Source organism: Microtus pennsylvanicus, chromosome 2 (assembly GCF_037038515.1).
Source record: "Microtus pennsylvanicus isolate mMicPen1 chromosome 2, mMicPen1.hap1, whole genome shotgun sequence".
Classification (NCBI taxonomy): Eukaryota; Metazoa; Chordata; class Mammalia; order Rodentia; family Cricetidae; genus Microtus; species Microtus pennsylvanicus.
In genome coordinates this window covers 128,241,736-128,301,699 of record NC_134580.1, presented here as the reverse complement: position 1 = coordinate 128,301,699, position 59,964 = coordinate 128,241,736, and the positions used below count along the sequence as shown (strand labels likewise).

Sequence of the window (59,964 nt, the reverse complement as noted above, 5' to 3'; positions counted from 1 at the left end):
CCACCTGATCTGTGTAGGTTTTGTTTGTCCGTTTGTCCATCTTTGTCAACTTGATACAAGCTAGCATCCTCTTAGAAGAGGGAACCTCCTCGGTAAGATTAGCCTCTGCGCAAGCCTGTAAGGCATTTTCTTGATTAGTGGTGGATGTGGAAGAACGCAGCCCATTGAGTGGTGTCATCCCCTGGGCAAGGAGTCCTGGCTTGTATAAGAAACATCCGTGGCCTCAGCTCCAGCTCCTGCCTCCAGGTTCCTGCTGTGAGTGTCTTCCCTGCGTTCCCTTCATGGTGGACCATAAGCTGTAAGTTGAAATAAACCCTTTTCTCCCCAAGTTGCTTTTGGTCATGGTGTTTTGTCACAGCAAGGGAAAGCAAGCTAGACGGGGTCTGTCACTGAACACAGTTTAGCTGGGCTGACTAGCAAGGGGCCCTTGGCCTCTCTGGTGCGGCCACCCCCAGCTTTCACATGAGTGTCCAGGATGGAACTGGGGTCCTCATGCCTGTGACACAGCACTATACAGACTGTTCCTCCCAGAAAACTGGCTGCCTCACGGCTGACTCTCTGGGGCCTCTGGCAATGTGTTTTGAAGAGTGAGTCTCCCCAGCCCCAGGAACATCCCGCCTTTAATCTCGAAGCAGCCCTATGGGGTCAGGGTCAGGCGCACTACAAGGGAGTTCTCAGCCACGAGTTATGAAGATGGCATTTGCCCCAGAGGTCTCCTCCTCTGCTGGAGGACCCCCTCCAACAAGGAAGCTCACTGAGTTTTTAGAGACCTGTGAGCACCCCAGGGTGGCTGAGAATGTGTGCCCAGCCTGTGTATGTAAAGCACTTGGTACAGGAGAAAGAGGCCCAGGACTTGGTGATGTGGTGACCACTGCAGATACAGAGCCCAGCTACTTTGCCTGCTCTATCTACCGAAAGTGCCTGGGATGGGAAGTCGGCCTAGTTCTGATCTGTGTGGGATGACCTGGTCTTGTCAGCTGCTTGCAGGGAGTCCCCAGGGTTCTCAGAACTCTCTTGGAGGCTCAGGGGAGGGGCACAGGGGGAAGGGCACAGGGGAACCTCCTCAACCTGGCAAGAATCTATCAGAACCACTGCCCACCTAACTCATGAAGGGGTTTCCCCGCCCTGTGCCAGCTGCGCAGACGCCCTCTGTCTCCGTGGGGCCAAGGCAGGAAGTGGGACAGTGCCAGGCCCAATTAAACCCGCCAGGGGAATTAAGGTCAGCAGGATGCAATTATGCCTGTTGGATTTAACAAGGCCAGAGGGAAGGCTTCTCTAGCCAGAGTTCACGGCTCCTTAGGCCACTTGCCCTGGGCAGCTCTGCCTTCCAGGAGCACGGGTCCTGCCCATCTCCAGGCAATCTCATTGGGAATGCAGGGGTTAACACCACCCAGCACTGCTTCTTGGCTCCCCAAAGGAAATCAGTCTGTCCAAGAGGCTTTACAAGGGCCTGCTTGAGGAGACGCTCCCCCCGCCTGACCCTTCCCTCTGTGATGGAAAATTCAGGCAGTTGAGCAACGACAAGGGAAAGGCCGCGTCCACTCCAAGCCTTCTATGAGAGCCACTGGGCTGTCATCAGCACATTGCTTTCCTTGTCCTCTCCCCGGACAGTCGGAGCCCCGTCAGTCCGTCCCAGCCAGTCCTGTGAGAAAGCTCTGTCCCTGCATACACTCTGTCCTTCCTGCTGAGATTGGTGGAGGAGAGACAGCAGCAGGCATTCTGAGTGTCTCTTACTCGTTTGAATTGTGTGGTTCTTTTCAATGACCCCTTCTAGCTATGACTGGATGAATCATAAGTGAAACCCTGTCAGCATGGGCACAGACAGAGCACGGTAAGGGTGACGCTGAGATCTGAAACACACGGTGGGCAGGGGTGAGTTCTCAGCAGAAGGCACCAGGCCGGCTGCTCTAAGCTCTCTTCCGGCCTGAGCTCCTGGAATTCATTTCGGAGGAGGGCTGCCTGGGATTGGGTACCAGGAGTTTGTCATTTTGAGCAGCTGAGCAGGACTTCAGATGTTTTGAATGCAAACCCAAGATGGAAGATTGCCATGCCAGAGACCCGCTCACTAGAAAGCATTACCAGAGGCCCAGAGAGGGCCAGCTGCGAGGCAGGCTGTCTCTGGGTGAGTCACCTGGGTACAGCCAGAGGAATGTTCTGGGGACACATCCTTGTCCTGTGAAGCCATCCTTCTTAACCCAGATGCACACAGAAGCCCCTCAGGGCTTCCATAATCTATGATGTCCCCGCTCCTCGAACTTAGCCAATTACATCAGAGCCTGAAGAAGGGGGCATCTCCCCAGAAGAATCTGAGGTGCAGTCAAGGACTTTCCTGGGAGGCAGGACCTGCTTCTCCCTTGCCTTGAAATCCCTCCAGGGGTGGGAGAAAGTGATGTGTGTGGCAGCTGTTACTTTTGACTTTGTAGGGGGCGTTTGCACACCCTCCTATCTGAGACCTCTGTAAACCCAGGTGTTAGGGACCACGTCTCCATCAACCCCGTGTCCCAAACAACACATGTAATGGTGCTGTGTGGTTGACAGTGACAGATGCTGCTATTCGCCATGTGTTGATGCTGTGCCGGTCAGGCGTCCTTAGCTCCCCTCACCACAGACAGTAGAAGTTAGAATCATTCCCTTATCTAAGAGGAAACTGAGGCAGAGAAGAAACTGAGCCAAGGCCTCAAAGGCAGATTTTGAATTCTAACTTCCCCTGGACCCCACGGGTTTCATTTCTTCTGTGTGCCAGAAGCAGTGGCCACTGAAAAGCAAACTCTTGTGTGAAGAAAGCAAGAGCCAGGAATGGCAGAGCAAGCCTTCTTAACCCCAGCACTCAGGAGGCAGAGGTAGGCTACCCAATGAGGCCCTATCTAAAAACATAAGAATACTGGGATATTGTCATCAGCTTGGTGGCCCCAGTAGTTCTATTAATATGGAAGAATAAATACTCTTTCTTTGGCATGGCTCTGGGACAAGGGAAGCCGGTCCAGCCCCTCCTCTCCTCCTTCCCCCACCCCAGTCCAACCTCTGCAGCATAAACAGCAAAGCTAAAAATAGCTCCCTAATGACGTCAGAGGAACAAGGTCATCTGAAAATTGCCCACAGCCACTAGACACCTCCCTATAGGATCAAGTGGCAGGAGGGTACCCCAGTCCGGTGCAGCTGTTCCAAGAACAGGAAATGTCCCGGGAGCAGGCTTGAGCACAGTGCACGGGAAGGTAGGGGCGGCGGGGTGAGGCGTGAATGTGTCACGGAGGAGGAGTGGGCCATGCAGAGCGCAGACCCAGGAGTTAGTAATCTGACTTTGTTCTGGGAGTTATTCTCAACACACGATCCCAGGAAACGGCTCAAGAAGTGGAGAATGTGTGCTCTGTCCTGTGGGTGGCCAGGCAGCTCCTAGCCTGGCCTGCCTCTGCTATTTTTAAAGCTCCAGGTCTCTTGGCTAACCAAGCTGTGTTACTATAAGATTGAGGGGATGCCTGGCAAGCTCCGAGGGGCTTCTGGGTGGAGGAAGATGAAGGGTGTCCAAGCTGAGTAGAAGTAGAAGCTGAGGAGGTTCCTCCTGGGTGTAGCCCACCTGACACCTGGGCCACTCTGCCAATCATTCAGGCCTGCTGAAGCTTGCGGCTCTAATGACCAGAAGCTGCCACATCCCTGACAGGAGCCTGAACATCCAGCAGGGCATGGCCCCCATCAAGGGGATTCCTGTTCTGGCAACTGTTGAAAAAGGAAAGGATCTGCCCCGTGGCCTGAGAGGCTTAGCTGGAGTGCCCTCCCCCCACAACACACATAGACAGTGCCCAGCTCAGAGGGTACCCAGCTCACAAGCCTCACCCTCCAGGAGCCCCTGAGGACACTCACACCCATGCACAGACCTTGCTACTTCCAGCAGCATAACAAAAAATAATAATCTCTGGTCTGTTACGTGACTTGTTGGAAGAATCTATGGAAAGGCACCCACTCTCAATCCTCCTCCTAGGCATGGCGTTTCACTGAAGAGATAAACACCCATTCAAGGAACTTAGCAACAGAAACGGCTGGACAGAGAAACTCTCCAGGGCCCCGAGTAGGGAGGAGAGTGTGCTCATCCTGGGTGTTTCTGATTAGCCTGGGCACTTAGGATCAGAGGAGAGAGTGGCTGCCAACTCCATGGGAACCTGAGTCAGGATCAGCAGGTCCCCTGCCTGGCACAGTGGTCCCCACCTTTGGGCATGCAACACCTCCCTTGGAGGGTTCATGAAAACACATAAGCCTGGGTCCATACCAAGGGCATCTGATTCAGCGGGGCCAGCATGAGGATGGTGAGTTTGCATTTCTAGTCGTGGGTGATGCTGAAGCTGTGGCTTCATGGAGAAAGCTCTCAGGCTAGGATGCTGAGCCTCCCTTTGCCAGGAAGCCTGCGGCAGTAGCCAACAGTGCTGGTGCACGCGAGGAAACACAGACACACTCAGCGAGACACAGTCAGCGTCCCGCCACGGCGGCTGGCTAACTGCTTCCTGGACTGGCCTTTCATTGCCTCACTACAAACTTGAAGGAAGGGAAAAACGTGCACACGTAAGGAAGCCAAGAAGAGCCCAGCACCAAGTCAGCGGCCAGTGGGACCGTTGCCACCAGCTCCGCTCAAGCCCATCCCTTGCTCCTCTCACTTGTGTGAATTCCCATAAACCTCCTGCCTCACAAAGAAGGCACCTGGTTTCCTATAATTGGCTGCTAATGAGGCCACTGAGCCTGTCCTGTCAGGCTGTTAGCCAAGGGTGAACAGCAGGGGCTTCTGGCCACTGCTGGTGACACATACCCACTGACAACTAATACTGAAAATGTGACTCAAGTGTGGTCACAGTCACAGAAGCTAGCAGTGACCATTGGTACCCACAGTGGCCGGGGTCACATTAGAGCCAGGGAAAACTCCCCTTCACCAAGCTGGAGAGGCCCATTCTGGGCACATTGTTCCAATAACCTTCATCATCATCTTTCCTTTCTGAGACAGTCTCCAGCCAGGTAGACCTCAAGCTTGGTACAGCCCAGAGATGACCTTGAACTTCTGGTTCTCCTGCCCCCACTTACCCAGTGCTGGGATTACAGGCATTTGCCACCATGCCTGGTTTAACAAAGAAGCTTGGGATTGAACCTGGGGCTTTGTGCATGCCAGGCAAGCACTCTGCCAACCGAGCTACACCCCAACCCCTACCACTCCAACTAAGATGAGACTGAAGTCCGGAGAATTCGTCATACTCGAGGCCATGAAGCCGGAGGAGCAACTCCCAATTCCCTAATATCAGGTTTGTTTAGCTCTCCAGTGCTCCCCCCAGACTTTGTGCAAGCTTACAAAGCAACCAGTTTCCTCGGCCACCAATGCCATGAAAAGCAAAGCGCAGCGGGGAGAAATAAAAAGAACAAGATGAGGTATCAGTTTTACTGCACCATCTTAAACCGTCTCCAACGACACGACTGCTTCCAAGGGGGGAGAAATGAAAAAAATGTATCATATCTTGGATGGGGCAAGAGGTAGCTTTATGGAGTCTGTTAGTAATTGAACATTCTGTGCAGTCTTTAACCAGTTCCAAGGTCAAGAGAAACATCAGAAAATATGTGTGTGTCAGAGGACAGCAATATTCGGGGATTAGTTCCCTGGAGTGATCTGGGCTAGATTTCCGCTTCCAGAACAGCCCTTGGAAAGTCCTCAACAAGATAGCACACTGGCCTCCAGCATGCTTTATTGACGTGCACGTGGGAAAGCAGGGCTGGGAGCTAGAGGCGTTCTGGCAGTGCACAGCAGCAGGCTTTAAAAGAGCCTGAGCATGGAAGTGAACCGTGGCATCTGAAGAAATTACCTAGGGAAAACTCGGGAGGTGACAAGATGAAAGGAGCCTTATGCATTGTCCTGGCTCAACCTTACTTGACAGAACAGAGACTCAGAAAAGAGGAATAATGTGCTAGAGGTTTGTCACTTGTCCGTAGCAGAAGAGAGATTATGAGCTCCACCCCCACTTTCCAAAAGACACATCACAGCCTCCAGAGCAAAAAAGTCCAAGGACTTTCTCCTTTCCAATCTGACCAAAAGGCTTGGGGACAAACAGGTCCACTGTGGACATCAACTTGAAAATGTAGCTGCAAGGCTTTAAAACAACATAACTGGAATTATTTCCAGGAAGGCTCGGCTAGGTGCCAATACAGTTTTGGTTTTGCTTTTGCTGGGCATGGGTGTCAGTAATGCTGACACCATGCTAGCTAAAAGCAGCTTTCCATTGCAACTATGAATATCTTGCAAATAAACATGCATGCCAGAATAACGCTACTGGCTGTGCTTTCCCTGTGCTGCGAGTGTGGCATGTACTTGTCTGTGCGTTATGTGCACACATGTGCCTCTGTGTATGAAGGCCAGAAGTCAGGTGTCCTCATTTATTCTGCACCTTTGAGAGAGGATCTCTCACTGAGCTCCAGAGATCTGCCTGTCTCCCTCCATGTCTGGCTTTTTCCATAGGTGCTGGGGGTGCAGATTCGGGTTCCTATGCTTAGAGAACAAGGGCTTTATAAACTCTGTCTAACCTTATCCATGACTGCAGCTTTTAGGGGAACTTGTGCTTTTGCGTGTGCACATGTGTGTACGTATGTGTGTGTTTGGGAGCACGTATGTGCATACGAACGCCAGAAGACAACATTGGGTGTCACTCCTCAGGACACCCTCTACCTCATTATTTTTTAAAGAATCTCTTTTTCTTACATTCTAAAAATACGGTTGCATTTATTTACTTATTGTGTATGTATGCATGCCATTGCATATGTGGAGGTCAGAGAATAACTTGGGGAAGTCCATTCTTTCTGCCATGTGGATCCCTGGGATTGAACTCAGGTCCTAGAGCTTGGCAGCCAGCACTTTCACCCACTGGACCATCTCCCTAGCCCCACCAGTTTTTGAGGCACGGTCTCTCACTTACCTAAAACTCATCAGTTTGGTTAGGATAGCTGGCTGCAAGCCCCAGAAAACTGGGATTTCTTCATCTCTTCAACACTGGGATTACAAGACTATATTTTTATTTGAAAACAGACTTTAGCCCGAGCACAGCAGCTCCGGCTCTTCAATGCCAAGTGGCCGCGACAGGAAGTCAGCAGGAGCCTGGAAAGCTTACCGTCACCACCCCACCACCTCCCTTACCACCAAGCACTGTTGAGCAGCGTGGCCCCAAACTGCTTCTCACGTTTACTGTTTAGGTAGCTGACTTCTTCTCTGACCTTTGCTCCTGAAAGAAGACCTGAGAATACCATCAGAGCCCAAACAGGCTGGGTAACGGCCCCTGGCCACGGTCCTTGGCAGAGTCACACACCCACACACAACTGCCCGCAGAGCTGGGGATAGCAAGTCCTAGCTACTCCAGGCTCTGCATATCAGAAATGGTCAGCATCCCCTGCCCAGTCTTTTTTGTCCCCCTAAAGAGAGAAGGCCAGTTGATGACTCCAAGGCTAGGCTTCTTTCCTGATAAACCTAAATCTCCTCCAGTCTACAGCCTGAGTCTGCAACCACACTTTCTATTTACACACTGGGAGACCAGGACCACAACACACAGGCATGGGTTGGCCTGAGCTCAGCTTCTGTCATACAAGACAGGAAAGGGCAAAACCCATCAGCCCGTTTGCAATGTCAGCTGCTGCCTCCCCCACCCCATGTACGGGCGCGCACACAGAGCACTGAGACGTCAGGTATGTAAGAAGGCAGAGGAAACAAGGGGCCCATGCCTCTGCCCTGGACTTTTCTGTAGCAACATTGGCTTTAGTTGAGTAACAAATTGTCCTGGAATTCTTGGCTTTGGAGCAAACATGTCAGCTCCCTGGTTACACCTTCGTCACTGCTCAAAGTGCCTTCCTGCTCTTTCCATAGGCCTGGGTTTGTCCTGTCTCCAGGAAACTTTATATGTTGTCTAAAGTGAGCGTCCCAGCAGGCTTCAGAATGTTGACCAGCTCCTACCAGGTTCCACACCAGACTGACAGCCTCTGCAGAAACAGGAGCCTAGCCACGTGGATCACAGCTTTTGTAACTGCTGCTGTCAGCACTGGGGAACTTCCCCCAGAGACTTCTACAAACTGAAAAGACCCAGAGGTGTGCACCTATAATCCTAGCACTTGGGAGGCTGAGGAAGAACCATCCATAGTTCAAGGCCAGCCTGAACTCCAGTGAGGCCAAAACTAGCTGTGCTATATTAGGAAGCTCTGTCTAAGTAAAATAACAGGAGAAGGAGGTTCAAGCAGGCCCTCCATTTATAATACACAAGTCCCCAAGGCTCAAGAAGGCCAAGCCAAGGCCAGGTGTTGCTGATCTGTCCCTGGACTTCAGACTAGCACTTGTTGCTAGATTCCCATGAGACTTCACACTCAGAAAGTCAGGACCTGCTCAAGATTGTACATGAGCGGCATCATTCAAAGCCAAAACACACTGAAATGAGCATGAAGCAGAGTGATGGAATTTGTATATAAAGGCAAAGGAGGGAACGTGTGTGTGCAGAGGCTACAGGGAGAATACAAGAAACTGGTGACACCATCTCTGGGGAGGACAACCGAGCAGCTGTGACAAAAGCTATGCCTTTCTACCTTCGCAGCTTTGAATCATATGCATGTTATGTATAAGCTTTCCAAAACCAAATCAAGAGCATATATATATATATATATATATATATATATATATATATATATATGGACTAGAGCTAGAGCTCAGTGGTAGAACACTTGCCTAGTTAGTACAAGGGACTAAGGTCACTTTCTAGACCTCCCTGCCAAGTGTTTGTGGGCATTGCTTGATAAATATACACCTACAGAGACATTTCAATGAAACCCAGTATGGACGGGTTACTCCTAAAGAATACGAGGTGACGAATGTCAAGCACGTGTTCTACATAGCATGCACCATTTTGTGGGCAAGCAGTACTACTACAATGGCAGCTTCTCTTCACCAATGCTGCTCTGCCAGGCAGGGTACCGAGCTGTGAGCCCGAGTCACGGCCATCTGGTACTAAAATGCTAGAGCAAGCAATACCAACCACAGTCTGCATACCACTCAGGTCTACTTCCCGGGGACAGAAACTCGATGGAAAAGAACCTGGAGGGAATGAAACAGCAATCAGAACAGCAGCCAAGCTACTGCACAGGGGCAAGTGATGGGCTGAAGGAGAGTGACAATGGTCTTGCCTGAATTGGCACAGAAACATGCAAGGGGAAGTCAAAACAACCTTGAGATTCACTCCCCAAACTGTGGGGATTTCAGCAGTCTGCATGTCAAATATTGGCAAATTCGCCAAATTGTCAAGCAAAATGGTAGCCAGATTTTTTTTTTAAGCAAAATCCACTAAATTCTTTTAAATTTGCATTTGATAAGTTTAAACTGGGAACTATCGAAAGATAAAAGGCATCAGGATCAAAATAAAAATGAAAGTCAGGGGCTGGGGCTCAGCTCCTTAGAGAAGACCTGAGTTCTGTCACCAGTACCCACCTGCAACCCCAGTTCCCACAGGGACCTGACAGCGCTGGCCTACACAGGCACCTCCCTCATATATACACAAGTAAAGTTACAATCATGACTTAATAAAAACTGAAATTCAGTAGGAAGTAGTTACACGTATAAAAGGTGAGCAAATGCACATATTCTTTTATTTGGCTTCTTGAAGCAGGGTCTCACACCTTGGTTGTCCTGGAACTCAGTCTTAGACCTGGCTGGCCTTGAACTCAGAGATTCACCTGCCTGTGCTTTATCTCAGGCTGTGTACCAAGCCCAATTCTTTGTTTAGAAAAGTTTCCAAGCTACCTCTGAGTGTGGAAAGATGAAACTCCTCAGGAAACAGCCTTAAGGGATAAGGAAACACGACCAGGAGCCTCTCTGCCCTCCTCAGAATGCCTAGTCAAGTCCCAGTGCTCATTCTAATTCTGTTCCACTCACCCTTGCATCAAGTTATGTCCCCATGGTCACCCCCAGCAACAACCCGGTGCCCTTTCAGGATCATGAAGACAAGCCTGATGTGCCCACATACCACCAGCACCACTGACGGTGAGCATGGCACAGCAGAGAACTAGAGGACAGGCCTGGAGAAGAGATCTAGACGTGCAGTGAAAACACCAGGAAACTGGACAAAAATAAAAGCTCCAAGAATGGACAACAAAATGCAAGGATTGCTGTAAGGGCGGATTACCTGCACCCCAAGAATAGGCCTTGGGGCTGGAGAGATGGCTCAGCGGTTAAGAGCATTGCCTGCTCTTCCAAAGGTCCTGAGTTCAATTCCCAGCAACCACATGGTGGCTCACAACCATCTGTAATGAGGTCTGGTGCCCTCTTCTGGCCTTCAGGCACACACACAGAAAGAATATTGCATACATAATAAATAAATAAATAAATAAATATTAAAAAAAAAAGAATAGGCCTTGCTTTGCTTAGTCTCCACAGCCAATCTGTTAGCAACAAAGTACATTCAGAGGGGCTAGAGTCACGGCTCTTCAACTGCGTGCAACTCCAACGTCAGGGGTCTTTTGGTCTCTGACAGCACATACCCTTAAACATTAAAATAAAAGCACTCAGAATCCAACCACACTTACCATCCCTACCACAAACTCAAGCCCATGTTACAGTCGGTCCCCTACTGGATGGAACCTCCTTGCCAACAGCCTCATCAAAATGCCACAGGCTCCCCTGCCACCAGGCTGCTTTATTACAGACACGTGCCCACTGTTCGTCTCCCTGACTGAAGTATAAACAGGTCTTTTCTGTTGCTTTAGCTCTTCTCTGGATTTGCGGAGGCTGGCAGTGCCAAGCTGTGCATGTGCAGAACCATGTCCTTGCAAAATGACTAGATGACGAATAAAGGAGGCACTCTCCGTACTGCTTTGTGGGCCGTCGGGAGGACCAAGATCGCACATCACACTACAGAAAACCTGGTTCTGTGACAGAACCTCTGACTAAAGTTACAAAGGCTTGTATAAAATAAATTTAAAAGGTAGTCACTGCATGAACAACAACCACAACAAAAAGAATATAAAAATAGACTCAATGTCATATACGATGCTGAGAACTGTCCTGGCCACAAAATGAACATCTTTTGCAGTGGACTTGGAATTAGCTTCCGAACCCCACATGGTGATTATCTGTAACTCCAGTCCCAGGGCATCTGGACTCCTCAAACACCCACTGGTACAAGTATACAAGAATTCCACGTACACACACATAGGTAAAACAGCCACACCAAATATAATCAACAGATCTCAGGAAGGAAGGAAAAAGAGACAATGGGAACTTCTGAAGCTGAAATATGCGCGTTTGCACTGGGCAAGAGCCAAGAGCCTACAGGGCCACAGGTGAAGTGCTATGGTTTGGATGTAAAACACCCCCATAGGCTGGTTTGTTTCTTGGTTCCTAGCCTGGTACTGCTTTGGGAGGCTGTAGAACCTCTGTCCTGTGAGGTCCATCTGGGGAATGTAAGCCAACAGGGGACAGGCCCGTGGAGCTTACAGACATGTTTTAACTTCCAGCCCGAGTGGTGCCTTCTGGTCACCCTGCCACAGACTGAACTACATCACCTTGTCATCCCCGTCAGGAGGATGGACAGCATTCCTGGAAAACAGTGAGCAGAATATATCCCTGTGACCTTTAAAAAAAAATGTTATTCCAAGTCAGGTTTGAAAATGCAGGCTGCACCAACATTAAAGAATATGCTTCAACAGCAGCTCTGGATGAAGGTGTCCGTGAATCCACGCCGTTGTCTTCCTTGGTGCCATTAAGGACGGCCCCTGCCTCAGAGCACAGGGCTCCTTAACCACAGACTCAATCTGAACAGTGAATGAATCTGACAGATTGGCTGCTTCTCATTCATACTGTAACGGAAACCACAGCCCACGATTTAACGTCCTTTATTTTGTGCTTAAAATATACATAGAAAAGAAGGGTGGAGGGAGATTAGGAGAAAATGATTAGCCTGTGCTAAAGTAAGCACTTGAAATTCTAGTCAGAGCTAAGCCCAATGGTAAAGGAGCAATTGATGTTGGAAGGAAGACAGCTACAAGAAGTCTGGTTAAAGCCTAAATGAGCTGTGTCTCATTAGCTCAAATCTGTTTATAATGATCCTCAAGAAAACTGTCATCCATAGTTGTCAGGTCCACTGCCACGCAGGGGTGGCCTGAGAAAAGGCTGTCTCTACGCCCGGTGTGATGCCCAGAGCGTCTACTGGAATCGGGTGGAGAACTTAGGAGACACGGGCACAGTCAGCGGCAGCTCGCTGGACTTCACCTCCACGGCTGTGTACTTGCGGATCGGATTCGCCTTGTGCACCTGAGGAGGAGGAGAGCAAAACTCCAGTGAGAAGGATGCTGCAGAACTACGCAGTCGCTTGCTTTGTCTTTTAGAGGAAACCGGTTGGAAAGATTGACAGAGCCCAATTACAAATATCAAATGGAGAAGTAGGGTGTCCTAACAGGCTTCTACTGTCGTTTACTGGGTCCCTCACTAAGAATGTCAAACTCATCCTCAGTGTAGCTTACTAGGGAGAGTAATAGAGCCTTTCTCAACCATGGCAGACAAGGTCACAAGGTAAAAAATTGTGCCAGAGCCTGGAGCAATGGCTCAGGGATTAAGTGAGTGCATTGATTGCTCTTCCAGAGGACCCAGGTTCAATTCCCAGCACCTACAACCATCTGTAACTCTAATCCCAGGGCATCTGTCACCCTCCTCTGACCTCAGAGGACACCAACAAAGCACACACAGGGTGGATATGCATATTTGCAAGCAAAACACTTATATGCATAAATTAATAAATCTTAAAATTAAAAAAAATGTAATATTTTTAAAAAGGAGACCTAATGCCCCTTTTCTAGCTTCCATGGGTACTCCAATGCAGGTGGTACACAGAAGTACGTAGTCAAAACACTCATATCTAAAAATAAAAAAATATTTTAAAAAAATTACCAGAGTAAAGTTTTAAGCTTATTTGATTGACTTTTAGTATTCAACAAAATCAGTTCAAACCTAAAGGCAGAAGAGCAATAATCAAGAAGGCTGCTGGAGCGAGAGGTGTCAGCCACTCATGAAGAGTGTAAGATCAATCTTAGAGTTAGCCAGTTTAATGCAGCAACAAACAGCAGTGACTACTTGTGCTTAGGATGCTGCAAGGACCTACACCGAGAATTGCTATAGAGACAGATTTATACTGGGAACAAACTCAGGTACCAGGCAGGTAGCTGGAAAAAAAAAAAAAGGAAAGAAAAGGGAAGAAAAAAATTAACATGACAAAGTAGAGGCTGATTTTCAGAGTGTACGTGGGAGAGATGGTACTGTTCCCCTCACTAGGCTGTCAGGTAGATGTGGAATAGCTTGCCCCAGCTCCACCAGAAAACACAACAGAGACGAGCCAGGGTTTGGCAGTGCACACGCTGCCCAGTCGATTACCAGTTCTCTCCGTAGCCTGGCCAGCTCCTCCTTTTGCTGCTGCTCTTCCTGTTGCCTGGCCTCCTCCAACTGCTGCATCTTCCAGGCTTCCATTTCAGCCGTCCTCTTCTCCAGCTCCTGCCGCTCCTTGGCCCTCCTCTCGGTGGCCAGTTGAAAGGGTTCCTGAACTAGAGAACCGGAAGGGTTCTCTGAGTACAGAAACAGAGACAACATTGATGCAATGCAGTACTTCATAAACCTAGTCCCCCAGGACTAGGCCAAGTGGAGAGACTTGGCTAGCACCCAAAGGCCACTGAGGAAGAAGCGTGAAGTAAAGTCACATTACAGACTTGCAATGCTGAGTAGCTGGGAAGGCTTACCGAAATAATTTAGTGTAAATGAGACAAAAGCAAGACCCAGAGAGGTGAAGTAGCTTGCTCAACCCTGTGTGCTAAGTAGAAGAATCCCAACTTCCTGCCATGTTGTCCACAGCTAAGAAATCTCCACACCCTTCCCTCATCCACTGGCTCTCTTCCTGGGTATGACTAGCCAGCTGTGTCTCCCACGACTCCTGTTCTACCCCAGGTGCCCCAACACACAACACCTTAAGGGTGCTACTAGGTCCAACAAGAGCAAAAGGCCGGGTCTGAGGGAAGAAAGCTGCCATCCTCTCAGGGAAGAGTTCTTGTTGGCATAGCAAGTCCTAGAAACCCATTCTGGCCCAGCCCCCGGTAGCACATAAAATACTACCAGCAACTGATTTCTTCTCCTTCTTGGGAACAAAGGGCTCTTGGAAGATGACGGTGTTTGGACGAGCCTTGAAGCAAGCTGCTTCCTTCTGCTGCTTCTGCTCTTCCTCCAGCTGTTAAAAGGAAAGCCTGTGAGACAGCAGCATACAGTGGCTCCTGACGACTGCACCAGCAGCACACATTCGGGAGGTTCCGGGCTGCCTGTTAAAAAGCTAGCACTTCCTACCCCTTATTTCCTGTGAGTGAGTGGTCAGACCCAGAGGCTCAATTAAATCAGGGTTAGTTTTTGTTTTGAGGAGAGAAAGAGAATAGTAATAGTAGCAAGATTAGATGACAATTATACCAGCCTATAAGCAATCAATCAATCATGCCTTTAATCGCCTATTATGATATATAAAGATCAATTATATCACATACCATGCTGAGAAAACAGCCTGTCTTATTGAGAACCAATTCTCTCAGCATGATTTTTTACCAAAGCACCAACTTAAGGAAACAGATGAGAAAGGAGTTACAGAAACTCTTGACTAAGGAGTCCTGCACCACCAGGTGACTGCTAACTCAGAAGCAAAATTCAGCCTTCTGGCCAAATGCAACTTGAACTAAGAATAGTACTTACATGTTCAAATATACATATGGGGCAAATGGGGCAAATGGGGAACGAAATTATTTGACAAAAGTCATACGTAACCTATTAAACTTAAAATAAACGTTACCTGACCTTTTACAGAAAAACCAATGTGACTCCTGGTTTAAACAGAATATATTAAAGTAATCAAATCTCTCATCCCAGACGATTTCAAGAGATAGTGGATCTACCTGTCCAACCTCTAGTCCTGCCCACTCACTACACACCCATCAACCAACAACATTCCAGCTGCTCCCTATTCCTACCTGGTGCTTCCACAGCTCCGTCTTATAGGCGCCTCTCTTGTCTGTCTCCAGCAAGAAAGGCTCAGCTTGAGTCACATTCTTTACCTTTTTCTCTGGCAAATTAATGGTGTCAAAATCGGGCAGAGGAAGTGCCTTGAACTTGGGCACCTAATGGAAAAGCAAACAGAAGAGTAACATAAGGATCTTCGATCAATGGGGAAGTCAGGAAAACGTATCCCACAGAGGACATCTGATTCTGTTGACGACTTCGGTACCTTCCCACCTTCAAATCACTGAATAAAATAGATAAACACAAAAACTTACAAGGAACTCTTGCCAGACTTGGCAATGCACACCTATATGCCCAGACCTCCAGGAGCTGATGAAGCAGGGTTAGGAGATCAACGCATCTGCCTAGACTACATAGTGAGACAATTATCTCAAAAGTCAAACAGAACCAAAAAAAAGCCTATTAGCAAGTATGCTGGTGAGCATTTTGCTAGCTTGACACAGTCAGGGTTATCTGAAAAGGGGAAAATTCAACTGAGAAAACATGGCCAAACAAGAACCTTCTTCCCAAGCCAGGAGGTGGTGGCGCACGCCTTTAATCCCAGCACTCGGGAGGCAGAGGCAGGCGGATCTCTGTCAGTTTGAGACCAGCCTGGTCTACAAGAGCTAGTTCCAGGACAGGCTCCAAAACCACAGAGAAACCCTGTCTTGAAAAAAACAAAAAACAAAACAAAACAAAAAAAAGAACCTTCTTCCCAAGTGTGGTATTTTATCATAGCAATAGAAAGCAAACTGAGACAGATAGAAAGCAATATTTGTTCCTAAGTATGTGCACGAACCTGAAAGACAGGAAGCTAAGTCAGTTCTCAAAGCCACATGGTCTAGCAGAAAAGCAATTGACCTTTCTCTGTCCCAAAGAAAACCTAGGTTTTCCTCCTAATCCTTCCAAAACTAGCCTCCTTGTGCCAGGCAGATTACTTAAGTTACTTGCCCAAAACAGATTTCCAAAGGGGTCTTGCAAGCATCAGTGGAAAGCAATGGTTTTAATAGTAATTTCATATAAAAGGCATACATATACTTTTTATTAGAAACTATATTTTCATATATTTAGTAAAAGTTCCCTGAATGCCAAGCAGTGTTGGCGCATACCTTTAACCTCTGCACTCGGGAGGCAGAGGCAGACCTAGCTCTGTAAGTACGAGGCCAGCCTGTTCTACAGAACAAGTGCCAGGACAAGGCTCCAAAGCTACACAGAGAAACCCTGTATCAAAAACCAAAAACAAAGTTCCCTGAGTGAGGTGTGGTGATACATCCCTATAATCCCAGTACTTAGGAGGCAGAGGCAGGACAAACACAGATTCAAAGCCAGTCTGGTCTACACAGCATGACACTGCCTTAAAAAAAAAAAAAAAGCGGAGGGGGGAAAAGCTTCCCTTTAAGAGATCAAAGAATAGTATTTTGTAAAATAAAATACCTACCTCTCCTTTCTGCATTTCTTTTATTTTCTTCTCCTTCTGCAACTGGCGCTCTTTGTCCCGGGTATCAAAGGAGAAAGGGCACACCTCCACACTTCTGGCCTCTGGGATGTGGGGTTTGTATGGCACCCCATAATGTGGCACAGGTTGAGCTCGTATCACGACTGGTTTATCCTCTTCCTGAGAGAGAAACTACAGTTTAGAAACAAGACTCCTCAAGACTCCCTGCCCACCCACCTCAGAACGGGAACTCAGAAGGCACTGTATGAGATTTAAGTCACTCAGCCTGAGATGTGACTACAGAAACCTAGCTTCCTTTTCTATCAAAGATGGACAATGCCAACTCAGCTGCCACACCACAGGTCATTGCAACGTAAAAACATTTGGTAAACGACAACACAGTTACTCTAAAAATCTCAAGTTCCTCACAGGGATGCTGGAATAACTAATGAGACCCAACAGACAAAATGAGGAGCAGAAGAAAGTACTAGGCAAGCATACTTCCACCTTAGACTCTGACTCAGACTCTAGACTCCACTAAAACATGTGACTGGAATTAATGGTTGCCAAACCCAGAATAGGACCAAGTTAGTTGTTTGGGTTCAAGCTAGTAACATAAGATTACCGTGTATTTTAGTTTCCACTGAACCTATAAAAAGGTTTATGCTGAGGTTTGCTATAAAATTACCCTAACTCTGGATATATATAGATAAAATAGGAGATGTAATAAGAAGCCAGCATGATCAATGACAATTAACATTTTATAGTTCCATGAATCACCACTTTCAGACACCTTCCTTTTGTATCAAGGACAATACAATGTAACTGCTTTTTTAAAAGTCCCTCTCTGAGCAGTGACAATAATTCAGGGAACTCTTGACCATGTTACAAAGCCAGCATGACCAATGCTAGAGGAATGGACAAGCCTCTAGTGCTTGACTTCCCTGCTGTTTTCACAGACTGCAACCCGTTATCGCTCAAAGTCGAGAGTCACACCTTACCAGTCGCTCTCAGAGGAGCAAAACAGATGGTCAAACATTCATATCATTCTTACAGACTAGAGCTGATTGCCTTTGGGCCCATTAATTGTAAAAACTCAAATTGATGATGCAGAAAAAAAGGAAACATCCTCCTCCCAAGCAATCACCTCATCTTCTCTGGGGGGCAATCGAATTCTGTTCTTCAATGCAAAAACTGGTGACTTGGGGACAGTGGCTGGAATTACCTTCTTTTCAGGAACACCCTAGGAGGAGCACACAGTTCAATTAAATATTCCAGAACAATATTTCCAGTACACAACATGAAATACTAGAACCCAGGCTGAGAAAATAAAACCCAGATGAGCAGACACTTGCCAACAAGCCTGAGCTGCATTTGATCCCTTAACCCATGGTAGAAGGAGAGAACCAACTCCCAAAATTATCCTGATCTCTACATGAGTGTGCAAGGACTAACACTCTCATACAAACATCACACACACACACACACACACACACACACAAAACCAAAAAAGGGAAATTAAATGCCTTCAAATGTTCATGTGCTGAGACAGCAGAGGCCTCCACTGTGAGCACTGTCAGAACCTCCAGGAGCCTCACTCACGGAAACCAAAACTGATCACGTGTAAATCCCGTATACAAAATGGTGCAGTATTTGCATTAACTGATGTACATCTTCTCATATAGTTTATGTCATTATTGTATTACTCATAATACCTAACACGATGAAAATGTGTTAAATATATTTATTCTAGCATATTTATTATATCATATTATGTGAATTTATTATATCATACAATGTAGGGAATATTAGCCAAGGAAAGAAGTTTGTACATGATCAATACAAATGTATTTTTTTCTAAATATTTTTCCATCCATGGTTAGTTGAATTCACAGATGCAGAACCCATTAATTACAGTTGATTGTACATGCAAAAGTTTATTGTACCTATTTATTTTTATTTTATGTGTATGAGTAGTTGGCTGCAAGTATGTATATATGTGCACCGTGTGATGCCTGGTATCAGAGAGGTCAAGAGGGCATTGGGTACCTGGGCTGGAGTGATGAATGGCAGTACACCACAACCTTATGGGTGCTGGAAATCAACCCAGCTCCTCCAAGAGTCGTGAATGCTCATAACTGCTGAGTTATCTTTCTAGAAAGCCCCAGATTTTCTGTTTTCTGAAGGCTTCTATCTTCACAGGAAATTCAGTCCGCAGACTTTGTCATTAATATGCTTTCACATGTTTTAAAAATCTATATTGTGTTTTGCCTTGGGTTTCAGGTCCCCTGGAGCTGAAGTTACAATTCTTACTACAACAAATCTGACGCTCGGCCACACCCAGCACAGATGGACAGACAGCACCACTGCGTGGTGAACTGCACTGGGACTGTGACAAGGGAAGAAAGCCTGGAAGCCAGGGTTCTGCTCTAGCCCAGCTCTGCTTCCCACCTGCACGAGGGAGAGCACATCAACAGCTTCCTAGGCCAGAAATTCTCACAAAGCAAAGCAGTTCAATATCTAAGGACTCATTTAGTTTGGAAAGACCCCCTCCCCTCTCATTTTTTTTTACCTTTCTCTGCTTCCAACCCGGGGATACAGTAAGAGTGGTCTGCTTACAGTATAAAGAGAAGCAATGAAACCCCTAAGCAGCAGCCACACAGACAGCTCGCAGAGCAATCGATCCTCATAATTTCAGAAAGGAAAAGGTGTTCTGTAAGGAATGATCTGGAGTCCAGCATGCGTATCAGTTTACAAATACCTGTAACTCCCATGAATCATATAACCCCCCCCTTTGACTTCCATATAAATAAATAAAACAAACCTTTTAAGAAAAAAGAAAGAAATCTTTGGGGAACCAGTGAGATGGTTCAGGGGGTACAAGCGTTTGCTGCAGAGAATGGTGATCAGAGAGTTCCATTCTTGGAACTCCCAAATAAACACAAAAAAGTTATGGTTAGCCAGGAATAGTGGTGTACAACTTCAATCCCAGCTTATCTCTGTGAATTCAAAGCCAGCTTGGACTACAAAGCCAGTTTCAGGCTAGCCAGGGCTACACGAGTCCCCCCCCTCGCCCCAAAAAAATAAATAAAAAATAAAAAGGAAAGAAAAAAGTTAGTCAAAGCCAATGAGGGCCTCTATTAGACACAAAGAAAAAGCCAGGCGATGGTGCTTACATCTTTAATCCCAGCAGCAGAGGCAGGCAGATCTCTTTGAGTTTGGGATCAGCCTGGTCTACAAAGGCAGTTCCAGGACAGTCAGGGCTTGTTACACAGAGAACCCCATCTCAAAACAAAACAAGAAAAGAAATATAATTTCCACAAACAGAAGTTCCCTTTTTGTTATTTTTACATTTCAATTTCAAATTCTGAGGCCCAGGAATGTTGCCATTTGCATCTGTCTGCCTTCTCTATAGTGTAGGGCAGTGGTCCTCAACTCTCCTAATGCCGTGACCCTTCAATACAGTTTCTCATGTTGTGGTGACATAAAATTATTTCCTACTGTTACTTCTAAACTGTAGTTTTGCTACTGTTATATATATATATTATATATAATGTAAATATCTGTGTTCTTTTATGGTCTTAAGCAATCCCTAGCAAATGGGTCGTGACCCACAGGTTGAGAACCTTTGGTGTTGGGTTAGTGATCCAAATTCTCTTTCCTGGCTTGAAAATCCACCAATCCCTAGGCTTGCTTTGAAATTCCACCAATCCCCACCCTAGAAAGCTCTACCCTGGAAAGCTCCTCCCCCAAGAAATCCTATATAAGCCTGTCTCCTGCTCAGTTCTTTGCCGCTTCTCAACTGAGCAGAGGCAGCGATCCAATAAATCTCTTGTGTGAGGTTTGTTGTGCAGTGTGACTTTGTGGTATTCCTTGGCTCCCCACAGCCAGGAAACCCCTCAAGAGCTGTACACTTCCACAGAGCACCTACAGGAGATCTGGGGATGAGAGCATGCACTCTATTCTACCAGGCTCTGCCAGCTTTAAGGACAAATGCCTGTCTTATTCCCCCTTTGAGCTCCCAGTGTCTAGCACAGATTATAGATAGGAGCTGGTACACATCAGCTTATAATGTCTCTCATGGGGCTTTCAGTTAAAGAGGGAATGATGATTACTCCTAGGTATGATCATGGTTTTTATAAAGCCTTGCAAGTATAACTTGAGGTTGCAAGGCAACATACAGTAAGTCGCACAATGGCATGAAATTTGCAGTACTGGATACCAAGAGGTAGATACAAGGACATCTCTGCATCCTAGAAGTTTAAGACAAGACTGAGCTACAAAGCAAGACCCCACCTCAAAGGAAAGAATAATTATTTCACCAGTGCATTGTGTGTTAGTTTATATTTTATCAACTTGAGCTTTTACAGATCCTGGTTATCTATGCAAGGTTCAGAAACCAACCTTGCCAATCCTGAGGGAGGACGCCATACGAAAGGGGACATGTGTCAGCATCACAGCCAGCACAAGGATGTCACCTCTACTATGTGTCACCAAAGCTTGCCCCTCTACAGAGCACTCTCTGAAGTTTCCCTCCCTCTTCTCAAGTTCTGCAGCCCATTAACTACATCTGTTGCCCGGGCATGCTGGTGAACACCTTACTCAGCACTTGGAGGCAGAGGCAGATGGGTCCCCGGTGAGTTTAAGGTCAGCCTGGCCTACAAAGTGAGTTCCTTGACAGTTAGGGCTACACAGAGAAACCCTGTCTTGAAAAGTCAAACAAAAAAACCCAAACCCCAGAAAAGTTACATCTATTTTCAGAATACATCCACCTATGAGTCTATAAATTTTTTTGAGTCTCTCTTATTTACCCACTCGTTGCCTCTTACTAGACTTGACGTTTTAAGACCAAAATCCAATCCTGCTGGATCTTTTTGTCATTCTCCAGACTGATACAATGACGCCCCGCTCACGTACCAACATGAACATTTGTGAGTAGGTGGATCTTTAGTCATGTGCAAAACACTTCTGCCTGCACCCACACCTCAAGTATTCTTACCACAACATCCTCCAGGATCTTAGTTGGGCACGGTCTGGAATGAAACTCAAAGTGTTCATCCTCTGATTTTTTCTTTGATTCTCTCTCCTGAATTCGTTTCTCAATTTCCAAATCAAAACCAACAGGCTGAGTGGGAGGTTTAACAGGTATCTTGGGCAAGACAGGGCCACTTTCAAAAATTCTGGGATCAAGTTCCCGAGCTTTGAATTTGTATCTGTAAGGAGGGAATTTAAATAATAAACAAAAAAGGCTTTTTAAATTAAACTACACAAAGTAGAACAAAACCTATAAATAAGCAATAAGATGATCCACTATGTACAGCAAAATCTCTCCTCTCCATCTTTTCTTCACCTCCTGACAAGACTAAACGAGGCAGGTGGGAATATGGAGGCTTGGGACTCCATGATGGCAAGCACCTGTAATCCTAGCATTCAGGAGATAGAGACAGGGGACCAGAAACTCAAGTTTGGGGCTGGTGAGCTAGCTGGCTCAGGGGTTAAAAGCACTGGCTGCTACTCCAAAAAGCCTCAGTTCCCAACAGAGAACAACCATCTCTAACCATCTCCAGTTCCAGAGGATCTGATATCCTCTTTCACTAGGCACCAAGCATGCCAGTACTGCAGATAATACATGAAGGCAAAACTCCCATAAATATAAAATAAAATTAAAAAAAAAAATCAAAGTCATCCTTGGGTAATAGCAACTTTGAGGTCAGCTAGGAATACATAAAACCCTTGTCTTAAAAAAAAAAAAAGTAGGGGCAAGCAAGGCTGGTCTGTAATTCAAGCAATTCAGGCCGAGGCAAGAGAATTGGATAATTAGACATACCTGTGCTACAAAGCCAGCCCAAGCAACTTAGTGAGCTCGACTTGAAAAGTTAAAAAGGACTGGGACGTAGCTCAACAGTAGTGTTTGTCTTACGTGCACAAAGACCCTGGGTTCACCCCAACACCATGATGATCAGGAAAGATCTAGGCAGACAAGTTCTAGCCTTTTCTAAGAGGAGAGCTATAAAAATCCTTTGACAGCCAGGGTAAGGTCTACCCAGACTAGGGATCCAAAACTAAGTTCTGCCACTCGCACTTCGGCTTTGGACTTTTACCAGATTGTGCTCCAGGGCACCTCCACATTCCCACCTCAGTCACAGTGACAGGAGCACAGTCTACAGAGCCACCATGAGAAGGAAAACAGCAACTGCTGCCCCCATAGGGCCGAAAGCAAACAGGCAGGCTTTGCTAGCGTTCCTCAGACATGCCAGCAGGACTCACTGCTGCAGCTTCTCAAGCTCCTCAGCTTCCTGTTCTGCTGCACTTTTGCAGGTCACAACTCTCGCACGGTATTTAGTTTGCAGTATGGGAGTCTGGGGATCTCTTGAGATCTTGGTCACAGATCTGGAGGGTAACAAGTCTGTAAAGCAAAATCAAAGACATTTGCTTAGTTCTCCAAAATCCAATTGACCTGTAAATGCTGACCCAACCAGATAGAAAATGGACAAAGCAGGCGCCTGGCTTTGTGTGCTCAACCCACAAATGTTCCCTCCCTTCTTATCGAAGGGTAAATTCTTCTGCCATCTTTGCACTGAAAACTTAACTATGCCGATGGAGGTCTCTGCCATTGCATAGGCCTTTCGACTGACAACAATCTACTTTGCTTGTTGTTAACAATGTTTTATTACAGTTTTCAGACCTTTACAAACCAATGAGAAATTCCCAACTTTATGAATTTCACAACAAACATCCGTATCACTCATAGCAAGTCAATGGTAAAGCCAGGCATGATAGTGCATTGCCTGTAATCCCAGCAATTAGGAAGCTGAGGCAGGAGAATCAATACTTGATGCCTCACCTAGGCTACATTTCAACTTTCAAACCGACCTCACTATAGCTACACCAAGCAGGGAGGCAAAGAAATCAGATAGTAACTGAAAGTTAGAGACAAACAGAAAGAGCAAGAGCAACTATCCCGACACATCAGTATTTAGAGCCGCGGTTCTCAACCCTCCTAATGCTGCAACCCTTTAATATAGTTCCTCATGTTGGAGACCCCCAACTATAAAATTATTTTTGTAGCTACCACATAACTGTAATTTTGTTACTGTTATTAGCCGTTAAGCAAATATCTTTGCTTTCCGACAGTCTTAGGTGATCTCTGTGAAAGGGTCATTTGACCCCCAAAGAGGTTATGAGCCACAGGTTGAGAACGGTTGATTTAGAACCTTAACAATGCTCACAGAGGGTATTTCCCTGGTACGTAACAAGCCAGACAATTTTCAATCTAGACCTTATATAAAGGTGAGGAAAATTATTATCTGACTCATTTACTGGAGTCTCTTTGGAAACAGAATCTGACTATGAAGGTGTGACTAGAAGAAAACTTAATTCCATGAAGATTAAAAAAAGTCATTATTTTCATAATATAAAATGTCAGGATATAGTAGCAATCTTAAGGAACACTGTAGTTAGGGTTGAGAATGTAATACATTGGTAGAGTGATTGACCAGCATACACAAGGCCTTAGGCTGAATCCCCAGCACTGAAAAGGAAAACAGAGAAATACTGCATTTAAAGTAAGTAACTCATGTGGTCACCTACAACAAAGTGCTAAGCAATGCCTAATAGGAAGAGAAAATTTACAGAGAGCTTAAAAGCGCACCCTGTTTTACCCAAAATATTAGCCATATTTGTTTTTGAGTCTGGGTTCTTTGTCGTCCACGCTAGCCTTGAAATCACTATTTAGACCAAGTTGGCCCTGAGTCCCCACCTCCCAAATGCTCAGATTAGAAGCATACACCACCAACCCCCCTTAGCCCCATCTCCTGGTAAGTTATTTTACAGTACTTTTTTTCTTTTTTGGTTTCTCAAGACAGGGCTTCTCTGTATAGCAGCAGCCCTGGCTGTCCTGGAACTCACTTTGTAGAACAGGCTGGCCTCGAACTCACAAAGATCAGCCTACCTCTGCCTCCCAAGTGCTGGGACTAACGGCGTGTGCCATACCCAGCAACTATTTTCAATTTGTAGACTTTATCTTCTTGTAGAAATTTCTTTCATAAAGACAGAAACAAATAAAAGCCTCTCATCTGTCCACCACCAAGCCGGGACAAACGCATCAGCATTTGTGCCTGTTCCCCGCGCTCTCCGACTATCCCTCTAAACGACCACAGCTGCCGTGCTGAGACTGGAGAAGCAGCCCCAGCCAGCAAGGTCCGGGGGGGGGGGGGGGGACTTACTCTCGTCCTTCTTATTCCTCAGGTGGTATCTACTAGGGGTTCGTTTGTGGAAGGCTTCGACCTGCTGTGCAATGGGCACATAGGTAGAAACTGCTTCTTCAAATGTTCTTTTCTTTCCTTTGGACAGATTGAAGGGCTTAACAATGGTGCATCCTTTAGTCACTCGGGCCTGTGAAGGGAAGAGCGGTTGAGCAAATTAAATGAGATCACAGCCACATACTTAGCCCAGCTGTGGAGCTAGGAGCCTTACACATACGAGTCCTTCAGCAAGGGTTACATCAGTCTGTGCAATCATGTTTCTTCTTTTGAAAAATCTAGCACTTAGCAAATTGTTTTGCTATAATAGTACATATGCAGTTTTCCCCAAGTATATAATGCTTTGAACCAATCAAGAGCAAGTTTTCTTGGAATTCAAAGAGAAAGGGAAATAAAAGATAAAATCACTCATACGAAACTGGCATGGGCTGCTGGGTCTGCATCAGGTCAGGCAGAGGCCTAACTTAGCTCTCTCCACATAGACCCTCAAACTGATTGACACAAAAGTCTACCCACTGTGGAGCATTAACTTCTCATCCATTTTTAGTGAGGTTTTTGGTCGGGTCTCTCTGCGTAGCCTTGGCTGGTCTGGAACTCACTATGTAGACCAGGTGGCCTTTAACTCACGAGAGATTCACCCATCTGCCTTCCCAGTGCTGGGGTTAAAGCCATGCACCACTAGGCCTGGCTCAATCATTAATTGTGAATGGAAGCAAAACTCAAGGGCACATTTCTAATGAGGCAGCGACGACAAATTCTTAAGGCTGACTTGAGCAGCGACAGAGTATGATCTCATCTCAAATAAAAGACAAAGATGACTATATAAATGTGAGCAGCTCACTACCTGCAGAATGTTGATTTAGGATCATCATTGCTTCTGGTGGTGCTCTGCTAATAAAACTAGACACAAGGCCAGGCGGTGGTGGCGCACGCCTTTAATCCCACACTCGGGAGGCAGAGGCAGGCGGATCTTTGTGAGTTCGAGGCCAGCCTGGTCTACAAGAGCTAGTTCCAGGACGGGCACCAAAGCTACAGAGAAACCCTGTCTCGAAAAACCAAAAAAAGCAAAAAAAAAAACAAAAAACAAAACTAGACACATTTTGGCACCAGTCATACATATGATGTATAGACATTCATGCAGACAAAACACATGCACACATTAAATAAATAAATAGGGGAGGCTGGAGAGGTGACTCAGTGGTTAAGAACACCTACTGTTCCTCCAGAGAACCTAGAGTTCAATTCCCAGCACGCACATCAGGTAACTCAGACAACCATTTAATTCCAGCTGTCAGGTAGTGATCCCACTTCCTCTTCTAAACTCCACTATTACCCACACATACGTGACACGCACTCACAAGACACACAGGTATATACATAAAGAAAAAGAAATAATAAAAGTATTTAAAAATAAAATTTTGCCTGGTCAGGAGGGTGGTATACACCCAGCATCCCGTTATTGGGGAGGGGAAGGCAGGAGAGTCAGGAATCATTCTCAGCTACAGTGAGTTTGAGGCAAGCCTGAACAAAATACAACTCTGTCGTTTAAAAAAAAAAATCAAACAGCTGGCTGGAGAGTGGTTCCACAGTTAAGAGTGCCTATTACTCTTTTGAAAATTAAAAAAAAAAAAGGAGCAGAACAGTGGTCATAAATTCCTTTAATCCTAGCACTTGGGGAGGCAGAGGCAGGAGGATCTCTGAGTTCAAAGACAGCCTGGTCTACAGAACAAGTTCCAAGACAGCCAGGGCTACAAAGAGAAACTTTGCCTCTAAACCCAACCACCACCACCACAAAAATAATAATAATAATAATAAATAAACTGAAAACAATGAGGTCTGCTCCAACTTCAGTTTTCACATGGGCTCTGTTAGATCTTGAACTCACCACTGTAGCAACAAACTTTTTTTAAGATTTTTTTTCCTTCAGATTTGATGTTTATTTTTTGAAAGAACAGGTCCTAAAACCTTTATGCAAATAACTAACCCCTGGTTCTACCCCAATCTCCTTTATCAATTAGCAAATTTGTCCTGCAGGCTAAACTAGGTGTCAACTATGCTCACATGACCCTAGGTTTATGTCTTTTATTTCTGACATTATAATTACATCGTTTTCCCCTTTTCTTTCCTTCCTCCAAAGTCTCCCATATCATCACCACCCCAATTTCAGATTTATGGACTCTTTTTTTTTATTAATTTTTGTTACATACATACATATATATTCCTATATATAACCTGCTCAGTCTGTGTTCTGACTAGTCTTATGTCAACTTGACACAAGCTAGAATTATCTAAAAGGAGGGAACCTGAATTAAGAAAATGCCTCCATAAGATCTAGCTGTTTTTATCTTAATGATTGATGTGGAGGGCCCAGACCACTGTGAGTGGTGTCATATAAAAAACAACAACAACAACAACAAAAAACAGGCTAAGCAAGCCATGGGGAGAAAGCCAGTAAGCAGCACTCCTCCATGGTCTCCAAATCAGCTCCTGCCTCCAGAATCCTGCCCCGTGTGAGGTCCTGTCCTGACTTCCTTCAGTGATGAAGAGTGCTGTGGAAGTATAAGCCAAATAATCCCTTTCCTCCCAAGATTTCTGTGGTCACGGTGTTCTATCACACCACCAGCCACCCTAGCTAAGACAGTCTGTACAATGTAACTCATATGTATGTTTCAGGGCTGACCCTTTGTACTGAATAACCAATGGATGTGCTCTTCCCTGGGAAGACTATTTCTCCAGCTCTCAGCATTCCTTAGTTACCTGTAGTTCTCTGAATAGGACTGAGGCCTCCTGAGCTTTCCTTCATACATGTTAGCATGCCTATTGTGGCTGTCCTTGTTCAGCTCATGTTTAGGCAGTCACGTGGGTGAGACTGTAGCTTCTGACATTCCTAGGAGACACAATCTCACAGCAAACTCCCTGATCCAACTGGGGCTGGGGCAGCCCTCTCATGCTGTGTCCAGTCTCATTAGCAGAGTACCACCAGAAGCAATGACGGCCCCATCTTCACATTTGCTGTCATCATTGTCTTTCATTTGAGATGAGGTCATACTTCCCACACTCTCTTCTACACCTGAACCTTCAGGTGCTGGAGAAAGCCTCTACAAATTTGCCACACATAATTTTATGTGCTTCCTATTCCATCTTAATTTTTACACCAACTTGGTAGCATGCTTTCCCAGGAGTGATTTGCTGACAGTCACAGTTCACAGGGAATTTGTATCTACCTTGATTCAAAAGTAAGCCTCAATCATCCTATATCGTAAATAATGACCACAAATGCTCCAGCTGAATCCTACTCAATTAGTAATAAAAATGCTGTTGCCTGGCAACTTACAGGTGATGCAGGATGCTTTCGAAGTTCAGACATGAAATTCATTTCTTTATACTCTTCCTGGTTCTTGGGATGTTGTTTGATTCGCTCATCTGTGAGGAAGTGAAAGTCAACTGTTTTGGTGACTTGGCTCACGGATTTCTTCACAGGTTGCACTGAGGAACAGAGGAACACAGCATTAAGAACAGAGAACACTCTTTCCGCATCTCTGTTACTATGGATCGAGGTTTTATGTTCGCTGAGTTCTAGTGGGCTTGAAGTCCTTTGCTCAGATGCAAACTGGGTAAGGAAGAAGAGTCGGCTACTGGGATGCAGTCAGAGCTTGGAGAAAGATATTCACTCCAATTGCTTTGATAGAGTCATGACCTCACCCCCCTTTGTGAATCGGTGCTAGAGGTGGAACCCAGGGCCTCACAGATTCTAGTCAAACACTCCATACCACTGAGAATCCAAGCCCATCGACTGACTTTAAAGGCAAAATTTAAGTCAAAATCTTTAAGAGGGGACCCTATAAACTCCAAAGTCCTTTTCCAATAAAGTAAGCAGGGATCTCTAGCTTTGATGCCATCAATACCACTATGCCAGAACAATGCAAAGTCATACTTTCCCTTCTAAATGGAACTGAATTTGACAGAACTATTTTTTCTCTTCCACCTTTAAGATGAGAAGGAAATGACAGGCTGGCCAGGCTGCCTGAATCTCAGTCCTTTTGCTGACACACAAGAGAAGAACAGCATGCTCTGAGAACGCACTGGTGTAGGTGGTCAGGTTGAGAAAGAAATCCTGGGATGCAGCCAGTTTTAAATAAATACATGTCCTATGCTGGCTACTCCAACTGGTGTTTTTGCTTTAGAGACCTCAAAAAATGCTACCAAAAATCCAAGAAGCACCCTCCTAGTTAAGGCCCAGCGAGGCGCAACAGACCTGGCCCTGCCAGAGCAAGCTTCTTGAACTCCTCATTCTTCTTCCGCATCTCCATCACCTCCTGCTGCATCTTCAGTCTTTTCTCCAGCTCCTGCTCCTCAGTGCTTTTGAGAACCTTCTGCCTAGAAACAAGAATCAGTAAGAGAGAAGAAAGGTAAAAAGGGTTAAGTGATTCAAAGGATGCAAAAGCTGATGGGTATAATCTATGATATCTGTCAAAACCAAAGTCTATCTACTAGAAACCAGTGTAGGCTTAATTAGGTAACATTAAGAGAAGATGGGTACTTTCCATGAAGACACTATAAAATTTTCAGAGAACAAAGCTTAAACTACACAAAACACTAGACACCACCAAAGACTCATGTATTTGTCTATACCAATAATACGCTTTTGTGCCACATGAAAAACTAAGCTAAAAAGCCAGAAAAGCCACAATAGAATTCCAGCATTTGGGAGGTTAAAGCCAGAGAACTGTAAACCAGCCCAGGTAACCTAGCTAGTTCCAGGTCCAGCAGTGTAAGAAAGGAAAGAAAAAGCCAGCCAGTGGTGATATATGGCTTTAATCCCAGCACTGGGAAGGGACAGGTAAGCAGATCTCTAGGCGTTCCTGGCCAGCCTGGTCTACAGAGAGAGATTCAGGGCAGCCAGATCTACAGAGAGAAGCCCCATCTCAAAAAACAAAAAAAATAAGTAAATAAATAATTTGATGCTTTAAATATTGTATCAACTAGATCTGAAGCAATGTAAAATTAAAGAAGCAGATAAGGGGCTCGGGATGTAGCTTTATAGTCAGAGAACTTACTAACATATGCGAAATTTAATCTCCAGTACCACACACACCAGGAGAGGTGGTTGATATCTACATCACCTGCACTAGGGAAGTGGAGACTAAAGAGCAGACATTCAAGGTCATCCTTGGCTACTTAGCTAATTACAGTCAGCCTATGCTACAAAAACAACAAAAAGGTGTGATACTGCAAATCTTTTTTTTTAAATTTCAAAATAAAATTTGTAATAAATATCAACACCCATAAAACCATTATCTATTATTAAACCAGTGGTTTCCTAATGTTGCGACCCTTTAAGACAGTCCTTCGAGTTGTGGTAACTCCAATCACAAAATTATTTTCATTCTTACTTCATAACTGTGATTTTGCTACTATTATGAATGTCATTATAAATATTTTTGAAGATAGATGTTTGTCAAAGCGGTTGTGAGCCACAGGTTGAGAACTACTGTATTAAAATATGAACAAAATTTTCCAGAAAAAAACTGAAATAATCTTTTGGCAAATAAATAAAACTGACACCCTCCCCCCCAAGTCGATTACTGACTGTAAAACCAAGGATAAGAAGCTCAAGGAGGCCTGTTCAACTGAGATGGGAAGAAGTTGTACTGATCTTGTCCTGTGAGTGTTTTTTGTTTTGTTTGTTTTTTAGCCCTGATTTCCTTGGCACTCTGTGAACCAGGCTAGCCTTGAACTCAAAGATCTGCCTGCCTCTGCCTCTGCCTCTGCCTCTGCCTCTCCCAAGGGCTGAGATTAAGGGCGTGCACCAGAGCCCAGCTTTCCTGTGCAAGTTTAAACCAGCACCAAGGCCAGCTGGCCTGGGTCTGAAAAAGTCTGGGATAAAACCGGACTCGCTGAACATAGCAGACAATGAGGACTACTGAGAACTCAAGAACAATGGCAATGGGTTTTTGATCCTACTGCACGTACTGGCTTTGTGGGAGCCTAGGCAGTTTGGATGCTCACCTTACTAGACCTGGATGGAGGTGGGTGGTCCTTGGACTTCCCACAGGGCAGGGAACCCTAATTGCTCTTTGGGCTGACGAGGGAGGGGGACTTGACTGGGGGAGGGGGAGGGAAATGGGAGGTGGTGGTGGGGAAGAGATGGAAATCTTTAATAAATAAATAAATAAAAATTAAAAAATAAAATAAACCAGCATCTGTGAACATCTGCTTTCCATCTCGGCATCCTGCGGGTCACAGACAGCTTCCAGGGGTTTCCCGAAATAGCAGGTGTGCTGTACTTACTCTAAAGTTTACACTGGGAAAGAGATTTACCTTGTGGGTGGAACAGCAGCCACAGTACGTCTGCCCTTGGCTTTCTCTAGACTTTCTCTCTCCTTCTTTCTGGAAGTACTGCCTTCCTCCTCTTCCTCTGGTTTCTTTTTATGAGACCTTGAGGTCAAAATGAAGAAAAATAAATAAATTTCAGCTTCCTGAAGCACACCCTCATCTGGGGGACTAACAACAACTGAAGCACAAGGCTCTTCAGTCCCATCGTCAGACCATGCATAGCAACAGCTCCAACAGAGGTCGGGGAGGCATCTGCCATCATGTCAACCGACAGAAGACAGTAGTCAACCTTCCTGACAGCTATGATCTGTTTCTCAGTAAATTCAGAAGTAGCAACAATGTAGCCAGCTATAAGTAAGCACTGTACCTGCTTTGCAGCCCCCACTGCAACTGGGAGATCCAAGTGACAATCTGAACAACTAAGATAAAATTTAAGATACAGTCTCTGGAGAAGGCCTCACTTTCCTGAGTAAGTGACAGCTGCTCCCTTTACAATCTACGCTCTTGAACATTGTTGTACTGTCCACAGACACAGCAGCTGCTTTCAGGCAACAGCTCAAGCAGAATGAAAAAGCTAGGATGTCAGAGCTAAAAATCAACCAAAGCCTTCTTTTCCACAGAGACGTCTGAGAAGCAAAAAATTTAGTCACTTTAGAATATTCTTTGTGGTGAAACACATTCCCAAATAAATAAATAATAATAATAAGCACGAACATCATATATTCTGGTCAGTCTTTGCCACAGAAGAGCACTGGGGCAAACCTCTAAACTAAGATTCAAGCATCTCCAGAGGGGACACAGGAAACAGCTTAGGAGTTTCCCAATCTACAGCCAGCAGACTGTAGATGGACCCATGGGTAACTTTAATAACTCAGCACTCTCTGCTCAGGAGAGAGACCTACCTACCGCACAGGACAGAGGTCTGCAAGGCCAACCAACGGTAAAGCCTTGGCGACTTACATTTTCATTCTTTTGGGAGATGGTAGGTCACGGGCAGGAGTGGTGCATCTCTTGGCTTTCATTTCAACAAGGGCATGTTTTTTGTCTTTGTGCTCCAAATCCTTCTGAGCAGAGAGTCTAAGGGATCTCCTATGGTGGAAATGACACAATTTATCCTATGATGAATATATTTACTACAGATACACAAACGTTCTTCAGACAGTAGAAGTTTGTCATACTGCAAGGCCAATAAAACATTTATTATCCATTCTCTAGTAACCTAATGTTAGTGAAAATTTGCTGTTTCCAACCATAAAATTCTGGCATTCAAATTTGCTGGTGGTTTATAAATTAGTCCTCAATAAAATTGACATTTAAAAACACCAGCAAAACAGACTAAATAGGGTCATGCTGTTGTAATCTCAGCACTCAGGAAAGCTAATATAGCAGACTGGCAAGACCTTGTCTCTAAAAGAGAAACCTAGACTCAGAGCCCTGGGTGTGGAAGTAGATGCCTCTAATCCCAGGGTTGAAGAGGTGAGGAGGGAGCATTTGAGATTAGCCTAGCCTACAAATTGAGTTCCAGAACAATCTTAGCTATATACAATGAAAGCCTGTCTCAAAATTTAAAACAGAGTTAAAATACTAACTATATTTGAATGAGGCTGGGATAGTTCAGTGGTAGAAGACTTGGTTGGAAGGACAAGAAGCAAAGATCTGGGTTCACTTCCCAGGGGAGATAGGGAAATAGGATAACAACATCAACAACAAAAGACAGTTACCAGAAAACAAAGCAGTGATAGATCTAACCAGATTAATAATTATAATATAGTAATATAAATAAATACAAGCTGACAACATTTCAAATAAAATAAAAATTAATGAGACCAGGTTTTTTGAGGGGGTTTTTGTTTTTTTGTTTTGTTTTGTTTTTTGTTTTTTCGAGACAGAGTTTCTCTGTGTAGCTTTGGTGCCTGTCCTGGAACTAGCTCTTGTAGACCAGGCTGGCCTCAAACTCACAGAGATCCACCTGTCTCTTCCTCCCAAATGCTGAAATTAAAGGCATATGCCACCACCGCCTGGCCCCCAAGACCAGTTTTTTCTTTGGTTGCTTTTTTTCTTTTGGGTTTTTGTTTTTGTTTTTTGTTTCGTTTTTGAGACAGGGTTTCTCTGTGTAGCCCTGTCTATCCTGGAACTCACTATGCTGACCAGGCTGGCCCAAGAGATTCACCAGTCTCTGGCTTCCAAGTGCTGGGATTAAAAGCGAGTGCCATCACCTCCAAGCTGGGATTTTTTTGTGTTTTTTTTTTTTAAAGCAAGAGTCCACTAAGTGCCATCTACAAAACATAACTGTTTGTGATTGTTTAGTTACTTTAAAAGTTCCACATGCGGCAGGAATGGGGAGGAGGGGGGCAGTCAGATGATTCAGTGAACAGAAGAGCTTGTGTCCAAGCCTGATCCCAAGTTCCTGTTCCAGGAACCACACCGTTGAAGGAGAGAACTGACTCGAGCTACTGTCCATATGCATAATGGCATACACACACAACATATGTGTGTGTGTATAATTTTAAATTTTTAAAAATGTTTTTAAAGATTTATTTTTATTTGCTGTGCATTGGTGTTTTGCCTATATGCACATCTGTATGAGGGTGCTGAATCCCCTGAACTGGAATTACAGACAGTTGTGACCTGCCATGTGGATTCTGGGAATTGAACCCACATCCTGGGGAAGAGCAGCCAGTGCTCTTAACCACTGAGCCATCTCTCCAGCTCCATAATTATAAAATTTTAAATAAAAGCTGGGCATATAACTCCGCAATAGAAAGATGCTTAGCACAAATGAGAGTGGTTCAAATTCTAATATCACAAAATATTAAGATGAATAATAAAAGACAATGATAGAATAAAAGTAAAGAATAGACGATATATATAAACCTGATCATGAGAAAGGTTCTGTAATATTCAGAAACAAATAAAAGCATTTGAGGGCTGAAAAGACAGACTCAGTGGTTACAAGAAGTGGCTGCTCTTCCAGAGGATACGGGGTCATTTCCCAGTACCTTTATGAGGGCTCACAACTGTGTATAACTCCAGTTCCAGAAGATCTGGCACCCTTCTGACCAGGTGCCAGGAATGAACATGACACACATAAATAAATGCAAGCAAAACACCCAGAAACATAAAATAAAATAAATGAAATCTTTTAAAAAGAGAGAGGAAGGTAATTGACATCAGAAAAACATAACCTGCCAGGAGGTGGTGGTGCACACCTTTAATCCCAGCACTCCAGAGGCAATGACAGGTGGATCTCTGTGAGTTCAAGGTTAGTCTGGTCTACAGAATGAGTTCCATGACAGCTAGGACTGCACAAAGAAACCCTGTCTCAAAAAAACGAAAAAGAAAAAAGAAAGAAAAACAATCATTTTATTCATACAAAGCTTTTAAAATAAAACTGATGAGTTTGAATCCTGGCTTTGAAACGAACTTGCCTTGAGCAAGCAGCTAAGTATGTATATAAGCTCCTATCTACAAATTAAACCTACAAGCTCCAATCCACAAGCACTGAACGAACACAGCAGTCTAACAGCACTGACACAGGCCATCGATCCGCAGAGTTACTTTACTGCTTGAGCAGTTCCACTAAGACCCACAACTTTTGTGCCCACTCTTACCTCTGAGGCTGGACAGGAGTTTTTCCTGATACAGTCCCCTCTGCAGTCACGGAAGAACACACATTTGATGGAACGGAATGGTTTTGAAGATTTTCTTTTTCTGCCTCATTATAGTAAGTGTTGTCAACTATGAGAGACCAAAAACCTAGTTAGACTACTGCAGAAGTGTCCTAAAATACCCACTTATAAATATATTAAAAGGGCCGGGCGGTGGTGGCGCACGCCTTTAATCCCAGCACTCGGGAGGCAGAGGTAGGCGGGTCTCCATGAGTTCGAGGCCAGCCTGGTCTACCAGAGCTAGTTCCAGGACAGGCTCCAAAGCTACAGAGAAACCCTGTCTAGAGAAACAAACAAACAAACAAACAAAAAAATCATATGGGGCTGGAGAGATGGCTCAATGGTTAGGCACATTTGTTGCTCTTTGGGAACCTGAGTCGAGTCCCTGTACCTACATGGTGGTTCACAACCACCTGTAACTCCAGTTCCAGGGGTTCTGACACCCTCTTCTGACCTTCATGGGCACCAGGCATTCAAGTGATGCAAATATATACATGTAGGCAAAACACTCAGACACAAAAAAAATTAAATAAACCTAATTTTTAAAAGAAAAGCATGTCTGTATGAATTCAAACAATAAATATTAATTTTTAATTTTAATATTTTAATTAATACCCCACAATCAATACTTAAATCTCAAGAAAAGCAAATACATGTGTATATCTGTGAGTATGTGTGCATAAGCATGTTTGTGATGATACAGAATTCTAAATTAAAATCATATGTATGCCATACAAAAATATCATTCCAAAGCATGAAAGCTTTAACTTAGGCTAGTTATGCAGAAGGCCTGCTTACAAAAGCTATTTTGCTTATACAACATATACATGCGTCAAATTATCACACTGTACCCTATAAACATACTATGTTTAACAATTAAAAACAATTTTTAGGTTGGCTATAATGACCTAAAGACAGTCTGAACTACATGAAACCATGTTTAAAAATTTCAGAAACTAAGGTCTGGGATGCAGCCCAGTAGTAAAGCATTTGTTCACCATACTCAAGGCCCTACATTCAGTCACCAGCATAGCAAAAAGGAAAAGGAAAAACAAACAAATGCCAGAAAACACACACACACACAAGAAAAGAAGATTATACACTAACATTATTTATGAACCTTGATGCAAAATTCTTTTAAAAATGCAGCACTCAATTATTAGCACTTATCAACCATGCATAAGGTCCTAGACTTAATACCCAGCACTAGGGAAAAAAAATCTCCCAAATGAATCCTAAAGGCATATAAAAAGAAAGCTCCAGTCGCGTATGGTGGTGCCTACAATGTCAGCATGCAAGAGGTGAGGCAAGAGGAGCACAAGTCTGAAGCCAGCTTGAGCTACACACAGACCTCTTCTCAGGAAAAAGAGCAGCACATGGTTAGCTGTACATCCACTACGAACTGACTCCACCCATTCAGTGACAAACCAACAGCCTCTGCTGACTCCCTCAGAGCCACAGCGCTAGTCCCCACCGGCTGTGGTCCAGGCTCTTGTCTAAGCTGGTTCTCCTTACCTGCCTTCAAAGGTGTGACATGGCCTTGCTGAACTTTGACTTTTCTCATTCCCTGAAAAAGCTCACCAATTCCATTCTTCCCAAGAAATTTGTTCTCCAAGCTGGCCTTCTCATCTGTGAAATAATCAGTAAGGAAGCAAAACAAAGAAGAATCAAGCATTAAAATGGGGAGTAAAGTCTATTGCCAGGACCTTTAGCACAAACACAATTCTAGCAACTAAAGGAAAGGAATGTGCAGTCAGGGACAGACTGCAAACTCTCCCCAAAGCAACATCCAACAACATCTCACAGTTAAGGGAAGTGCAGATTCTGTACTCCTTTATCTTTGTAAGGATACACAGTTAGGGCCACACCAATATTATCTGGCCCTATTTACCATTTAAATGCATCACATTCTCCTTGAAGAAAACTTGTAGCCACCAGGGACTGTAAAATTACAAAGAACAGATTCTATTCAGAGTGTGGGGTGTGTGAGAGTGGAGCAGAGCAAAGTTTTCTCAAGGAGTTTTATCTTGGGTTCTGCTGTGACTAAAGCTGGCACAAAAACAATCTGTTCCAGCAACAGGAGCACAGGGAGCCCCTGAATAACTACACTGTGCACAGACATTCTGATTATAACCACGTGAAAGATGGGACAAGATGAAAGAAAACAAGAAAGAAATACACTATATAGCTAAAGTGATTTTCTAAGTACGGGATTATTTTTTTTCTTTCAAACTTTGCATTTAAACTTAATGCTATGCTAATATTCCCTTTCTGTGGATATCGGGAGGGTAAAGAAAAACTTGTAAAAGGAAATCTTTGGACAGTCTGGGTGTTACCTCGGGGTTGCAGTGCTATTGGGAATGGTAAAGACCACTCTAGGACAGCAAGCCAGACTATCTGTTGTTCCTTCCAACAGAGCCCTCTGCTGAGAGTAACACTGAATCCCTTCCCCAGGAGAATACCAGACACCATCTCATTTGGACTCTGCATTTTAAGTGGTAAGTGAAGCTGCAATAGAGTCATTTGTGTTCCTACCACACAGTGATGTTAATGTCTCTTAATGAGGAAGGTGGAGACAAGAGAAAGAAGAAAATGAAGAAGCATCATCAACAGTTGGACTCACATTATCCCAAAGTTTTCTCAAAATACAGCTACAAGCTGAGGGCTGACAAGATGTCTCAATGGTTAAGAGCAATTGCTGCTCTTACAGAAAATAAAAATTCAGTTCATAGCATCCATGTCAGGCAATCCACAAATAAACTAGGCTCTATGACCTCAGACCCCCTCCTGGCCTCCATGGGTACTGCACTCATTCACACACAGATGAGACATACACAGACATACAAACAAAAATCTTTAAAAAAACAAAACAAAAAAAAAAACTTGGCCTAGTTTTTATACCATGTCACAGAACATCACAGACTCAAATCTGTTTGTGGATTAGGTTGTTAGTACTATAATGCCTAAAAACAATTTTGGAGTCTGGCAGTGGTAGCACACAACTTTAATTCCACCATTTAGGAGGCAGAGGAAGACCAGTCTCTGTGAATTCAAGGCCAGCCTGGTCTATAGAGCTAGTTCCAGGACAGCCAAGGCTACACAGAGAAAATCTGTCTTGAAAAACAAAACAAACAAATTTGGGGAGTCTGGAGTGATGGCTCAGTGGTAGGAGTATGTCCTATGTCTTCAGAGGACATAAGTTAGGTTTTCAAAACCATATCAGGTGTTTCACAACTGCCTGGAATTCTAGTTCCAAAAGATCCAACACCTGGTCTTTGTAGGCAAGTGCACTCAAACACACATACCCATGTCGGGGACAGTCTATGCCCAGAGGACAATGGGGTAGGTTTTTATATCATCACATATATTCATGACATCATTTTTGATCCCCCCATTTACGCCCAAAAAAGCACCTATAAACTGCATATCATAACATATGTCTATAATCCTAGCTCTGGGGAGCTGAAGGCTGGAGGACTTTTAGTTTCAGGCCACTCTGGGTTATATAGCAAATTCAAGACCAATGTGAGCTGGGCTATGCAGTAAAGTAGTGCCTAGAAAAAGGAAGGCAGGAAAGTGGAAAGGAAGAAAAGTGGGTGGGCGGGCAGGCCAGGTGCTTGCTACAGCAGCACACACACTAAAACTGGAACAGTACAGAAGAGATTACCATGGCCGCTCCACCAAAGATGACAGGAAAATTCGTGAAGTATACCAAATTTTTTGGAATTGTCTTTTCCCCCAATATCTGTGGAACTGTATTGTAACCCTAAATTATCAGTAAAGATGATGGTTCCATCTTTTTAAAAAAAAGAAACAAAAGCTAGGGATGCTACTTCACAACTGTAATGCCAGCATTTCCAAGGCAGAAGCAAGACTGCCAAGAGTTCTAGGCCACTCGGGGCTACAGTATGAGACCTTATCTCAAAAAGCCTAACTTTACATATGAACAGACGTATGTAATCAAAATATTAACTGTTTTACTAAATCATGAGTGAGAAGCTGTCATGATGTGGAAAAGAATGTACAGACTAAGCCAGGTGGTATTTGTGCATTCTTTTAGTCCCAACACTCAGGAAGCAGGGGCAGGTGGATCTCTGAGTTCAAGACCAAAGTGGTCTATAAGAACGAGTTCCAAAAGAGCCAGAGCTACACAGAGAAACTCTGTCTGGAAAAGGAAGAAAGGGAGGGAGGGAGGGAGGGAGGGAGGGAGGGAGGGAGGGAGGGAGGGAGGGAGGGAGGGAGGGAGGGGAAAGAAATCTAGTTATTTCTTTAGAGTCTTTTGCTTTTTAATTTGTTTAATTTTATTAATTTATTTTTATGTGCATGGGTTCTTTTGCACACACGTGCATGCCTGAGCCTGTGGTGGCCTGAAGAGGGGATCAGATCACCTGGGACTGGAGACTATAGTGGGTTTTAGGAAGGACAGCCAGTGCTCCTGATGCTGAGCCATCTCTCCCGGCCCTTCTACTCTTCAAGTGTCCTCAGTGCAAAACAAGACACTAACCCTTAAATAAACTGGCAGAGAAAGCAGAAACTTACCAAACCAAGAGTCTATATTTTCAGTATCTTCTTCAGCATCCAAAGATGAAAAGTTGATAAAGTTGGTGGGGGCATCAAAAGAGTAAGTAGTTTTAACCTGTGACATTGCCCCACTTAACGCAGAAGAATCAGCTTTTCCCAGGAGGGTGGCACTCTACAACAGATGACTTCTGAGGAAAGAAATGGTTACAAAAAATGGTTGTTCATCGATATTAATTATTGATCTCTACCAACTACTTTTTATATCAGTTTTATATTTCTGATTTAGAAAATCATCTGGGGAGCTGGAGAGATGGCTCAGCAGTTAAGAGCATTTCTACCAGCCTGGTCTACAGAGCTAGTTCCAGGACAGGCTCCAAAGCCACAGAAAAACCCTGTCTCAAAAAACAAAAAAAAAAAAAAAAAAAGAGCACTTCTAGAGGACCCAGATTCAATTCCCAGCACCCACATGGCAGCTCACAACTGTCTGTAACTCAAAGATCTAACACCCTCATACAGACATACAGGAAGGCAAAACAACAATGCACAGAAAATAAACTATAAAAAAAGAAGAAGGGGGAGGAGGTGGTGGAGGAGGAAGAGGAGGAGGAGAAGAAAGAAAAGAAAAGAAAAGAAAAGAAAGAAAGAAAGAAAGAAAGAAAGAAAGAAAGAAAGAAAGAAAGAAAGTAAGTCACCTGGAACTGGGCATGGCAATACAGTCTTTAATCCCAGGACTTGAGAGGCAGAGGCAGGAGAATCTCTGAGTTCAAGACCAGCCTGGTCTACATAATACATTCCAGGTCAGCCAGGGATACACAGTGAGACCCTGTCTCAAAACACCCCCCCACACACACACACACACATAGCATCTGAAAAATAGACCTCACTTTGTCAAATCCACCTACAAGTTAGTTGCTTGTGAGATTGTGAGATTACTTGTTTTTGGAATTAGAAGTCATTTTGGGACTATTGAGATGACTCAGTAGTGTAAAGGTACATGCCACCAAGCCTGATGGCATTTGATCGCTAAAAGCCACTTGGTGGCAAAACAGAAAACTGACTCCTGCAACTTGTCCTCCATATACCTGTTGTGGCATGCATCCACACACAAAAGATAAATAAATGTACAACTTTTTTCCCTTCTAAAGAAAGGCCAGGTTTGATGAGTGCCAACACCTGCCATTCACTGTTGGATGTTGCACTCATTAATTTTCCCTCTGTCATTTCCTGTTTCGAAGCCTTTCTCCCGTTTTCCCTCTGTGCCTGGTAACCTAATGTCTAAAACGATGTCGTTAACTTTTATACCTATTGACAAAAATCTTTACCCAAGTCAAACTAAATCTCTAGAAAATGTTATGCAAAGTATCCAAAACCACAGAGCTTTAGTTCTTCCAGAATAATGAGTTATCTAACTTTGTATCAGTTGACTTCATAAACATTTCTCCTGGTACACTGCAGGTTCTGAAGACTAAAGCCAATCTAACTTGTATATCAGGGTGTTTAGCAGAGGACCTTATGTATAGAAGAGAGAAACATAAGTTTTCCCAAGTACTGGTTTTCATTCCTTAGAAATATTTTAAGAAATAGAAATATTCTATTCCTGGGCTGGAGGTGTAGCTCAGTGGTAGAAAGCACATTTAGTATGTATGAAGAAGTGAGTTTGATCTCTATTACAGAGGGAGGAAAACAAAATTCCCTAGGCATGAAGAAAATGAGTTAATACACATCAAGCCACAACATGCATAATAAGTAAAAGGAACAAGTCAACAATACAGACCTAAATCCCAGCACTTGGGAGGCAGAGACAGGCGGATCTCTGTGAATTCGAGGCCAGCCTGGTCTACCAAGGGAGTTCCAGGACAGGCTCCAAAGCTACAGAGAAACCCTGTCTTGGGAAAAAAAAAAAAAACAACTCTGCATTTCACTGTGTGCAAACCCACTCTAGCTCTATCTATGTAACACAACAGTTGAAAGTAGTCTGAAAAATAATCTAAAGGTCATACTCACTGACAAATCATTGCCTATAAATCCCATTAAACTGTTTGTCCTAGAAAGCATTCTGAGACAGGCCATCAGGGCACAACATCTGTAAATGCCAGCACTGCTTACTGAGTGTCCATGCCAGAGCTATATAGGGAGACCTGGTCTAAGGAAAACAAAACAACAGCAACAGAAACCTCTCTAAACTCCTATAAAAACTAATTAAAAATTCATGCTTGCCAGGCACGATGGCACATGTCTTTAGTCCACTAGTCAGAAGGCAGAGGCAGGTGGATCTCTGAGTTTGAGGCCAGCCTGCAGAGCAAGTTGCAGGACAGGATCCAAAGCTACAGAGAAACCCTGTCTGGGGAGGGGGAAAATTGAACCAGTGCCAGATGTAGTGGCATACACATGTAATCTCAGTATTGAGTAGGTAGAGGCCAAGGCTAATGTGTACTGTGAAATAATCCTTCTGTACACTGTGAAAATGTGTTGTTCTCATTGTTAGTAAAAAGGTGATTTTTACTAAGCAGGATTTTTGGGGGAGAGAAAATGCTGGGAAAAAGGGCAGACTCTGAGGAGTCTAAAGACAGACACAGAAGAAGGTTGAGAGATATCAAAATACAGTTTGGGATCATAATGCAAGTTATGATAGAAAGTAAATTAGGTACAAGACTTTGGACTCACCAAGATAAGATGCATAATAAATTATGTTCTCTGAATTCATCAAATGCAAATGGACTAGACATTGTTGATGTACTTATTGCCTATATATATTATATATAGTTATTGTACTTACTGTATATAGTTTTTCTTATATTAGCTATAACCTTTTTAAAAAAACAATTTATTTCTATTTTATGTACATTGGTGTTTTGATATGGGTGTCAGGTCCCCTGAAACGAGTTATAGATAGTTGTGAGCTACCATGTGGGTGTTGAGAATTGAACCCAGGTCCTCTGGAAGAAGCACTGAGTCATCTCTCCAACCCCTATAACCTTCTTTTTTCTCTTAGACAAAAAAGGGGAAATATAGTGACATTTTGTTTATGATCTAACAAATAAAGCTTCCTGAAGATCAGAGTGCAAAGCAAGCCTCACTAGTCAGCCTTACAGGCCAGGCAGTGATGGCACACACCTTTAGTCCCAGCAGATACACTAGTTAGGCACAGAGGCTGGGCAGAGGTGGTGCACACCTTTAGTCCCAGCAGATACACTAGTTAGGCACAGAGGCTGGGCGGTGGTGGTGCACACCTTTCAAACCAGCACTAGAGAAGAATATAAGGTGGGATGTAATAGGAATTTGCTCTTTTTCAGTCTGAAGATTCGTAGAGCTCTCTAGTGGTTGGCTGCTTTGCTTCTCTGATCTCTCAGCTTGAACCCCAATATCTGTTTCTGGGTTTTTATTAGTAGTACTATAAGAAGCAACATGGGAAGTTTACTAATGAGGTAAACGAGCCTCAGGGCAGCCCATAGATGAATGAAATGGGTTAATCTAAGTTGTAAGAGCTGCCTGGAGACAAGCCTAAGTTATCGGCCGAACACTTATAACTAATATTAAGTCTCTTTATGTTGATTTGGGAGCTATTGCTGGGACACGGAGAAACTTCACCTGCAAGTCTAGGCTACATAAGGCCCTGCTTCAAAGTATACACACACACACACACAAAGCAAGGTCTGATAGCTTACACCTAGAATCCCATCACCCAGGAGGCAAAGGCAGGAGGACTTACAAGTTCAAAGTCAGCCTGGTCTACATAAGTGAGCAAACATTACAGTCATATAGCTGCAATCACAACACATCTTGAATCTGCTCAGACTGTTATAGAGAGAAACCCTGTTTTGAAAATCTAAAATAATAAATAAATGAATGAATGAATGACAGGATTTTGTTTGTTTTTGGAAACAGTTCCTGGCTGTACTGGAACTCACTCTGTAGAACAGGCTGGCCTCGAACTCAAAGAAATCCACATGCCTCTGCCTCCTGAGTGCTGGGATTAAACTGTGTGTCACCACTGCCAAGCTAAATAACAGGCTTCTGCAGTGACATCACTATATACACCATACAGTTTCTTCCCATCAACTCATTACAACCTGAACTCTTTTTCTCACCCCTTTAGTTTTTCAAGACAGGGTTTCTCTGTGTAACTTTGGAGTCTGTCCTGGAACTCACTCTGTAGACCAGGCTGGCCTCGAACTCACAAGAGATCCGCCTGTTTCTCCCTCCCAAGTGCTAGGATTAAAGGCATGCTCCACCACTGCCTGGCACAGCTTTAATTCTTTATAACAACATTCTCTTTGAGGACTTAAGAGTAGAAACATGATACTCTCAAATTAAAAAGAACCATAGGTAACATCTGACTTTTGTAATTTATAGATAATGATTAATAAAAACAAACAAGGGTAGGGCTGGAGAGATGGCTCAGTGGTTAAGAGCACTGGCTGCTTTTCCAGAGAACATAAATTCAATTCCCAACAACACATGGTGGCTCACACTGCCCTCTTCTGGCCTGCAGGGATACAGTAGCTGTTTGTAGCTGAGGATAATCTTGAACTCGCAGAGATCCGCCTACCTTTGCCTCCTGAGTGCTGGGATTAAAGGCGTGCGCCACCACTGCCTGGCAGTAAATAAATCTTTAAAAAACAAACAAGGGTTTGCCAAAAGACACAGGACAACACTTAAAACTGTGGTTAAAAACAACTGCAGGAACAAAAATAGCTACTAGAGATGCCAGGTTGTAGTAACTACTAAATCTTTGGTGTTTCTAAGGTTCATTTACAACCTTGTAAAGCATCACTTACCGTCCTCACGCTGGAAAAGGAAGCTAAGGATCAGAGACTGTCCAGCCACATTAAGAGCAATCAGCTCCTGGCGGGAGCCTCTGGCAGCCCTCACGGGTCACTCAGGAATCAGCAGTGCTGGGAGGGTCAGCTCTCTATCTGCCCTAAGCCAGCCCTTCACGTTTCCATAGTCTTTTGACTTGAGAAGGCTCTCTATTATGCCATTCTAAACTTTTCATTCTCCTTCATTTCTGCTTCATCATTTGTTTAATATTGATTTTGTTGTTGTTGCTGCTGCTGGTTTTTTTGTTTTGTTTTGTTTTTTTAAGACAGGGTCTCACTATGTAACCCTAGCTTGCCTGGAACTTGATCTGTACAACAGTGATGGCCTCAAAAATTTATCAGTTAGCCTCTGCTTCCAAAGTGCTGGGATTAAAGGCATGCAACATGACTCCTAGCTTTTCTGTTGTTGCTGGTAAGGGTGGGGGTAAAGACAGGGACTTACATAGCAGATTGGCCTGGAACTTGCTATGTAGCCACACATACACAAAACAGAAACAAATTCATACCATATAAATAAATACATAAATAAAGGCAATTTTTTAAAGGCCATTAGTGAAGAATTTTTCGGGCAACAGTCAAAACCCCGTGGTTGAAAGAGGGCATTTTTCTCTTCTTTTGAACAACTATGCTGAAAGACATGGGAAAATCTTAAGATTCCCATGGTCTCAATGCCTAATTGAGGTCACTGGGAACTCTTCCCAGGCAGGACTATAATGAAGACAAGCAGAGCTGAGGAAGGAAGATGGGAATGTAACAAGCGACAGTTACACTTAGCCCTCTGCAAACTATGACTTCAGCAGCTCTCTCGAGAAGCCCGTAATCACTCTACAATTTCTATTTTTTGTCCTTTATTCAAGCCTCTTTCCTTTTCTTTTTTCTTTTATTTATTCTTTTTTATTTATTTTGTAATTCTTATTTATTTTTATTGTATATGCATGGTGTTTTCTCTGCTCGTATGTCTGGGTACCACCTGTATGCAAGGCCAGAAGAAGGGCAGATTCCCCTGGATCTTAGATGCCATGTGAATGTAAGCCATCGAACCCTCTGGTAGCAGCCATGTTCTTAACTGTTGACCCATCTTTCAAGCCCCTTTCCTACTCTTCATACCAGGCTTAAATCTATATTAAACCCCTTTCTAACTCAAGCCAGGTGTGACATTTGAAAGGCCGAGGCAGGCAGGCCAGCCTGGTCTACAAAGTGAGTTCCAGAACAGTCAGGGCTACACAGAAAAACTGTCTCAAAACAAACAAAAAAAACCACACTAAAAACCCGCAAAGTGATCAAATCTAACCTTTCACACGCTTTTGTTGTTGTCTCTTTGGCTGGCCTAATACCTCCTGTTTGAGCCTCTGTGATTTCAAAAACTCAAAAAAAGAGGAAAAAGGCAACATATTCATACATCCACATACATGAAGGAGTGTTAGTAACTGAGTCTGTGCAGGGGCTTGGGAGACACATAGTAGGAGAGACTGCACTATAAAGCTTTGTGCTCTTTGAGAATATGCTTTATTATTATATAATGTCTACCTTTCCAGTTGAAAGGCTAGTTAGGTAAGCAACATTTACTTTCCTCTAAGTTTGCACTTCAGAAAAGATTGAATTCCAGGAATGTTTGCTAAATATTCTTGATAATCTGTCCGGGTCCGATGCTAGCCTGGACTCTCAATTATTTCTCTAGACCAGACCACAACATAAACTCTCTCTCCCTGGACCGGCGTGGAGGCACGGGAATAAAGGCACAACTCACATGGCTTTATCGGGAGGGAGATTCTCTGTGATCCCTCATGAAGTCCTGAGTTCACATCCTGAAGAATTTTTCTTGTTTATTCTCCAGTCTTTATACCAAAATTTAACTTAGGGGAAATACATGAGCATTCTGTCTCCTAGGTAACCAGGAGAATGGCTTTCAGTCCCATCCACAACCACCTGTCTGCTGTGGATGCTAGCTGTCACGTAGGTTTGAATTGGCATTTCTATCAGGCATCCTCCAAATTACAAAGAAGGAGCAAAACCATCCTGAACTTTTGTTAGGCTGCGAAGGCCTGTCTGGTAGGCTACGTGGCCATCCTCAGGTGGTGCCTATGGCTTTAAAGCCTGGCTGCCACTCCATATAGAAATATGGGCCTACTATAACCCAAGAATAATTTCAACCAACTGGTTTTTGGAAATAATGTTTTCCATTTATGTGATCCATAAATTGACCACTAACTTGATTTGTTCAAACATTACATATCTTTCTAGTATTTCCATATATAGGTTTTCTTAAGATTTATTTATTTATACATTTTAAGTATGAGTGCTCTGCCTGCATGCATGCCTGCATGCCAAAAGAAGGCATCAGATCCCATTATAGACATGTGAGCTGCCATGCGGTTGCTGAGAAGTGAACTCAAGACATCTAAAAGAGCAGCCAGTGCTCTTAATTGCTGAGCCATATTTCCAACCTCATCCTTTTTTTCCCCACTTGTATGAATATTTTGCCAGCACATACACATATGTGCACCACATGCATGCCAGTTGCCGGCAGACGTCAAAAGAGGGCATCAGATACCCTGGAACTAGTATTACAGAGAGCTATGAAGTACCATGTGGGTGTTGAATTCAAATCTGGGTCCTCTACCAAACCAACAAGCACTTTAACCATTGAGCATTTGTCCAGCCCAATTGTCTATTTTTAAAATGATTTATTTATTTGCATTGGTGTTTTCCTACATGTATGTCTGTATAAGGGTGTTAGATTACTTGGAATTGGAGTTACAAACAGTTGTGAACCACCATGTGGATGCTGGGAACTGACCCAGGTCCTCTGGAAGAGCAGCAGTGCTCTTAAACGCTGAGCCATCTCTCTCTCCAGCTACCACCTCCAGTGGTCTATCTTTTTAAAACGCTCCTTTTACACTATCTTTTTGTCTAGATTGGCCAACTCAGGAGGCTACCCTGCCACTCTTGCTGGGCATGGTGTATATACATCCACCTATAATTGCAGCACTTAAGAACCTCAAGCAAGAGTACTGCCTCAAATTTGAGATCATCCTGGGCCTACATATAGAGGTCCAGGCCACCCTAGGCTACAAAGTGAGACTGTCTCAGAAAAAAAAAAAACACAAAAGAACAACAACAACAAAAAAAACCACTCTGCCTCTCCTCAAAGTGGGCTCAAATTGACAACTATATATCTATTATTCCTTGAGAACTCTCATCCTCTCCATTAAAGGCTAACAAAGTATAAGAAGAAAACCTAAAGAAGGGTTGGGGAGGAGGCTCAGTGACAGAGTACCAGAAGAGGGAGGAGGGACCAGCACACAAAAGTGAAGTAACAAACTGTAAATCAAGATAGTTTCATAATACTGCCTCACCACAAACAAGTCAAAATATCAAAAATTAAAGTCTATTAGAGCCTAGTGGGATACCGCAGAGGTCAAGGCAAAGGCAGCTGTTTAAATGAGAGCCCCACGAATGGTGGGAACTGTACCCATCCTGCACCCCTTAATCAAGATTGAATTTCTGTCAACACATGTCTCAATCAAGGGCGGGGGAAGGCACATATGTCAACCACGTTCCCTTAAACAAACCAAGCTGCCAAGCAAGAGAATTAGCTTCATATTTCAAAATTATCTAAAACTGCCACAGTGCAGGCCCCTGAAAAATTACAGATATTCGCAGTAGAAAAATAGCCTTCACCTGGGCTTGGTCACACTTTAATCCCAGCACTGGGAGCCAACGGGGGGGGGGGGGGGTTGTCTGAGATCAAGGCCAACCTGGTACACATAGCAAATTCCAGGTCAGCAAGGACTACACACTGAGTCCTTGCTTCTACAAAAGAAATACATGAAAATTAAAAACAACAACAACAATAAAAATCAGCTGTTTTGTTTGTTTGAGACAGGGTTTCTTTGTATAGCCATGACAGCCCTGGAACCAGCTCAGGAAAAACAGCTTTTAATGAAAAATAATCCTACAGGAAATCTGAGAGCATGGTCTGCTCTTCCAGAGGTCAGGGACTTGATTCCCAGCACCCACATGGTGGCTCACAACCATCCATAATTCTGGTTTGTAGGGATCTGATGCCCTCTTCAGGCCTCTCTGGGCACCTGGCAAGCACATGGTACACATACATACTTGCAGGCAAAACACCCACACAAAATAAAATAAAGTAGAAATATTCTTTAAATAAGTAAAGAAAGCCAACTCAATATGGTATGCATGAACCAAGCTATGTATAAACTAGTTTATAAAATTGCCTGTTACAGGGCTGGAGAGATGGCTCAGTGGTTAAGAGCATTGCCTGCTCTTCCAAAGGTCCTGAGTTCAATTCCCGGCAACCACATGGTGGCTCACAACCATCTGGAATGAGGTCTGGTGCCCTCTTCTGGCCTACAGACATACACACAGACAGAATATTGTATACATAATAAATAAATAAATAAATATTTAAAAAAATAAAGTTGCCTGTTACATATCATCCATCATATCGTATAGACCCTCTGTTTCTCCCCACCAAAAAATAAAATAAAACACTGAAAATATACACATGTGTAATCCTTTCTCTTTAGGTAGAGACAGTAGAGCCAAGCTGTGGTGGGGCATGCCTTTAATCTGAGCAATCAGGAGAAGAGGCAGGCGGATCTCTGTTAGTTCAATGACTGCCTACAAAAGAGTTCCAGGACTACAGAAGAGTTCCAGGACAGGGCTGGAGAGATGGCTCAGCGGTTAAGAGCACTGCCTGCTATTCCAGAGGTCCTGAGTTCAATTCCCACAACCACATGGTGGCTCACAACCATCTATAGTAAGATCTGGTGCCCTCTTCTGGCCTGCAGAACACTATATACATAATGAATAAATAAATCTTTAAAAAAAAAAAAGTTCCAGGACAGCTAGGGCTGTTATACAGAGAAACCTTGTCTCAAAATAAATAAACAAGGATCAGAAACTGGCCTCATGCTGCCGCTAGCTGGTCTCTTCACTCTCCCCCAAACCGAAAATAACTGGCCTTGACAAGCTCTATAAATCAAAGTGGGCAGGTTCCGAAGGGGTGGGGAGCAGCACAGAGCACATTCTAAGCAGGCCTGAAATTGTAGGCCTGAGGCTCCTAGCAAAATAGGCGGACGTGAGAGGCCAAGCGCCTCACCACCCAGTTTGTGAGACCCTGAGGAAAGCACGAGCTAAACCGTTGGTAATTCAAGAGCTTCAGTAGAGGCAGTCAGTTAAAACAATCTTATCCAGGCACTGGCATTTCCTCACCAACACCCTCTCCCACCTGCACAGGGTGAGGGATTTTACATTAACACATACTTTCACTTTACCCAGAGATGAAACATTCACATCTTTTCCTTGTACACAAGGGGATTAGAAAGTCAATAAATGGCAACATGTCCAACATCTACTTTTGACTACTAGTCAAATGTACAAACTAAGCCTGAAGAAAGCTTAATGAACTTGGTTACACATTTGCTAACTTCTGTGTTGAAATCCGATCTGTTTACAGCAACAGATCTGCGGAGCTTCCAAAACTGGGTCCATTTAAGATCCAAAATCAGCAGGGTGGTGGTGGCACACGCCTTTAATCCCAGCACTCAAGAGGCGGAGGCAGGTGGATCTCTGTGAGTTTGAGGCCAGCCTGGTCTACAAGAGCTAGTTCCAGGATAGGCTCTAAAGCTACACAGAGAAACCCTGTCTCAAAAAAAAAAGAAAGGAAGGAAGGAAAGGAAAGGAAAGGAAAGGAAAGGAAAGGAAAGGAAAGGAAAGGAAAGGAAAGGAAAGGAAAGGAAAGGAAAGATCCAAAATCAATCCTTTAGCATCCCAACACTCAGAAGTCAGCACAGAACACACTAGACACTTGTTCTAATTCACCCAGAAACACCAAGCAAATGTATTTTCATTTCTTTTTCAAACTTACCAATTCCAGAAAGACATGGTGTCACCGTGAACTGAACGGTTGAGGCATCAGGACAACCATCAGTTCAAGGACCAACATAGGATATTTTACACAGTGAATTTGAGGCCAGCCTAAGCTATCTCAAACAAGATAGCACAACAGAGATGACTCAGTGGCTAAAGAGGCTTGCTGTGCCAGCCTGACAACCTGAGCTTGGTCCCTAGAATCTACGGTGGAAGGGGGAAAACCATTCCTAAAATATCCTCTGGCCACACACACACCATAGTACTCATGCCCCTAACTGCATGCATGCATGCACACACATACATTTGTGTGCGCATGCACGTACACATACACACGCATGCATACATATACATACACACAAAAAAAATTGTAAATCATATTTTACTGAGTTTGTTTGTTTTGAGACAGAATCTCTCTATGTAGCCCCAGCTGTACTAGAACTCACCAAATAGACCAGGCTAGCCTAGCCTTGAACTCACAAAGATGACCTGCCTTCCAAGTACTGGAATTAAACATATGCACCACCACACCTGGTTCATGTTTACTGTTTTAAAAACTTTTATTTGTGTTCATATTAACAAGACACATCAATTCAGGGCTTGCTCTACTCCCATACCTCCCTTGACATATCTTTGAGACAGGATCACACATTGCCCAGTCCAGCCTTAAAATGACTATATTGAAGAATGACCCTCAACTCCCCAGTGTTTCTGCCACCACCTACCAAGCGCTGGAATTATACAGGATGTGCCACCAAGCACAATTTGTTCTTTGTTTTGTTTTTTAGTTTTTTTGAGACAGAGTTTCTCTGTGTAATCCCAGCTGTCCTGGAACTCATTCTGTAGACCAGGCTGGCCTTGCACTTAGAGATCCGCCTGCCTCTGTCTTCCGAGCGCTGGGATTGAAAGCTGTGCCACCACCGCATCTCTAAAGAGTTGGATAGTGCGTGATTTTACTTCGTTTCTGAATTTAAGGAATTTCTTTCAAAAATATGTACTGGCTTAAAAAGACATACTTCAGTTATATAAACACTGATGAAGCTGATTTACTAACACTCTTTCACTCTTTCGCGTGCACCTCACCATGGATACACACCTGCCCTGTAGTTAATGCCCACGTCACAGATCACCTTCTCAGGTCTCTTCTGAACATCCACAGACACTTCTCATTAAGCACCTGGAAACAGCAGAAAGGTATTTTGAAAGGATAAACTTTAAAAATTTGACAGGCAGTGGTGGCGTACATACATTTTTAATTCCAATTTTAATTCCATTTTTAATTTTAATTTGGGAGGCAGTGCCGGGCGGTGGTGGCTCACGCCTTTAATCCCAGCACTTGGGAGGCAGAGGCAGGCGGATCTCTGTGAGTTCGAGACCAGCCTGGTCTACTACAAGAGCTAGTTCCAGGACAGGCTCCAAAACCACGGAGAAATCCTGTCTTGAAAAAAAAATTTGGGAGGCAGAGACAGGCAGATCTCTGTGAGTTTGAGGTCAGCCTGGTCTACAGAGAGAGTTCCAGGACAGCCAGAGCTGTTACACAGAGAAACCTTGTCACAAAAAAACAAAAAGAAAGACAACTCAATCAAGCAGTGACTCTGATCGCAGCTGCTATATCATAAAGTCCTTACTTGAGCAGATTAACGCATCTCCCGGTACGCAGATATGGATCTAGCAAATGCCTTTTTCTCAGTACTTGTCCATAACGACCACCAGAAGGAATTTGCTTTCAGTTGGCAATGCCAGCAGTATACTTTTACACTTTTACCTCAAGGATATAGTAACTCTCCAGTCTCATGTCATAGCTTAATTCGACTGCACATTGGTGCACTATACTGACAACATTATGTTGATAGGACCAAGTGAGCAGGAGGTAGCTTTGGACTGGTTGATAACACACATGCACATCAGAGGATGGAAAATAAATCCAACCAAAATTTAAGGGTCTTCTACTTCAGTGGAATTCTTGAGTTCAGTGATGTGGAGTATGCAGAGATATTCCTTCTAAGGTAAAGGAGATATTATAACTACCCCTTCCCACCACCAAGAAAGCAGCACATTCAGGGGCCTATTTGGATTCTAGAGATAGAACGTTCCTCACTTAGATGTGTTAATCTGGCCCTTATACCAAATTTTACTAACTTTGAGTGGGTACTGGAACAGGACAAGGGTCTTCAACAGGTCCAGGCTGCTCTACCACTTGGACCATATATATGATCTAGCAAACCTGAGAGTTCTTGGGGTGTAACTGGAAGGTAGAAATGCTATTTGGAGCTTTTGGCAGGCCCCTATAGACGAATCACGGAAGAAACCTTTGGCATTCTGGAGCAAGGCTCTACCATCATCTACTAGTCTAGCCTGCTTAGGGGAAACTGAAAGTTCAGCCACGGGCCATCATGCAACCTGAGCTAGCCATCACGAGCTGAGTGTTATCTGACTCAGCAAACCATAAAGTAGGACATGTAGAGCAGCAATCAATGTAAGTAGTATGTATGTGAGCAGGCCTGAGTAGCTCCTGAAGGCCCAAGCAAGTTACATGAAAAAGCTGCCCAAATGTCTATGGTTTCTACTCCTGTTACGACACCATCTGCTGCCAAGCATGCGCCTATAGCCTTATGGGGTGTTCACTATAATCAGTTGACTGAAGAAAAGGAGACTAGGGCCTGGTTTACTGATGGTTCTACATGTTATGCAGGCACCACCCAGACATGGACAGTTGCAGCATTACAACCCCTCTCTGGAACCATGCAAGTACTGGGCATAACTCATGGTCATACATTTTGTCTGGAAGGAGAAATGACTAGACATTCAATTCTTCACTGATTCATGGGCTGCAGTCAATAACTGGATGGTCAGGGACTTGGAAAGAGCATGATTGTAAAATTGGTAAGACGTCTAGGGAAGAATTATGTGAGTGGATTTCTCCAAATGGGCAAAGATATTAAGATACTTGTGTTCCATGTAAATGCTCATCAAAAGGTGACTTCAGATAGGCGGTGGTGACACGCCTTTAACTTAGCACTTGGAAGGCGGGGGCAGGCAGATCTCTATTATCTCTGTGAGTTTGAGGCCAGCCTGGTCTACAGAGCTAGTTCCAAGACAGCTAGGGCTGTCACACAGAGCATTCTGTAGACAGTCAACCTCTTTCCCCAGCCATCCCTGTCATGGCCCATGAACAAAGTAGCCATAGTGGCAGAGATGGAAGTTGTCATGGGCTCAGCAGCATGAACTTCACTCACCAAGGCTGACCTGGCTACAACTGCTGCTGAGTACCAGAGCTGACACTGAGCCCCAGATATGGCACCATTCCCCGGAGTGACCAGACAGTGGCCTGGTGGCAGGTAGATTGTATTGAACCACGTCCTCCATGGAAAGGACAGCATTTGTCCTTATTCTGGATATGGATTTGTCTTTCCTGCATGTAATGCTTCTACCAAAACCACTATCTGTGAGCTACACAATGCCTTACTCACCGTCAAGTATTCAACAGTATTGCTTCTGATTCACTCACTTCATAGCCAGAAAAGTGCGACAGCGGGCCCACAATCATGGAATCCACTGATCTTATCATGTTCCCCACCATCTGCTAGCCTGAGAGAAAGATGGAATGGCTTTTGAAGACAGTTACAGGGCCAATTAGTGGCAGCAGCATGGAGAGCTGGCAGGATTCTCCAGAGGGTGGTATTTGATTTGAATCAGCATCCAATATTCTGATCTACAGGGCAAGTTCCAGGACAGGATCCAAGATCCAAAACTACAGAGAAATCCTGTCTCAAACAAAGAAAAGGAGGGGGGGGGGATAGTTCCACATTCACTATCACCCCTAGTAACCCTCTAGGAAAAATTTTTTGCTTCCTGATCCCTCAACCTAAAGTTCTGCTAACCAAGAAGTTTTGGTTCCAGAGTGTATAGTGTTCTTGCCAAGAGCCACAGCAAATATTCTATTGAACTGGAAGTTCAAACATCCCCTGGCCACTTTGGCTAAGAAAGGAATAACAGTGTTAGGAGGGGTGACTGATTCAGATTACCAAGGGAAAATTGTATTGCTTTTCCACAGTGGAGGTAAAAAATATTTATCTGGAGTACAGATGATCCTTTAGAGCGACTGTCTATTGGTGCTAGCATATCCTGTGACCCCAAACCAATGGGAGACTACAACAATCTAATCCCGACAGGATGAAAAAGGGCACAGACCCTTCAAAAATTAAGGCCTGGCTTACTCCTCTGGGAAAGCGGCCAAGAGCTTGCTGAAGGAGGAGGAAATGCAGGAAGGGTATCAGAGGAAGGTAGCTGTAAAGACAGCTAAAGGCACGTGACCAGTTGTAGAAATGAGGATTACAGTTGACACGTTTCTGTCATGTTTTGTTAAGAATGCTTCTGTACATGTCTTTTCTTTCCTCGATCTCTTTATCATGCAATGCAACATCAGTTAAGAGACTATCAGTGGTTATCATATTAAAGTTTTGAGATCCCTAAAGAATGTCCCTCATGGGTCATTACCATCTATTCTAACATTCATAATGCACTTGTAGAGTATGTTGGATAGTTATATGATGTCAGGTGTTAATTATAACCTGATTATTGTTTTCATCTGGAAATTAATCATGACATACATGGTTGTGTCAAATTGGCAAGGGGTCAACTTGAGTACATGGAGTATTAACTAAACCCAAGCAGCTGGGTACACCTGGGAGAGATTTTTTTTTCTTAATTAAATAATTTGAAATGGGAAGACCCACTTTTAAACAGAATCTCTTGAGGTGGAAAAACACATCTTTAATCCAGACCTTTTTTAGGTGGGATTCACCTTTTTTTTTTTTTTTTTTTTTGGTTTTTCGAGACAGGGTTTCTCTGTAGCTTTGGAGCCTGTCCTGGAACTCCCTTGGTAGACCAGGCTGGCCTCGAACTCACACACAGAGATCCGCCTGTCTCTGCCTCCCAAGTGCTGGGATTACAGGCGTGCGCCACCACCGCCCGGCTCTTTTTAATATGGGCCACACCTTCTGCTGGCCGCCTAAATAAAGGACACAGAAGAAGGAAGCTTGCTGCTTCGCCTGCTGGCTCCCACTGGCATTAGAGCACACACTGTGGCAGGTACTGAAGACCAGCTGAGACACCCAGCCTCAGGGAACTACTGGATTCTTCCTTGGTACACAGTCACTGTTGAAGCAACTGGACCACAGCCTGTAAGCCATTTTCTAATAAATCCCATACAGACATCTTCAATCTATAAACTCTGTTCCTTTACAGAACGCTGACCAATACAGCATCTTTCTATTTATGTTTAATTCCATCTTTTTCTTGTAAAGAACAATTGGGCTGATTTACATGTCTTTGTCTCAAATATAAATCTATCTACACAATAACTCAGGCTAGTCAATCACACCATTATCAATCCTGCTTCCTAAACGATACCACAGCAAAACAGTTTGTGAAAGGGTACACAATTTCTCCTGTTCTTCTCTCTAGTTTAAAAAACAAAAACTTTTAGCTGGGCGGTGGTAGCACACGCCTTTAATCCCAGCAATTGGGAGGCAGAAGCAGGCGGATATCTGTGAGTTCGAGGCCAGACTGATCAACAAGAGCTAGTTTCAGGACAAGCACCAAAGCTACAGAGAAACCTTGTTTTGAAAAACCAAAAAGAGAGAAAAAAAAAAAAGCTTTTTTAAATAAAAACTTTTTTTTTTTGAGACAGGGTTTCTTTGTAGCTTTGGAGTCTGTACTGAAACCAGCTCTGTAGACCAGAGGATGGCCTCAAACTCAGAGATCAGCCTGCCTCTGCCTCCTAAGTGCAGGGATTAAAAGCATGCATCACCACCGCCCGGCCTTAAATAAAAAAATTCTTAAAGGGAAGAAGCAGGGTATAAAGGCTCACACTGTAGAAAACAAATCCAAGAAAAGCTACAGGAAAAAATATATAAAGGAAATGTAGAATTCAGTCCTACTTTTCCACATAGCTTTCTCTTGACCAAATTTAATTGTACTTGCCAAAATAATATGATGAGAATTTCATTCTAATTTGAACATTAGCATAAACCTGACCAAAAGAATGTTTTTACTGAGCCCGACAGTAGTGACATACCCTTTTAATCCCAGCACTCAAGAGGCAGAGGCAGGTAGATCTCTAAATTAGACGCCAACCTGGTCTACAGAATGAGTTCCAGGACAGTCAGAGCTACACAAAGAAACTCTGTCTTGAAGAAAAGAAAAAAGAAATGCTTTTACTTACATACTAGAAAACCCAAATTTGCCAACCCACTTGGTAAGATTGAGTTTTCCACATTTGCTATTCTGTTGTAAACTTTGCAAGGCCTTCCTAGCCATCCAGTTCATAGACATGCAACCTGGTTGTTCTCATCCCCGTCTAGCCAAACCCTACTTTCCAAGAGTGAGTTTATGTTCCCGTATTAAGTCTCATCCATCTCCTTTACTTCTAAAGTTGCCACAACCCTTACAAAACAATTTGTTTACATAACAGTAACTTATCCAGTTTCTGTCTTAAAATTAAATTGGTAGAGTTCTTGCTTGGCATACACAAAGACCCAGGCATTGAGATCCCAGCACCACATAAACAGTGTGTTAGTGCAAACCCAGCACTCTGGCAGTGAAGGAAGGAGGAAGAACAGCCTATGCTATATATCTTCTTTCAGATCCATGTGGGCTACAAGAAGACCCTGTCGCAACAGTAGTAATCATTATCGTCATCATACACACAAAAAGGACAGTACCCCAGTACTCCCCCTACCATGAGCAAGGTACTGGGTTCACACCCCAATACCACACACACACACATCAACCATTTTGTCCTCAAGTATACATGAATATATCATGTATCTGTATACAAATGGTATCTAACATGAACCAACAAAGGCTCACAATACACTCTCAAAGGTCAATCAGTTGGTTTTGCTGGCTAAAGGCCACAAAAAAATTTCTTTTATTTAATTTATTTATTTATTAAAGATTTCTGCCTCCTCCCCGCCACCGTCTCCCATTTCCCTCCCCCTCCCCCGATCAAATCCCCCTCCCTCATCAGCTCGAAGAGCAATCAGGGTTCCCTGACCTGTGGGAAGTCCAAGGACCAGCCACCTCCATCCAGGTCTAGTAAGGTGAGCATCCAAACTGCCTAGACTCCCCCAAAGCCAGTACGTGCAGTAGAGGCCACAAAAATTTTGAACCAAAAATAGGAACTTGATACTATTAAACAGACACTTAAACCAACAGAGGGATACATATGATTTGGGGGGTGGGGCTTGACAGGTGTTGTAATACACTTAGGCCACACACAAGAATATTCTTACTATTCTTACTAGCCAGGCAGAATGGCACATGCCTTTAATCCCAGCAGTTGAGGGGCAGAGGCAGGCATATCTGTGAGTTTGATGCCAGCCTGGTCAAGATGAGTTCTAAGACAGCCAGGGATGTGTAGAGAGACACTCTCTCAAAGCAACAACAAAAAGAATAGTTTTACTATAGTAGCAAATAGTTCTTTAGTAGTTTGTATTTTTTTAATATGAGAAAAAGTTAAATAAAGGCAAAGGGTGTGAGGATACAAGGTAAGGATGAGTCAGGAATGCAGGAAAAAAGAAAAGAGAGTAGGGAGAGGGAGGGAGAGGGAGCAAGCAAGCAGAAATAGTTTGGTGGGAATCTTTGCTACTGAGAAAATTATATGCGATTACAAAATCAAGAAAATAGGGGGTAAACTCAACCCACAATACTATGTTAATACTAAAGGATACACTTTCCTTCTCCTCCAATCTATAATGTTCCAGGAAAGGAAGCTAAAAGGGCGGAAAGACGTAATGCCTCGATACAAAGGGAAAGGAGAGTAACGATAACAAAATTAATTTTATATCACAAACAGAAGACAATCAAAATAAAATTAACTCTGCCTCAACCATATTGGCAAACAACAAAATTACTTTCCTATCTCGGATAAACGCAGTTGGTGGCGATCACATCTCTTTTCCTTCACCAAAGCTATTTAATGGCAGGGCTATTCCCACCCACTGGGCCTGGCCTTCCCTAAATGCTAAGAGCGCTTAATGCAAAGTTCAGAGAGGAAATTGGAGAGCAATGCTAACACGAACAGTCGTTACAGTCTAGGGCCTGACAGCCTGGAGCAGCCTCTGCTCCGGGGTTTCCAGGAATACGGACTCCGAGTCCGAAGCTTTACCGCAAAGTCCGGTCGCCGGAGCCCGCGCGCTGCCTAGGCTTTCAGGGCCTGCCCCGAGGATCCCCCTACCCTCTCGGAAACCTAGAGGAATGGCTCCCGGTACACCGCGGCTCCCCCTTTCCCATCACTTACCCGGCTTCGCCTTGCACCCACTTATCTTAGAAGACACCGCCGCCCGTCCGCTTCGGGATTCAACCGGTACGGTTGAAAATTTGAACTCAGGAACCCGGTCGAATGCACCAATCAGAGGGCCGGGAACAGACAAACCCCGCCCTCTGATTGGACTCAGAAAAAGAATGTAGCGACGCCGGAAGTTAGGAGGCGGGACCAAGCTGACAACTGGACGGAGAGCCTTCAGGGAAATGTCTCTTGCACGTGTGGGCGCACATTGAAACTGTACTACAAAACCCAGAATCCTCTGCTCTTATTTGGTTTTGTTGTTGTTTGGGGTTGAGATGGGGGTGCGAGGTTGTTTTGCTTTGAGGTAGGGCCTTTTGGAGCCCAAGCTAGCCGGAATTCTCAGTGTGACTGAGGCTGACTTTTAAACTTTTTTTTTTTTATTTTTCTTTCCTTTTTTTTTTTTTTTTTTTTGGTTCCCTGACCGGGAATAGAATTTTTTTTGATTTTTCGAGACAGGGTTTCTCTGTAGCTTTGGAGCCTGCCCTCTTGTAGACCAGACTGGCCTCGAACTCACGGAGAACCGCCTGCCTCTGCCTCCCGAGTGCTGGGATTAAAGGCGTGCACCACTTTTAAACTCTTTATCCTCTTGCCTCCCCCACCTCCCAAGCACAGGATTTTCAGGTGTGTATCATCATGCTAGGCTTGTTCCTACTTAATTGAGAGAATTATTACTAGACAAACTGAAAAAAATTTTTAAGTATATAACGGCAGCTAAATATAATGCATACTAGACCTCCCGGAATTCATAGGAGGAAATTTTTTACTGGTTTGTTTGGTTGGGTTTCTCTAGATAGTGTTTCTCTGCACAACTATGGGCCCATAAGAGACATTTCTTTTTTTGTTGTTCTTTTTTTTTTTGGTGTTTGTTTTTGTGTTTTGTTTTTTCCAAGACAGGGTTTCTCTGTAGCTTTTGGAGTATGCTCTGGAACTAGCTCTTGTAAACCAGGCTGGCCTCGAACTCACAGAGATCTACCTGCTTCTGCCTCCAGAGAGCTGGAATTAAAGGTGTGCGTGACCACCGCCCGGCTAAGAGACATTTCTTCAACAGTCTTTTCTTGTCTACTTCCAGTACTGTAGACTCAGCTGTTAACACAAAAAAGTGAAGCTGCAGAGACAGCATCATGGCAGCAAGGACGGAGGCAGTGGTGTGGCGGTGGCAGCGATAACTGAACAGCCCAGAGGCCAAGCTAGCTACAAAAGTGGCCAGGTTGCCCGCTGCTCAACAGCTGAAGAAGCAACTGAGCAGTCCAAGAGTTCAATGTGTGGCTCACGCTTGTAATGCAAACACTTGGGAGGTGAAAATAGGAGGATCAGGAGTTCAAGACCAGCCTTCACAGCCTAGTGACTTTCAACCAAAGACAACATCAACAAGAGCGTGCAGAGAGAAAGAAGGGTTGCAACAGAAGAGAGACAGAGGGGAGGGTAGAGAACTAAGAGTGAGGGGAAAGAAAAAGCTGTACAGAGTCAGAAGAGAAACTGCAGACCCTGGTTGCTGGAAGAGTTCCAGACAGCAGTGAAGTCTTTGGAGCCAAATGTCTCAGACCCCAAACCAAGAGCTGTGACACTAGCCAGTGTCAAGGATAAGGAATCTTGACTTCCTAGACCTACACAGCCATAATA

At 44.1% G+C, this 59,964-nt stretch overlaps 1 protein-coding gene and 1 non-coding gene across 4 annotated transcripts; one reads left to right on the top strand and one right to left on the bottom strand.

Moving 5' to 3' along the window:
• Positions 1 to 11,858: 11,858 nt before the first annotated feature.
• Positions 11,859 to 58,467, bottom strand: Tpx2 (TPX2 microtubule nucleation factor). Of its 3 annotated transcripts, none has more exons than XM_075962531.1 (18): positions 58,297 to 58,467; positions 51,088 to 51,168; positions 39,292 to 39,461; positions 36,268 to 36,381; positions 34,696 to 34,822; positions 32,045 to 32,173; positions 31,070 to 31,186; positions 29,004 to 29,125; positions 28,083 to 28,234; positions 24,713 to 24,881; positions 22,755 to 22,893; positions 21,487 to 21,700; positions 17,635 to 17,730; positions 16,491 to 16,667; positions 15,025 to 15,171; positions 14,132 to 14,243; positions 13,403 to 13,590; positions 11,859 to 12,289 (listed from the first exon to the last, which is right to left on the bottom strand). In XM_075962531.1, exons 3-18 carry the CDS (start codon positions 39,395 to 39,397, stop codon positions 12,182 to 12,184), a joined length of 2,217 nt encoding a protein of 738 aa, XP_075818646.1. In that variant the 5' UTR covers positions 39,398 to 39,461; positions 51,088 to 51,168; positions 58,297 to 58,467; the 3' UTR covers positions 11,859 to 12,181. The 3 variants fall into 3 exon arrangements, with proteins under 3 accessions (XP_075818646.1, XP_075818649.1, XP_075818647.1); XM_075962534.1 differs by having other exon boundaries at positions 13,403 to 13,569; positions 58,297 to 58,386; XM_075962532.1 differs by lacking the exon at positions 51,088 to 51,168 and having other exon boundaries at positions 58,297 to 58,386.
• LOC142845264 (U6 spliceosomal RNA) lies at positions 38,366 to 38,473 on the top strand. Its single transcript, XR_012909833.1, has one exon. It is a non-coding gene; the product is annotated as a U6 spliceosomal RNA (small nuclear RNA).
• Positions 58,468 to 59,964: the final 1,497 nt, after the last annotated feature.

What these genes read in the sequence shown, in the direction of transcription:
- Tpx2 (XM_075962531.1), bottom strand. Translation starts at nt 39,397, where the DNA reads ATGTCACAGGTTAAAACTACTTACTCTTTTGATGCCCCCACCAACTTT. An exon ending in ACTCCTGTCCAGCCTCAGAG is followed by an intron (nt 32,174 to 34,695) that starts GTAAGAGTGGGC and finishes TTTCCACCATAG; the next exon opens with GAGATCCCTTAGACTCTCTG. An exon ending in GAGCTTGAGAAGCTGCAGCA is followed by an intron (nt 21,701 to 22,754) that starts GTGAGTCCTGCT and finishes CCCTCCTTACAG; the next exon opens with ATACAAATTCAAAGCTCGGG.